This window comes from Magnolia sinica, chromosome 1, assembly GCF_029962835.1.
Source record: "Magnolia sinica isolate HGM2019 chromosome 1, MsV1, whole genome shotgun sequence".
Lineage (NCBI taxonomy): Eukaryota > Viridiplantae > Streptophyta > Magnoliopsida > Magnoliales > Magnoliaceae > Magnolia > Magnolia sinica.
The window spans coordinates 139064824-139136912 of NC_080573.1; the positions used below are offsets into that span (position 1 = coordinate 139064824).

The 72089-nt window shown below is 41.6% G+C and overlaps 3 protein-coding genes across 5 annotated transcripts; 1 reads left to right on the forward strand and 2 right to left on the reverse strand.

The window, feature by feature from the left end:
- Nucleotides 1-3894: 3894 nt before the first annotated feature.
- Nucleotides 3895-28761, forward strand: LOC131220885 (pentatricopeptide repeat-containing protein At5g01110). 3 transcript variants are annotated; one of them, XM_058215779.1, is made up of 3 exons: nucleotides 3895-6258; nucleotides 6777-6854; nucleotides 28536-28666. In XM_058215779.1, the coding sequence occupies exon 1, from the start codon at nucleotides 4017-4019 to the stop codon at nucleotides 6186-6188; it is 2172 nt and encodes a 723-aa protein (XP_058071762.1). In that variant the 5' UTR covers nucleotides 3895-4016; the 3' UTR covers nucleotides 6189-6258; nucleotides 6777-6854; nucleotides 28536-28666. The 3 variants fall into 3 exon arrangements, with proteins under 3 accessions (XP_058071762.1, XP_058071773.1, XP_058071783.1); XM_058215790.1 differs by lacking the exon at nucleotides 6777-6854 and having other exon boundaries at nucleotides 28647-28761; XM_058215800.1 differs by lacking the exon at nucleotides 28536-28666 and having other exon boundaries at nucleotides 6767-6855.
- Nucleotides 28762-37351: 8590 nt separating this feature from the next.
- Nucleotides 37352-38905, reverse strand: LOC131220910 (serine/threonine-protein kinase UCNL-like). Its single transcript, XM_058215847.1, has one exon. The coding sequence runs from the start codon at nucleotides 38796-38798 to the stop codon at nucleotides 37602-37604; it is 1197 nt and encodes a 398-aa protein (XP_058071830.1). The 5' UTR covers nucleotides 38799-38905; the 3' UTR covers nucleotides 37352-37601.
- Nucleotides 38906-65898: 26993 nt separating this feature from the next.
- LOC131220919 (zinc finger A20 and AN1 domain-containing stress-associated protein 5-like) lies at nucleotides 65899-66627 on the reverse strand. The gene has a single exon (XM_058215857.1). It carries the CDS (start codon nucleotides 66532-66534, stop codon nucleotides 66157-66159), a length of 378 nt encoding a protein of 125 aa, XP_058071840.1. The 5' UTR covers nucleotides 66535-66627; the 3' UTR covers nucleotides 65899-66156.
- Between the last annotated feature and the right edge of the window lie 5462 nt (nucleotides 66628-72089).

Sequence of the window (72089 nt, forward strand, 5' to 3'; positions counted from 1 at the left end):
TACCTGCTTACCAACCGCCGTGCGTCACCAGAGTAACAAATTACTCGTCGTACCTGAATCACGATGAATTGATGATGAAAGTGTGGACGATCCCTTGTCATACATATGACATGGATTTTAGTTCCAGACACCTCAACTTCAATTCCCAGGTGCCAACGTGGCAGGCGTGTGGGATATGGTGCAGTTATTAGATGGTATCTTCATTTTTCACTCCTGCCCTAAACATCAATGCAGCCCATTCATTATTTAAGCAGGCCATGCGTGTTGAATGTAGACCATTCATTGCAATTGTTACAGTTATCAATTACTTCACACATGTTGATCCACTTGGATTGGCCAGATCTTTGGGCCATGAAAAATCCACCAGTGGGACTCCACCATGAATGTCTTGGATTTGCCCACAGGCACCACGTTGGTGCATTTGACTTTGCCGCATAAGTTTCTTCATGATGACCCGTGCCGCATTTCTGAAGTTGGTTGGATGATCGGGACCATCCATCTGTGTAGCATCATGATGGGCCAGCTCAATCTCCAAGAATGATTATGGCCGTATATATGTGGAAATGTGTATGAACAAAATTTCTTTTCAACGTTCTTAATTGAATTGGAAATATGGACGGTCAGAACTAACAACGCAACATGGGGAGCGGCGGTGGGTGGGATCCCTGACCGTGGGGCCCACCTTGATGTATTTGCCTTATGTCCACACTGTTCATCTGTTTTGAAACCTCATTTTAGGGCAGGATCCCAAAAATTAAGGAGATCCAAATCTCAGGTGGACCATAATATAGGAAACAGTAGTAACCATTAAAAACTTCTCATGGGCCACAAAAGTTTTGGATTAAGCTGATATTTGTGTGGTCTCTTCATCCAGGTCTTTGTTACCTTATCAAAAGGTTGGATTGCAAATAAACATTCCAGTGGCCGCCTGAAGTTTTCAATAGAATCATCTATTGTTTCCTGTATTAAGGTTCACCTAAGATTTGAATCGCTTTATTTTTGGGATCACGCCCTGAAATGAGCTGTTAAAATGAATGGATGGTGTGGATGTAAGGTGCATATATCATGCCCTAAAATGAGTTGTTAAAATGGATGGATAGTGTTGGGCTGGGCTGTGCTAAATCCTCGACACTCATAGTCCACACACTTTTAGGGCCATTTCTCGAAGAAGTTTTAATTATTGGTCCATTTGAGGTTTTAATACCCATTTACAGGGTATGTAGTATGTACCAAGGAATTGGAAAATCAAACAGACCATTAAGACCTTGTGTTGAAACTCTTATGAGTCTACCACCGAGGCATGAGTAAAGACCTGCAACCTAACCAATTCAACTCAACAGCATCTAATCAGAGATGGGTGGGGGTTGAAGATTTGGTAAGTCAGTTGGGCCGCGGATTCACTCAGTTGAACCGGGTTGGGTTGACTCTCAACAGGACCAAACAAGACACTATTAGACCATACACAATAATCCCAAGAAACCGATCGGTTCCTTTCATTCAACCACTCTGCATGTGGGCGTCATTGGGGAATCCTTTATTGGATGAGCTTGTGCGGCGACATGAGTCTTGTCTTGAAGTTTTGAGTAACAGCCTCAGATTAGGCTTATCAGCCCTTTTAAATAGGCCCATCTGTTGGGCCAGGTCCTATTTTCAGGTCTGATCGATAAATGGGTTGGACCCAGGCTAATGTTTTTATTTAGGCTCATTAGATTCAAGAACAGGCTCATTGATGATTTTGGTGGGTGGTGTTAGGCCTGAAATTGATGACCCACCTTCTAAGAGGGCCAGACCATGCTTCATAGTACTGAATAAAACCAGGCAATGCCTGGCCTTGTCCCTGGTCCTAGTATCAAATAAAAGCAAGGTTTAACGTATTGTCTGAGAACTTGTATGCAACACCCGAATACGTACCTGTATGGTCCATGAATGATATGATTGTATAGACCCCTATTGCCCCATAACAACAGCCCAATACGGGCATGTTATTCAGTGATCCAACGTATTATTCAAGAAGGAACGGTATATTCACACATGCAAAATCGTACATTTATGACCACTCAATGAGTGGCCTTGCTTATTTTTGTACCTGTTAAAAGTATGGCCCACCAATGAAATGGCCCAGATCATGTACAAGTGTCATGTTTTATTGGGCAACCCAAGCTCACCATGACGAGCTGAAGATCGTGTGAGGGAGAGGGACCCAAGCATAAATAATATACTTATTAGTCAAAAAGTAGACAAGATACTTAGTTTCCAATATTATAAGTAATTATCCGCCAATTTATAGATGGGCTAATCCACCAACCTTAATGGGCCTTTTTTGGAACCAAAAAAAAATGTTAGGTCCAGATCCCAAATGTGCCTTGGAGATGGAATCATATATTTGATTGGAACAATGCACCGCTCCTCTCTCTCCACACGTGCCAATTTGATAAGGTTTCAGAGATCTAGGCCCTCCATCAGGTGGGCCTTGGTATGTGCCATGTTAAGTTCCACATGTATGTTAAAACAGAGATTCCTGATCAATTCTCACAAATCCTTTTCCTCCATGCATGTTTAACCGTGCAATCCCACCTGATTACCCGACGGGCTGGCTGGTCGATTCATCACATAAGCAACATGCGTAGAATGAATATGGTGGTCTATGGGTCAGTTGGGAGGTCAGGCTTTTGATCCTGGCGCATCTAGACATGGACTGAAATATTAGACCCTTGGGCTCCACATCAAATGTGGACCATCAATCACGTGGGCCTCACCTCTGATGTGGGCTGTCCATCACATGGAGCCCACCTTAGATATGGGCCACTCATCATTAGGCCGGCCTTTGAAGTGGGGCCCATCATTATTAATTGCCATCATGTAAAGGTCACCTTTGATGTGGACTGTCCATCATGTGTGCCCCACCTTCAATGTGGGTTGTCCATCATACAAGGCTTGTCTTGGATGTGGGCCATTCATCAATAGGGCCGACTTTTGATGTTAAAAATCTATTATATGAGGTCAATTTAATATGGGCCATTCATCATGTGCAGCTCAACTTCAATGTCCACGGCCCATCTTGTGAAGCCCGACCATCCATCATGTAGGTCCCACCTTTGAAGTGGGTTGTCTATCATATTAGCCTGCTTTGCATGTGGGGTATTTATCATTATGGGACGACTATTGATGTCAACAATCGATTACATGGGCCCACATTAATACGGAGTCATCCATCATGTGGGGCCTCATTTGATATGTATAGTGAGAGAGACTCCTTTAATATGAACCATGAAAGAGAAATAAGTAGAAAAGCAACAAGTAAAAAAAATCAAAGACTTATCAAAATAAGTAGTAATTAAGTTGCTTTTGTGATTACAATTACCAAATTAACTTAAGTACAAAAGTAACTTAATAAATTAACATAAGTTAAAATGTAACTTATTTGGTGGTATCCAAACAAGCTTTTGGATTGTAAGTTACTTAAGATACTTATGTCCTAAATAGCTTATCTTAGTTTCTACTTATAAAATAGATAAGTATTTTTGGCAAACAATATACCTATAAGCTTCTACTCTATACTCTTTTAATTTTCTTTGTGACATATAAAAAGTAGAAAAACTAAATTCTTTTAATCATGTGATTAAGCAATTTTAAGTAAAAAAGTTACTTATGTCTAATCATAAACTAAACCTACTGGTGCCGGGCATTTGAAGTAGATGAATATGTTGTTTGCCAAATATACTTATTTGGGTAAAAATTAGTTAAACTACTTGAAGAATAAAAAGCTTATCTTAAGCAATGTAAGATCCAAATGGGGCCTTAATGACAGACCCATAACCCATTGCATCTATGCGTCAGATCCACCTATCAACCTAATACAACTATCAGTTATCTCGAGATGCACTCCCTAGTCCAATCCATCGCGACTGAAAGGAGCCGACCTAGAGTACAGGGGCAATTAAGTAATTCAACTATCAACCAAGAAGCAAGAGGGAGCTTCTTTTGAGGAAACGAAAATCCCCCAACGGCACTTTGAAATGGCAACTCTACGAAGCTTCAGAAAACCATCGCATCCTCTCTCCTCCTCTACCAATTCAAACCCTTACCCTAGAAAAACCCTAACCCTAGGAAAAAACCCCATAACGCCAAAACCTGATATTGCAAAATCTGTATCCGATTCTTTAACTTCAGCGAAAATCATCTCCGCCCTCGAAGGCGGGAATCTCGAATCCCTGCTCAGTTCCACCTCCAATCTCAATCCCCCAATCGTCGTCGACGTCCTATCCAAATGCAGCTCGAATCCAGTGCTATCGCTGAAATTCGTCGATCTCATAAAAGGATCGAATTCCTTCAAACACTCCTCGGATTCTCTAAGCGCGATGATCCACACGCTTGTACGGAGCCGCAGGACCTCAGAAGCGCAGGCGCTGATCCTCCAGATGGTCCGCAGGAGCGGTGCTTCGCGCCCCGAGATAGTCGAGTCTCTCATATCCACGTGTACAGTAAGCAATTCGAATCCTATGGTTTTCGATCTATTGGTTCGAACCTATGTCCAGGCGCGGAAAGTGAGGGAAGCTTCAGAAGCGTTCCGGATTTTGAAAAGCCGGGGTTTTACACCGTCTGTGAATGCGTGCAATAGCCTTTTAGGTGGGCTGGTTAGGGTCGGTTGGGTCGAGATGGCATGGGAGATTTATAGAGACATTTCTGGGAGCGGAATTCAATTGAATGTGTATACATTGAATATCATGATAAATGCATTCTGTAAAGAAAAGAAAATGGAGAAGGCGGAATCATTTTTATCTGAAATGGAGCAGAAGGGCTTTTTTGCCGATAGAGTGACTTACCATACGTTAGTTGATGCATATTGTCGCGATGGACTTTTGGAAAAAGCTTTTGTGTCATTGAATTCGATGCTGGGTAAGGGACTACAGCCTGATGTAGTTGTCTATAATTCGATTATAAATGGATTTTGTAGGATTGGGATGTATGAAAGAGGAGTGGAGATTTTGGGTGAGATGGTCAATATTGGGTTGAGTCCGAATACAGCTACTTATAATATATTGCTTGGCGGGTGTTGTAAAAAGGGCTGTATAGGTGATGCTATGAAGATTTATAAGGAGATGCTGGGTCGGGCTCTTGTTCCTGATATAGTGAGCTTTAGTTTGCTTATTGGCTTGTTTTCAAGGAAAGGCGATCTTGATCGGGCACTATTGTATTTTAGAGATATGAAGGGTGTTGGATTGGTCCCAGATAGTGTGATTTATACTATGTTGATTGGTGGGTTTTGTAGAATTGGTTTGATCTCTGAGGCTCTCAAGATGCGGGATGAAATGGTGGAGACAGGTTGTCTTCCAGATGTAGTTACGTACAATACGATCTTGAATGGAATGTGCAAGGAGAAGAGGTTATTGGATGCATTTGAGCTTTTTAATGAAATGGTGGGGAGGGGGGTAACTCCTGATTATTACACCTTTACTACTCTTATTTACGGTTATTGTAAGGACGGTAGTCTAGAGAAAGCACTGGGTTTGTTCGATATGATGATTGAAAAAAATCTCAAACCAGATATTGTCACGTACAATACTTTGATTGATGGGTTTTGCAAAGAAGGTGATGTGGAGAAGGCTAATGAGCTGTGGGATGACATGACATGCAGAAAAATCTTTCCTAATCAGGTCACATATAGCATTTTAATAGACGAACTCTGTAGTAAAGGGCGTGTTGTTGAGGCATTCAGGTTATGGGATGAAATGGTGGCGAAAAGCATAATGCCCAATGTGGTGACTTACAACTCTGTTGTTAAAGGCTATTGTCGGTCGGGGAATGCAACAAAGGCAAAAGAGTTCTTTAGTAAGATGATGGGGGAAGGTGTTCTTCCAGATAGGATAACATATAACACTCTAATTCATGGTTTTGTGAAAGAAGAGAAGATGGGGGAGGCCTTTGCTTTGGTCGACAAAATGGAAAGCCGAGGGGTCCTACCTGATGCTATTACATACAATGCACTCCTGAATGGGTTTTGTGGACAAGGAAGAATGCAAGAAGCTGATTTCATCTTTAAGAAGATGATTAAGAGCGGTCTTGCACCTGATGGATCTACATATGCATCACTTATAAATGGATATGTTGCCCAGGACAACTTGAAGGAGGCATTTCGACTGCATGATGAAATGCTGCAGAGGGGCTTCATACCTGATGATAAGTTCTGATAACCTTTTCTTTGCCTAAATGTTTCAGCATGACCCGTTCCTTAATCAACACGCCTCAGGCGCCACCAAGGTAAGCTTCTTGCTGTCTTGCAGAAATAATAATTTCACCAAGAGCATATCGATGTTACCTCAATCGAAAGCTCCTAGGATTTCTGTTTCGAATCACTGGATTCAGATTATGGGTCTGTTGTGATACAAATCACTATTTCTACCCACCCAAATTATGGTTCTATACTCTTAGACGAAGTTGCTTTGTAAATTTATATTTTGATACATAGATTTGTACTTTGGTTTATGCAGTAGCATGTATATTATATAATATTTTGCATGTGGTGTGGGGCCTATAATATTCCATCATTTCATATACAACATAAATTTGCATGTAAAATGAAGGTGTAGAAGCATTTCATCTGTCATCAAGGTCTGTAATATGTTACTTCTTGAATTATTTTTCTCTTAATATTCATCTTAGATTCTCTGTAGACATTTCTGTTCGCTGTTTCATTGGTTGATTTATCGCATTGTTTTGTAATCCTTTCTCATTCTTCGAATAAAAGATTTCTGTTTGACATAAAAAGGGATTCTCAGTCGATTTGTGGAAAAGAGTGGAGTCTCATGTGGCTTGAAGGTCTACTTGCAAATATGATTATGGAGGACCAAAAAAAGGTAGTCTTGAAACCTTCCGGAGTATACCAGGATTTACATCCACTGCTTTTCAGCTCAGAATTTCTTTCCTGATCTCTTATTTCCTCTGTTTCTAGTATCTTTTTTTGGTATCTATACTCTTAATGGAAGGCAAACTCTTTTGTTGGGGTAGCTTCCAAGATTTCCATTTCACATGTTATTCCTTCTTTTTGGATCTTTGACGTAGGGGAGGGCGTGAAACAATAAGAGAAAGATCACCTCCTTCCTCAAGTGAGTAAATCCTTGAATTCACAAGGAGAGTTCTTGAGTCCACAAGAAAATAAGAGAGAAAATTCGGATATTTTTATTGAATAACGGGTGTATAATTTATTGATTACACCACTAATAAACAAAACCCAAACCCAAATTCGAAAATGCCCAAAATAGTTAAATTATAACCCTAATTGAAAGTTACCCAAAATAGTAAAACTCTTCTAAAGCCTAATTTGCCAAAAATAGAAAGTTTAGATATACCTTACTGGAGGAGTCCAAGCATTATTACAAAAATTTTCTAAAAAGATGGAAATCCTAAAACTCTAAAAATAAAGAGAGACAACAAAAATCAGAATGATTAAAAATAATAAATTTACCCAAAATTGCAATTTTGAACTGGAAGCGTGCATTTTCCTGTGAAACGAAGGTACATGACTTGCTATGCTGGTCGGTTGACCCCGAAACCATTGTTAGATGAAGATCGATAAGTTGTGCGTTTTGTGACAATGCTTGGATCAAAAGTTACTACTGACTTACGGTCCAAAATTTGAACTACAATTTCTCCCCATTCAGAATGAATTTCTTCGATCCAGACATGCCTAAGGCCTAATTATGTCATTGCCCTACGTAGGACTAGGCCCGAATTAGAGGGATTACTTTTGCTTTTGTTTGGGTTTTGGTATAGTCATGCAAAGAATGCATCTGTAGCACGTCCTACATTAGTCCCCTCCAATTGGAAAGAACTCGGACTTAGCTCATGATACTCATAAAGGTCTGCTACATTAAAAGTCCATGAGATCTTCATACTTTCGGGAAGATCAACAACATAGGCGTTGTCATTGTTTTTATTGAGGATTGGAACTGGGTCTATCTTCTTATTTCTCAACTTGTTATACATCCCAGTCGGAAACCTCTCATTGTGTAGGTGAACTAACACATTATCACCTACTTTAAACACTTTTCTAGCACCAGTGTTTATCAGTATCTTCCTTATTGTAACGCCTCGATTTCTAAAACCCGAGTACGAGACTCGTTTTTAGAAATCCGGGAGTTTATAAATCAGAGAAACAACGGAATATAAACTCAGAGTGCAATAGTCAAAAGAAGCATCTATATTCATGAGAGCTCAATATTTGACCCGCTCAGCTGGGGGTCTTAGTTACAAAGTTCCCAAAAGTTTCCAAAATATCAAACTATTGAAGTTAAAATCTCAAGCTACTGATTAACACCAAAATACGTTGCTGCGTCCTGATGCAGCTCGTCCTCATAATACTCCTCCTCTTGCTCCATGGTGGCATCATCAAGGCTGGCACCGACGCCCTCTACATCCGTCCCTGCATGTTCTGTACGGTTGGATAGTCGATGGATGAGTGGCCAGCTCAGTGTGAATTCCCCTCAAGATCACACATCTTCGCCTTAGCAAACATAGTTAAAAGGAAAAAACAAGCAATAATCCAAAACATACAATATGCAGTTTTATTAGACGGATGCATGAATGCACATCGGCCTGGGGATACACATCCAGCCGGACTTGGGCTCGTCACCCATGCAAATCATCGACCTGGGAAAATCATCCAGTCGGATAGGGGTCGATAGTCGATGGTCTAGGAGCTAGTGAAACGATACCCCAACAACTCTGGGGTACGTGCTACAGCATCCAGAATTAGCCATCCGTCATCGCTAGTATGCTATGAATGCATGATTAGCCAGCCGCTATTAGTCCAATTACAATAAGCCAATTTAAGCAACTCAATGGTCACTATGGGGGGCTCTACACCCAGCGTAGGCCGACAGCTCGAGCATAGTGTTCCATTACCACCATCCCCGGCTCATGAGGTCCTCCACCTTGAGATGTTCTAATAGGATACCTTGATCAAAATGACACCAGTTCAAGGTCCCTATTTCCCACACATTTGTCTAATTACATTCCAAGTGTGGCTTGCATACAATTATGGTATCCTCTATGTGTAGCATAAAAAGGTTATGTACAGAAGCAAATCATGTTAACATGTGACAATATATGACTTCAAATAACGCATGAAAGGAAGCATCATGAATTAATAACTAATGAGGATATATTACCAAGTCATGTGAATAGTGATCAAGGATTAACTAGCATGTGGGCAAGTATCACAATAATGGTGATCTAGTACAACTAGGTTTAGCTAATTTAGAAATGGAAAGCCCAAGGGGAAAGTCATCACCTGTATGGTAGTGTCCACGTACTCGGTCCGAGTCTTCTTGTGGCCCGAGGTCACTCAAGGAATCTCCTAAAATTACAGTTTATATTTGTCAGGTATTTCCACGGCTTGGATTAATAGATATATCACAGTGAAGTCCCATGGGTGGTGCGGGTATGCAACACATCATGAGGCGAGCCCCACCCGTCTAGAGGGCTGGACGGCGTACATACATCAAGGGTAGGGCCCACCACCACATGGTCATTGTAAATAAATATTTACGTCAGGTTGGGATCCACTGCCCAAATGGTACAGATAAAACACTTATACTATGGTGGGGTCTACTGCACAGATGGATAGTTTGGATGAGTCACGTACATCAGGGTGGAGTCCACATGTGTGGCCTACAGAAGTTATAATGACTAGAAAGTAGTTTGGTATTTTGTTCATCCATGACCATCATGGGGGTGCGTCTAACGAACGGTTCAGATGGCATTGACGCCACCCATGTCAGTACATATACTCCACGTTAGCCACCCAGCTAGGGATCGACACCAGGACTTCAAGTGTTGAAACGAGGTATCTCCACTCAGTCTGTCAGTGGAGCAATGGATTTGGGTGTTCAGACCTAGCTCTGGACGTCCACAGATGGACGGTTCGGAGACGTCCATTGACGGACGGCCAGGGATCAATGGTCCTTTGAGGAGTGGATGTGTAGTAAGGTGGGCCATGCTGACCTTGGATGGTCTGGATTCAACATATGTATGAGTTTTCATATACGCGGGTTCATATAGGGCCCACCATATATCATTACATATATTAGTGTTTTATTGTTCTTTTGATGTACTGGAGGGGCATTTCAGCAATAGGTGGGACGGTCTAGATTTTTGGGCAGAGGGATGGCCAGGATTAGAATAAACTCATCAAGGTGAGTTTCACAAATACCGTTCAGGGGAACGGTGCAGACGTAGTTACATGTACGTGTGTCCCATATGGGGCCCACCACATATATACAATACATATGTATATCATATCAACATAGGTTCCACATGGGTGTGGGGCCCACATAATATTTTACTATATATTATATGCAATGGAATGTATATACAATACATATGCATTTTTATATCAACGTGGGTTCCACATGGGTGTGGGGCGCACATATAATATTTTATTATAGATTATATGAAATGGAGAGGGACTCCATATAATCACAACAGGTGGGTCCCACATGGGGCCCACCATTTCATATATAGTATTATATATACGTACTATCTCCTTATTATATTATTAGATGTTATTATTATTATTTTTTTTTATTATTATTTTATTTATTTATTATTTATTATTTTTTTTTAAAAAGCAGGACATCCAGGACCTGGGAAAATGGATGGACGGCCTGGACGAGCTGCCTCATCAAGGTGGGGCCATATACGTGGCCCACCAACTGTGGTACGGTGGGGTCCACCTGCTGACATTGTGTGCGGCCCGCCTGCATTTGTGCAGGGCCTAAAACGAGGGCAACCCATCTGTTTTGGGTGAGGCCCACCTGTATTTGTGCAGGGCCCACCTGCCTTTTGATGAAGCCCACATGCACGCCCACCTTCGTTTGCAATGTGCATGGCCTGTCTAGTTTGGAGGCCGTTTTTGGTCCGACTTCTAGCTCAAACACAGCATCCAATCAGGCAGTCTTTCAACCCCTCTTAGTGCACAACAGGGCACGGTGGCAGCCATCTCTTTCAGCCAAGGGACGGCTTGAACAGAGGCACTTTCTCCCTGGTTCCCAGACTGTTTTCAGTCCATCTGCTGGTGCATGTTGTAACTCAAACAGAGCTCATTTTCAAGACGCTCTCCCCTCCATCTTTTAAACACGTTTTCTCCTGTCTTATAGGCTGGATATGCGGCTGATTACAGGCCGCGTTCTCAGCCGTTTTTCAGCTGAGAAACCCACTGTTTACATGTCTGTTGGGCGTTTGATTCTGTTTCCTGTGTGGCCCACTTCTGGGCCATTTTTCAGTCCGATCTAGAGCTCATGCAGGTCCTATATTTGAGGGTTGCTCCTGGACCGAGTTTCGGCCCTCAGCTGGGGCCATCTTCATGCCGTTGCTTGGCCTCAAACAGGTGTCGCACTTAGGTTGGTTTGGCCTTAAAACAGGGCTTACACGTAGGCCACCTTCAGCCTTCAAACAGAGCCTGTTTTTAGCTCCATGAGGGGCCCTTGTTGATGGGTGTTTTTCAGCCAAAGTGAGGTGTGATGGGGCCTAGTTTCGTTTTTATTTTTAGAGAGAGAGAATGGAAAAGGGGGTCTCACCTTCCACGGTCGGGTCCAACCCGAACTTGGGCTGTCATGCACACAACCCCTCCTCCTTCCTCTCTGTTCTTTCTTTTCTTTCTCTCTGTCACTCAAGCGGTGCTGCTATGGCTCCACATTGACTCGGCTCGATCCAGTTTTCACAGACTGAGTTGGGGCAGTGTGCTCCAAGCTGACCATGAATGCCCTATGTTTTCTTCCTCTCTCAGTTTTCTCTCTTATGTGTGGAGTCCGTGAGAGCTGGCCTCACCTTATATAGGCAGAGAGAGAGAGAGATGAGGCTAACGGTAGGTGTTAATGCGGCCTCGGGAGATAGCGGCTGCGTCGCCGCCATCTAAAGTTTACAAGCCTTAGAAGAATCAGAATCAGTCGAATCCGCTGTGACCCAAATCCCAGTAGTGCGAGAATTCCTTGAGGTATTTCAAGAGATACAAGGATTACCCCCAAGGCGAGCAGTAGATTTTTGCATCGACCTCAAACTAAGAACTGCCCCTATATCATTACCACCGTTCCGAATGCCCCCGTGTGAAATGGAAGAGCTTAGGCAGCAAATAGATGAGTTGCTGACCCAGGGTTTCATTCGCCCCAGCGTCTCTCCTTGGGGAGCACCGGTCCTCTTCGTGAAAAAGAAGGACGGATCGATGCGCCTCTGCATAGATTACCGGCGGTTGAATGAAGTGACGATAAAGAATAGATATCCTCTCTCGCGTATCGACGATTTGTTCGATCAGCTCAAGGGTGCCAGATAGTTCTTGAAGATTGATGTACGATCAGGATATCACCAGCTAAGAATCAGGGATGAGGATATCCCTAAAACCGCATTCAGGACTCGTTATGGGCACTATGTTTCCTAATAATGTCCTTTGGACTTACAAATGCTCCGGCGGTATTCATGGACCTCATGAACCGAGTCTTCATGCCATACCTAGATCGGTTTGTGATTGTGTTCATCGAGGACATCTTGGTTTACTCCAAAAGCTAGGAGGAACACGAGCAACATTTGCGCACGGTTTTGAATACGCTGAAAGAAAATCAATTGTATGCCAAGTTATCAAAATGCGAGTTCTGGGAAAGGAAAGTAAAGTTCCTAGGGCATGTAGTGAAAGAAGAAGGCATCGCGATCGATCCCGCTAAAGTCGAAGCAGTGTCCAAGTGGGACCAGCCCACCACAGTCACCGAAGTTCGAAGCTTTTTAGGCATGGCAGGATACTATAGGTGCTTCATCAAGGAGTTCTCCAGGATCGCGCGACCACTCACCCAACTAACGAAGAAGAACGCTCGATTCACATGGGACGAGAATATGAAGGCAGCCTTCCAAGAGTTCAAAATGAGGCTGACATCTGCACCAGTACTCACCTTCCCATAAAAAGGAGAACAGTTTGTGGTGTATAGCGACGCCTCGAAGATGGGCCTTGGCTGTGTTCTGATGCAGAACGACAAAGTGATTGCTTATGCCTCCCGCCAACTGAAGAAGCATGAAGAGAACTACCCGACTCATGACCTGGAGTTGGCAGCGTTAGTCTTTGCCTTAAAAATATGGAGGCAGTACCTATACGGTGAGGATTTTCAGCTGTTCTGCTATCACAAGAGCCTGAAATACATATTTACACAGAAAGATTTGAATATGCGCCAGCGCCGGTGGATGGAGACACTCAAAGACTTCCACTTTGATATCTCGTATCACCTTGGTAAGGCGAATTCTGTAGCTGATGCGCTGAGTCGGAAGAAGAAACATGAGCTGGTGGCCACTCTAATGATCAAGGAGTGGGAGATGATGGAGTTCGTACAGGATTTCGACATCCAGCTTACCCTCGACGAACCCGATGCGTATGTAGCCCTATTGACTGCAGAGCCGACCCTGGTCCGACATGTGATCTCCGCCCAGGACCAGGATGAATGGCTCGTCAAGATGAAAGAAAGATGCAAGAGCGAAGAGATACCGGGCTGGAGGGTTGGTAGCGATGGCGGCCTTTGGTATTAAGGGCGGGTGTGCGTACCCAACAATGCAGATTTAAGGAAAGGAGTAATGAAAGAAGCACACCACTCCAGAATGACCATACATCCGGGGAGTACAAAGATGTACAACAACATAAAAAGGCAATACTGGTGGAGTAATATGAAAAGGGACATAGCCAGTTTCGTAGCAAGATATATGGTGTGCCAGAAGATAAAAGCCGAGCACCACAAACCCACAGGCCTTCTTCAGCCCCTACCCGTGGCTGAGTAGAAGTGGGACAACATCTCTATGGACTTCATTGTTGGACTTCCCAGGACTCAGAAAAAGCATGATTCGATTTGGGTCATTGTGGATAGGCTGACAAAGTCTGCTCGATTTCTTCCTATTCGGACGACAGATTCGACTGACAATCTGGCAAGACTCTATGTCCGTGAGGTCGTTCGGTTCCTCGGGAGATCATGTCAGATCGCGACTCCCGCTTTACGTCTACCTTTTGGAGAAGGTTGCAGGAGGAACTCGGTACAGAACTCAAGTTCAGCATGACATTTCACCCCCAGACAGATGGACAGACAGAAAGAGTAAATCAGGTACTGGAGGATATGTTAAGAGCTTGTGCCCTTGACTTCAAGGGAAACTGGGACGACCATTTGGCCTTCGCTGAGTTTGCTTACAATAACAATTTCCAATCCAGTATAAGCATGGCACCATACGAAGCTCTATATGGTCACCCCTGTCGAGCCCCGCAGTGTTGGGCTGAAGTAGGAGAGTGAAGTTTGTTAGGACCTGAGCTCGTCTAGATTACCACCCAAGTAATCGATGTCATTCGGAAGCGTTTGTGTACCGCTCAGAGCAGACAGAAAAGTTACGCAGACAATCAATGACGCGATCTGGAGTTTGCGGTAGGCGATCACGTATTTTTAAAGGTCTCTCCTATGAAGGGTCTGATGAGGTTCGGACAAAAAGGGAAGCTTGCACCTTGTTTCATCGGGCCTTTCGAGATCCTAGATCGTGTGGGAGCCGCAGCATATCGCCTTGCGCTACCGACTGCACTGACCAACATCCACAACGTCTTCCACGTATTTATGTTAAAGAAGTACACGCCAGACGAATCACACGTTAGCTGGGAGCAGATTGAACTTACCGACAATGCTTATTATACCGAAGAACCCATCCGCATCTTGGACCACAAGGAGCAGGTCCTTCGAACTAAGACAATACCACTGGTCAAGATTCTTTGGTCACATCATGGAGAAGAAGAGGCGACGTGGGAGTAAGAGGCCGAAGTTAGGGAAAAATATCCCCACCTATTCAGTGACACACTACAGGTAATTTCGAGGACGAAATTTTTTTTTAGGAGGGGTAGGCTGTAACACCCCGTACCTCTGATACTCGAGTGTTACCTTTTAAAACCCACAAATGTTAAAACTCGAGACCCGTCAATCTAATGACTTGACTTGACATGCACAGGGCAGGATTTCCTAAGCAGCATTGAGACAATCCGCCACGACTCTGGAGACTCAGCTTACACTCCACACCAATCAAAGAGGTAAGCATGATCAAATGACTTAAGACCAGATCAATTTTTAAGACAACTGTGTTGGCATTATTTCAAAAACCCAATCCGCGGGAGTCAGAGAGCAACCAATGAAGCATCCCTATGTCTCAAACATGCATTTAACTATTGAAAACAAATATTGAACCCGTTTGACCAACAGATCGCATCATGCGGGCCAGATATGACCCAAAAAGGTATATAATGGCCCACCTGGGCCTCACATGCACCCAAAAACTGGGCCAAGGCCCCTATATAGGGATCTCAAAACAATTGGTCGGAGCAGATCAAACACCGGAGTAGTGATGTGCCCCAAAGCCAGGTGCACGTACACCTCAAACTCTAGTGCACGAGGTGCATTGAACAACTACTTAAGGTCAAACCATGGTTGACCGAACCAAATCACAAAAAAATAATAATAATAATAATTTCCAGAGATGTTCCCGCCAACCCTTGTTTGAAAAAAACGACTTTTGAGCTTCAAGGTGGCCCACCTTGGCCGCTTTCCGGACAATCCAAACCGTCCATTTCACTCACATGGGTCCCCTGATCAAAACCGTATAAGGCTTTTGACCCGCTCATAGGAACAAGTGAGATGAGGATGGACCGTCCATTCCCTCATCATGAGGCTAGGTAGAAGCGTCTGAGGCTTCTTCTTTTTAGGGTAGGGAGGGCGGCGACGTAGCCGCTGTTTCCCGAGGCTGCATTAACACCTACCATCAGCCTCATCTCTCTCTCTGCCTATCTAAGGTGAGGCCAGCTCTCACGGACTCCACACATAAGAGAGAGAAAACTGAGAGAGGAAGAAAACATAGGGCGTTCATGGTGAGCTTGGAGCACACTGCCCCAACTCAGTCTGTGAAAACTGGACCGAGCCGAGTCAGTGTGGAGCTATAGCAGCACCGCTTGAGCGACAGAGAGAGAAAAAGAAAGAACAGAGAGGAAGGAGGGGTTGTGTGCGTGACAGCCCAAGTTCAGGTCGAAACCGACTGTGGAAGGTGAGACATCCTTTTCCATTCTTTTTCTCTCTAAAAATAAAAACAAAACTAGGCCCCATCACACCTCACTTTGGCTGAAAAACACCCATCAACAAGGACCCCTCATGGAGCTAAAAACAGACTTTGTTTGAAGGCTGAAGGTGGCCTACGTGCAGGCCCTGTTTTAAGGCCAAACCAGCCTAAGTGCGGGACTTGTTTGAGGCCAAGCAACGGCATGAAGATGGCCCCAGCTGAGGGTCAAAACTTGGTCCAGGAGCAGCCCTCAAATATAGGACCTGCGTGAGCTCTAGATCGGACTGAAAAATGGCCCAGAAGTGGGCCACACAGGAAACAGAATCAGATGCCCAACAGACGTGTAAATAGTGGGTTTCTCAATTGAAAAACGGCTAAGAACGCGGCCTGTAATCAGCCGCATATCTAGCCTATAAGACAGGAGAAAACGTGTTTAAAAGATGGCAGGGAGAGCGTCTTGAAAATGAGCTCTGTTTGAGCTACAACATGCACCAACAGATAGACTGAAAACAGTCCGGGAACCAGGGAGAAAGTGCCTCTGTTCAAGCCGTCCCTTGGCTGAAAGAGATGGCTGCCACCGTGCCCTGTTGTGCACTAAGAGGGGTTGAAAGATTGCCTGATTAGATGCTGTGTTTGAGCTAGAAGTCGGACTGAAAACAGCCTCCAAACTAGACAGGCCATGCACATTGCAAACGAAGGTGGGTGTGCATGTGGGCTTCACCAAAAGGCAGGTGGGCCCTGCACAAATACAGGTGGGCCTCACCCAAAACAGATGGGCTGCCCTCGTTTTAGGCCCTACACAAATGCAGGCAGGCCGCACACACTGTCAGCAGGTGGACCCCACCGTACCACAGTTGGTGGGCCACGTATATGGCCCCACCTTGATGAGGCAGCTCGTCCAGGCCGTCCATCCATTTTCCCAGGCCCTGGATGTCCTGCTTTTTAAAAAAAATAATAAATAATAAATAAATAATAATAATAATAATAATAATAATAAAATATAATAATAAAAATAACATCTAATAATATAATAAGGAGATAGTACGTATATATAATACTATATATGAAATGGTGGGCCCCACGTGGGACCCACTTGTTGTGATTATATGGAGTCCCTCTCCATTTCATATAATCTGTAATAAAATATTATATGTGGGCCCCACACCCATGTGGAACCCATGTTGATATAAAAATGCATATGTATTGTATATACATTCCATTGCATATAATATATAATAAAATATTATGTGGGCCCCCTACCCATGTGGAACCTATGTTGATATGATATACGTATGTATTGTATATATGTGGTGGGCCCCATATGGGACCCACGTACATGTAGCTACGTCTGCACCGTTCCCCTGAACGGTATTTGTGAAACTCACTTTGATGAGTTTATTCTAATCCTGGCCATCCCTCTGCCCAAAAGTCCAGACCGTCCCACCTATTGCTGAAATGCCCCTCCAGTATATCAAAAGAACAATAAAACACTAATATATGTAATGATATATGGTGGGCCCTACATGAACCCGTGTATATGAAAACCCATACATATGTTGAATCCAGACCATCCAAGGTCAGCATGGCCCACCTTACTACACATCCACTCCTCAAAGGACCATTGATCCCTGGCCGTCCGTCAATGGACGTCTCCAAACCGTCCATCTGTGGACGTTCAGAGCTGGGTCTGAACACCCAGATCCATTGCTCCACTGACAGACTGAGTGGAGATACCTCGTTTCAACACTTGAAGTCCTGGTGTCGATCCCTAGCTGGGTGGCTAACGTGGAGTATATGTACTGACAATGGTGGCATCAATGCCATCTGAACCGTTCGTTAGACGCACCCACATGATGGTCATGGATGACCAAAATACCAAAATACTTTCTGGTCATTATAACTTCTGTAGGCCACACATGTGGACTCCACCCTGATGTACGTGACTCATCCAAACTATCCATCTGTGCAGTAGACCCCACCATAGTATAAGTGTTTTATCTGTACCGTTTGGGCAGTGGATCCCAACCTAACGTAAATATTTATTTACAACGACCATGTGGCGGTGGGCCCTACCCTTGATGTATGTACGCCGTCCAGCCCTCTGGATGGGTGGGGCTCGCCTCATGATGTGTTGCATACCTGCACCACCCATGGGACTTCACTGTGATATATCTGTTAATCCAAGCCGTGGAAATACCTGACAAGTATAAACTGTAATTTTAGGAGATTCCTTGAGTGACCCCAGGCTACAAGAAGACTCGGACCGAGTACGTGGACACTACCATACAGGTGATGACTTTCCCCTTGGGCTTTCCATTTCTAAATTAGCTAAACCTAGTTGTACTAGATCACCATTATTGTGATACTTGCCCACATGCTAGTTAATCCTTGATCACTATTCACATGACTTGGTAATATATCCCCATTAGTTATTAATTCATGATGCTTTCTTTCATGCCTTATTTGAAGTCATATATTGTCACATGTTAACATGATTTGCTTCTATACATAACCTTTTTATGCTGCACATGGAGGATACCATGATTGTATGCAAGCCACACTTAGAATGTAATTAGACAAATGTGTGGGAAATAGGGACCTTGAACTGTTGTCAAGTTGTTGGCCTACGCTGGGTGTAGAGCCCCCCGTAGTGACCATTGAGTTGCTTAAATTGGCTGATTGTAATTGGACTAATAGCGGCTGGCTAATCATGCATTCATAGCATACTGGCGATGACGCATGGCTAATTCTCGATGCTGTAGCATGAATCTCAGAGTTGTTGGGGTATCGTTTCGCTAGCTCCTAGACCATCGACTGTCGACCCCTATCCGATTGGATGATTTTCCCAGGTCGATGATTTGCATGGGTGACGAGCCCAAGTCCGGCTGGATGTGCATCCCTAGGCCGATGTGCATTCATGCATCCATCTAATAAGACTGCATATTGTATGTTTTGGATTATTGCTTGTTTTTCTTTTTAACTATGTTTGCTAAGGCGGAGATGTGTAATCTTGAGGGGAATTCACACTGAGCTGGCCACTCATCCATCGACTATCCAACTGTACAGAACATGCAGGGACGGATGTAGAGGGCGTCGGTGCCAGCCTTGATGATGCCACCATGGAGTAAGAGGAGGAGTATTATGAGGACGAGCCGCATCAGGAAGCAGCAGCGTATTTTGGTGTTAATCAGTAGCTTGAGATTTTAAGTCAATAGTTTGATATTTTGGGAACTTTGTAACTAAGACCCCCAGCTGAGCGGGTCAAATATTGGGCTCTCATGAATATACATGCTTCTTTTGGCTATTGCACTCTGAATTTATATTCCGTTGTTTCTCTAATTTATAAACTTCCGGATTTCTGAAAACGAGTCTCGTACTCGGGTTTTAGAAATCGGGGCATTACACTTATACTTTGCATTGGACTCCAATAACTTCTTTTGGACCTCGACATGCACTTTCACAATCCAGTCCACCATATTTTCTGCCACAACACTCATACCGAGTAACTTGAGTGTATATTTGGAAACATGACAATACACAACTTCGAATGAAAACTTGCTGGTGGAACAATTATGCATGTTGTTGAAGGTAAACTCCGCCTGAGCAAGAGCAATATCCCGCATGGGGGACAACTCGTCGGGCAGTTCATCGGGCATAATCCCCTTGAATTCCTACAACACTTATTTCAACTTCTCTGAAATGTTCGTGGGTTCTACTTCGTTTCCCTTTACAACTAATGCATTGATCTCCTTCGTTCCCTCAAGTTCTTTGATGAAATCCTGTATGGTTACGAGAGACCGTCCCTCCACTTAAAAAATCTTGGGTTGGTTCTCTGTTCTCATAGGAGCGAGGACAATCTTTAATAAAAACAAATATATTATCCCGGCCTCTATGCGTGGCATTAACATCATATTGCCATAGTCGACCAAGTAACATGTGACAAGTTTCCATATTGAGTACGTCAAACATTACTTCATCCTTATAATATTTACCAATGGAGAAAGAAAATATGAGATTGTTCGGTTGCCTTTGTCTCGCTGAGTTCTTAATCCATCCAATCATGTACGGAGAGGGATGCTTTTCTGTCTTTAGTTGCAACCTTTTCCACCATAATCTTTGACACGATATTCTCACTAGTCCCACCATTTATAATCAGATCACAAATCTTTTGGTTCATGGTCCACCTCGTTCGAAAGATGTTATGCCCTTGCGGATCTGTTTCCTTCTTCGGCATGTACAACAACTTCCTCACGATCGAAGTGGTGGCTTGCAATTCACCATTATTGGGTAGTGGCATGTGATTCATCACTAGTGCCACACCACAAACATGATGACCGCGAGATCCATCACCGATCTCATAGTGCTCATCATTACAAACACAGGTTTGTCCTAAGGCTTAAATTAAACAGTCAATCACTGCCTGCAATGCTTGCATGGCTCACAGATTCTCATGCTGGAAAGCTACAAACGCTACCATTGGAATTACTAAAAATAACAAATTTTCCTAAAATCTCAATTTTTAATTGGAAGCATGCATTTCTTGCGAAACGGAGGTTGGTTGACCCCGAAACCATCATTAGATAAAGATCAATAGGTTGTGCTTTTCGTGATGATGCTCGAATCAAAAGTTACAACTCATTAACGGTCCAAACTTTGAATGACAATTTCTCCCTCTTTGGACATGCCTGGGGCCTAGTTACATCATTGCCCCACGTAGGGCTGGGCTTGGATCTGACGGATTACTTTCGCATTTGTTTGGGCTTCTTTTGGTCTAGCTGTGCAGAGACTGCATCTGTGGCACGTCCTACTTCAATCTTGATAATGTGGTTGAATGATATATCCTTTTTATTTTCGCCGGTTTCCCTGATTGGGTAGTCTTGGTCAATTGTTGAATCTGGCGATTTTTACAGCATTGAATGATTTTAGGCTTTATGTTGTTGAATGATTTTAGATGGCTACAACATATGGTTTGCTACAGCTTGGTTCTTCTTCTTCTTCTTCTTAATTTCTAGGAGAGCAAGTGTTGTCAATGTGGCCTATGCCATTGTTGGTGCTAGAGGCCTATTGAGAAAGGAAGGTTGACGACTTGACGCGTAGTGCGCAACCAATTGTAAAACTTGACCTATGCCATTGCTGGTGTTAGAGCCCTATTGAGAAAGGAAGGTTGACTGCTTGATGCTTACTGCACAGCCAATTATAGAACTTTTTGTGAACCTACCATTTAAAAGCCACCTCAAATTTCTGGAATAGAGTCTTATTCTTACTTGGTGGGACTGTTGGCAAGTGTTGTCAATGTGGCCTATGGCATGACTGGTGCTAAAGCTCTATTAAGAAAGGAAGGTTGACTTTGATTGCATGGTCGATTGTAATACTTTTGTAAACCTAACATTTAAAAGCTGCCTTAAATTTTTGGGAGGAAGGCTTAAATGATAGTGATGATGAATGTTTGCATGCTTGACCATGTTATTGCCCCTTTTATATTTTTATACTATGAGTCTTTGTAACATTAGAATGTATATGTGGTGGTTTATCACCTAATTTTTATTTTTGAAAGGCAACACAAAGACTTTCATTGATAAAGGCACCAAGATAGCACCATTGTAACTAAAAAGAAAAACTAATCAAGAGAAAGCAAGGTAACTACCCACTCCTTGACTAGAGAAGAGGCAATACAAATAAGCCCGATCCACCCTAGAGCTCTCATTACAGAAACATCTATTGTTTCTCCCCACAAGATAACCCATAATACAGCCAAAAGGGATGGATGCCAACAGGTTTGCAGCTTCTCTGGAAAGGAAACGCCATGCCATACCAATAGAAAGTCCCCAACATCGAGAGGCATGACCCATGCCATGTTGAAATCTTGGAGGACGGCCAACCACAATGAAGTGGCGAAGACAGTGAATAAGGAGATGATTAACCAATTCAGCCGTAGACTTGCACATGAGGCAAATATTTGGGATGATCATAGCTCTCTTTTGGAGGTTGTCAACGGTTAAAATTTTGTTTCTGCCCGCTAGCCATCCGAAAGCCGCTATCTTCGGTGGGGCACCATAATGCCAAACGTGAGAAGCGAGGGCTTGCTTCCTACCTTCCTCATGGATTAAGGAATAGAAAGAGTGAACCGAGAATTGACTAGATTTGTCAATAACCCAAACTATCCTGTCTCTCTCTTCTATTGATAGGCTGCAGCATTGCAAATGTTGGAGAAGAGAGATCGACACTGTTATCTCATTGTCCCTAAGGTTCCGGCGGAATGGTGGGGTCCACATTGCTTTCCCACCACAAAAATCGTAGTAGCTATCAACGGATACGTTTCGGTCTAGGGCAAGGCGAACCAACCGTGGGTGGGTAACTTTAAGGGGAAGGTCACCACACCTGTCTTTGCCATTCCCACAAGTAAAGGCAACACCATCCTTGAATTGCTTGCACCCTGTAGATTCCTTTCCGAATTGCGGACGCTCTGTACATAGTGGATTCCTTTGTCCACCACCCTCCATTCTGAAATCCATATTTGGTAGCCATCACCTCCCTCCAAAGGGCATACCTTTCCTCACTGAAATGCCACCACCATTTGCCCAAAAGGGCCAAATTCATGTCTTCCAAAAGTCTAATGCTAGCTCCTCCCTCGTCAAAGGGTTTGCAAACCTCACCCCAATCCAGAAGATGGAATCTCTTCTTGTGTCTATGGTGTCTATCCACATAAAGTCACGTCTTAGCACTACCAAACAGGTTAGGACTGATCTTGGGCATTTGAAAAGAGACATGAAGTATAGCGGCATACTAGAAAGAACAACTTTGATGGGAGTGATACGGTCCCGAAGAGACAAAAACCGACCCTTCCATATTGATAGCTTTCTCTTGATTCTTTCCACAACTTCGTCCCATAGATGGGTAGCTGGGCACCCCGAGCAAAGAGGGAGACGTAAATAAGTCGAAGGAATCAAACCTGCCTTGCATACGAAAGATTCCACCAAGTCACTCAACTCATCAGATTCCATATAGATTCCCAGAATTTCACACTTGATCAAATTAACCTTCTGGCCTGAAACCACCTCAAAACATCTGATGATCATGCTCAACTTGTCTTCCTTTCCTTATATTTGATGGGGACATCACGCACACTCGCGCACGCACACCCCCCCCCCCTACGCACGTACGTACGAAGGAGGGCCCCACTGTCGATCTGGCTCGATGACGACGTCTAGAGAGGGCCTCCTAGCTAGAAGCCGAAGTTTTGATTCAAAAGAGTGGGCCCGATAGTCAAGAAAAACTCATCATGGGATCTCATGATTGTGGCCCACTAGTCGGATTAAGTTCATACTTTAGGTTTTGCTTATTTATATTATTTAAAACATCATGAACGTTTTAGATTTCTTTGATTGATTTTTATTTTAGTTTACTTCATCGCCAAGTAATAGGTTGCACACATGGCGGGAGTTTTGAGGTATAGGGTTTTCTTATAAATAGGCACCCCTTGTAGTTCTTTTGATGTAATGAAGATTAATAAAAATTGATGCGTTTTTTGTTCCTTTCCGAGTTATGAAAACCTAATTGGGTGTAAAATTGATGGAGACATTGCGACACTTGCGCACGCACGCCGCCCCCTACGCACATACGTACGAAGGAGGGCCCCACCGTTGATCTGGTTCGATGACGATGTCCAGGGAGGGCCTCCTAGCTAGAAGGAGAAGACGAAGTTTTGATTCAAAAGAGTGGGCCTGATAGTCAAGAAAAGCTCATCATGGGATCTCATGATCTTGGCCCACTAGTCGGATTAAGTTCATACTTTAGGTTTTACTTATTTATATTATTTAGAATATTATGAACGCTTTAAATTTCTTTGATTGGTTTTTATTTTAGTTTACTTCATCCCCAAGTAATAGGTTGCGCACATGACGCGAGTTTTTAGATATAGGGTTTTCTTATAAATAGGCACCCCTTGTAGTTCTTTTGATGCAATGAAGATTAATAAAAATTGATGCGTTTTCCTGCTCTTTTCCGAGTTATGAAAACCTAATTGGGTGCGAAATTGATGGGGACATCACGCACACTCGCTCACACACGCCGCCCTCCTACGCACGTACGTACGAAGGAGGGCCCCACCGTCGATCTGGTTCTATGACGACGTCCAGGGAGGGCCTCCTAGCTAGAAGACGAAGTTTTGATTCAAAAGAGTGGGTTTGATAGTAAAAAAAAGTCTATCATGGGATCTCATGATCGTGGCCCACTAGTCGGATTAAGTTCATACTTTAGGTTTTGCTTATTTATATTATTTAGAACATTATGAACGCTCTAGATTTCTTTGATTGGTTTTTATTTTAGTTTACTTCATTGCCAAGTAATAGGTTGTGCACATGGCTCGAGTTTTGGGGTATAGAGTTTTCTTATAAATAGGTACCCCTTGTAATTCTTTTGATGTAATGAACATTAATAAAAATTGATGCGTTTTCCTGCTCCTTTCCAAGTTATGAAAACCTAATTGGGTGCGAAGCCCTCCCTTCTTCGAAGGGCTAACTACCGTGGTGCGAAGCCACATCTATTCCGATTCGCCTCTACCTTCTTCCATCCATATTTCTCTTCTCCTATAAGCTTTCCTTCTACAATTCCATCAATAGTTGCAACTGTTTTTCTCTCTATAGCAGATTTCCAGAATCTGGCCCTGCAAGAGAGTTGAAACTTCGGCAGAGCACCACGCACAAACCGTGCATCGGATCGAGCTAAGATTTGGGGGTTTTGGAATCCATCCTTGGCCGACCAGGGCCAAGGTGGCCTTTTTCTGAATAGTAGGCCCCACACACGTGCGGCCATGATCGCAAGTACGTGCGTCTGGGCCATTGTTGTTGTCCGCGATCTGGAACTGTCTTCTGGTTCAAGTTTTCTTCTTATTTTACACTCTCATATTAGTTTTTCATAAACTTTAACCCTAAATTGCATTATCCTTAATTTATTTGCCCCTTTTCTCACCCTAGGGTTCCTTGAATTGAAATTAGTGAATCCCTTGGATTAGGGACTGATTGCTGTGCATGTGTGGATGATTACTGCTTATCTTTGAGCATCGTTTGGTTTATAATTTTAACAGATCCAACCCTAACTTGTGTAGGCCTGGACCCGTGCAAATTCCCCTTTACTTGAATGTTTGAGCTTTTGTGCAGGATGTGGAATTAATATGGATTGTTTTGAATTAGTATGATCTAAAGCCTGAGATCTTGCATATCATATTTAATTTTCCATGTGCTGCATCAATATTGCCTCACAAAATAGAAGCGTGTAGTTTGCAAACTAAATATGCAGTATCAGAGGGCTAGAGTTAGCCGCCTTGAAGCCACGAAAGAGACCACCTCGAAACATCTGATGATCATGCTCAGGTTGGCGACCTTTTCTTCTATTACCTCAGAAAACAGAAGCATGTTGTCTGTGAACTGAATGTGTGATATCGGAGGGCTAGAGTTAACTGCCTTGAAACAGTAAAAGAGACCTACCTCTTGGCCTTTGCTGAGCATCCTACTAAAAGCTTCCATTATCAGTAGAAATAGGAAAGGGGAAAGCAGGTCTGATTCCCCTTGAGGTCTTAAAATAGTCTTTAGGGGAGCTGTTAACTAGCACCGAGAAAAGGGCTGATTTGACACATTCCCTTATCCAAGCACACCATTTTGTTCCACACCCAATTCTTTTGAGCATATAGTCGAGAAAATCCCAGTCCACATGATCATAGGCCTTCACTATGTCCAATTTCCAAGCAATCCCCTTGATCCCTTCCTTGTGCTGAGAGTCGATGCACTCATGAGCAATAAGAGCACTATCTAGAATCTCTCTCCCGTCTACAAAAGCACCCTGATTTTCTGAAATTACCTTGCCTATCATGTTTTGGAATCTTGTTGTGAGGACTTTAGCCAAAATTTTATATGGCCCTCCAATTAGACTTACAGGTCTAAGGTCCTCAAGTCTGTCAGCCTTGGGAATTCTAGGAATGATAACAATGAAAGTCGACCCCATTTCTGAACAGAGACGACCCCACTCGAAGAATTCCCGCAAGAAGTTCATAACATCAAGCTTTAGTTGTTCATTCTTGACTCTCTAGTGTCTTTCAATCTCTGATATTTTGCGTTTGCATTCAGTTGTTAAGGAAGGCTTTTTAACTAGATAATCTAACTTGATCTAACTCATGAGGTACAAATTCCGTGTTGACTTGATTAGATGCAACCAACTCTTCGAATCCTCTCCATGATTTAACATTTCATCCTATTCAGAGACCGGGAAAAAAAATCCGCCGTTAAATCTCTCTCTCTCTCTCTCTCTCTCTCTCTCTCTCTCTCTCTTACTTGTTTTATGAAATATTAGGGTGGCCCCTAAATCCTCGTTATCGGACACTAGCTCCATGCACATGGCATGCATGTACAAGATCCAGATTGTTTATCTCTAGGGTCCTACAATGGATGGGTTGTAGCCAAAAGTCACATGCTAGACCAACCTAATTTCCTATCGTGGCCCAAGTGCTTTCCCCAAGCGTAGACTTTGTGGCACTGATTCATAGTCCCATCGCAAACCAGTGAGCCTATCGCTCAAGTGCAAACATTTGTGAACCAAGATCGCTAGGATGCAAGAGAGACGCAAGAGGATGGAAGAATGCTTTGTATTAATCAAGAGCTCCAAAGCTTACTTCTTTGTGAATCGTTAAAAATGAGGACATTTCCTCCTATATAGACCTAAGAACCCTCTAAAATGCTTACATGGACGGCTAGGATGATGCCAAGTGGCGATCATCCAATGTGCCAATAATACTCTATAACCTTTCTAGAATAATTTACACTACTCTCTGTAAAACCCACCAGAGAACTCTAGAGCATTCTAGAGATTGCAGCAAAAATCTACACCACTCTAGTACAACTCTCTGCACACCTTTACCTTACTCTACAATTCGCTCTAGAATTCTCCACAATTCTTTACACTTTATGTATGAATTCGCTAGTGTACAAGATGAGCATAATTTGGCCCCTTGTGAATGATCGGTCCACATTATGCCAGTCAAAAAAAATTTCAGAACTAGCCGGGAAAGGTTATGAAAAAGTTCTACCAATGGCCTACATGTAATAGAAAAAGGTCCTCCAAATGGTGACTTAGACCATCCCAATTGATGTGATTTTGAGGCATGGATTTTTCATGATAGGGTCCAGCAAATGGACGGTTTGGATCTCATACATGCATTAAAATAGAGTGCATGATAACTAAGTTAGACATATGGTTCTAGCATGGGATCCTTTCCCTTTTATAGTGGATCTGTACTCAATGTAACTTGATGATATGCTTCAAAGATATCCTTTAAAAAGAAAAGATGATATGCTTCTAAGAGGCACTGTTGCAGATTTAGTGCAGCACATTTGTTGTGAAACTGGTGCTTGATGTCTGGAAGATTATGAAGTCAACATGAGAGACGTCAATTAAACTTCGGAGTTGGGACCCATTCTACAACTTTTGGTGTCTCTTGATGATAAAGATTTTCTACAGAACAGTTCTTAGTTTGTCCTGCAGTTTTTCTTGGCTTTTTGTGCAACTTCAATCTGGCTTTCTCATCTCCTTAAGTTGCTAATTGTGTCTGTTTCCTCAAAATATCAAGGTTCAAAATGTTGTTTGAGTGTATTGCATCGCTGGATGAACTTCTCACAATACATTCCCAATACGACACTTTCTGATATTGTTGACCTCCTCAATATGATTTCGAACTCCACCAAATTATCTAGGTGTGCTGCAATTCCAGTTGATCACCAGCCTCGAACCCTAGATCCCAGGACTAAGGTTGGAAAGTCCTTACCATCAGGACAAGGAAAGGCTGGTTAAATTATCTAGGTGTGAATATAGGGATGACATGGTCTTTTTTTATACACTACCTCATGTTACATCTGTTTGTATCATTTCATTGGATGAACTTGTCCTGATGCATTCCCGATATGATACAATGCATTCCACTATTTTCTACTTGCCAAATATAAGGAAACTATATTCGGTCTTATTCTACAAAGAGAGTTGCTAATTCCACGCACTTGTATGAGGCAAACCATTTACATGCCACAATATGCACCTAGCTGGCAGGTGCATGCAATATCTGATCTGTCAATCTGGTGGGTCCCACAATGTAAATTCCCTATCCCAAAATTCATGCTGGTCCACTCATTAGGTGGACCAAGTGTTTGAGATGAAGGATGGCTGTTGAAAACTCTGCCAAGTTCCTTTAGACCCTGCATTTGTTAGCCTGATGAGCAGCTTTGGCACATTTTTGGGACACAGTTGGACCCACCTGATGGATGGATAAGCTATTTCTCATGTTTGCCAGGTTGGCATAGTTTGTTGTGGTTATATGGGTTGCCTTGTACACGTGTCTTGTGCTTAAGCAAAGCTCTTCTACAAAATTGAATGGAGAATGGATGACTTGGTTTTCATTGCAGGCTGAATTAATTCAAGCACATCTAAAAGTGTACTTATTTAAGCACTTTCCTATGATGTTAAGGTAATAACATGTGCAAGCCTGCAACTGATGTAATAGATGTGCATTACAGGAACAAAGCATTAAGAGAAAAAAATGGGAACATAAGGAATGTTATAACCATTTTAAGAGTGCCAGAAGCTGGAATTATATGATGGCCATACATTGCAAAGTGGCCTGAAGGGGATACTGTTGTCAATTATTTTGAGGAATATGAAATTGTAGTATTCATGCTTGATTTTGGAAAGCAGTCATTGAGAGCAAAAGTAAGAGGAAAGGAAACTTTGGTTGGAGTTCATTGGGGAATCCAGGTCCTTCCAGTAATGTGGGCATGGTCAGAGATGATCCAGCAATTGTACAAGTTAGTGTTCTAGACCGGTCCAGTGGGTGGATTCAAATGAACCATAAGGGCTCTTCATGCAAGATTGGTCTAGTTGGGGCAGTGCTCCAAGCGGTGCTCGGAAGATAAAACTCTGGTCATTGTTCGTTGGGGAATCCAGGTCTGTTCAGTAATATGGTCATGGTCAGAGATAATCAAGGTGCTCTAAGAGTTATGCTCTCTGGACCAGTTGAGTGGGCAGATTCGAATGAAGCGTCATACACAAGGGGCCTTCACGAAAGACTTCAGGTGTTCAAACTTCAATGCTTCCTCTCTTAGCTGGAACATGGTAGTGGAAGAATATTTGCCAAATGTCATCAACTGGGCTTCTCATGATGGCTCAAACCATGGCGTTTACCGCTTTTTTTTTTTTATTTATGCATCCAGGTGCGTTTGTCTTCAAACATCTTGTTATGGCATGACTCCCTTCCAAAGGAAAGAGCCCTGAGGCCTAATCTTTGTTAGGGATATTTGCTTCCCCTTCTGTGCCATGTCTTTCTTGAATAAAAATATGTTGACCATTTGCAAATTCATTGCAGGTTAGTAGTGGTGTCTGCTGCAGAGTAAGCAATTGCCTCGAATCCATCTCTTCGTGAAGAAGCCATCATTCACGGGTTCCATCTGGACAGGCTTACTTCATCATTCATGATGACCAAAACATAACTCGCACCATTTTGGTGGGGACTGAGAAGCTACCATTTCACCAATTGATCTCACAGATAAAATGGGATGAAGGCATGACGGTGGAATCCAAATGCGGAAACAGGAGCTTTAACTGATGGGTTGGAAAGCCAGCTGTCCGATGGAGGTTGCACTATCCATGGAAACCTCTTTTGACTGTTAGCAGTATGCCAGCAGCGACTTTCATGTCTACATTGTCTTTGATATTGGCATTACTATGTTTATGTTGTTATGTTCAGGAAGAGTTATTGGCTCGAGTGGTGCAGGGCAGGTAAAGAAGAGGCGACAGGAATCATAAGGGTTATTGGCAAATGCACCTGTGGCGGGCACATTTCATTGGCATACAATCCAGTACCAGTAAAAATAGATACAGGATAAGAATCCATAAAGGAGAAAGGGGCCTATGACAGGGAAGTTAGATGCCCGGTCAAATGAATAAGATAGATTCGCTTTTGTTTTGGATTGCAAGGTCTGCAGATGGTATTTGAGATGATTGTGATGCTCGGAAAGATGTTGAAGGTCGTGGTCCCATCAGTGTCTGGAATCTATAGTGGTTGTGAGGAAGGTTTGATGTTGAGGGACCAAGTTTAGGGGTCCTGATGAGTTGAAAGATGCCAGATGGCCAATCTAACAGACAGGGTGTCGAGGCATCATGTGGGATGTTCATTTGGATTTGGGACATTGTCGCTATTTTTAGCGCGACTTGAAGTGGAAATTGAAATTGTTCTTTGTTCCTTTTCTCTCTCTCTTTTTTTTTCTCTGTTTTTTTTTTTTTTTTTTGGGTTAGCATGTTAGTAGACACCCATGTTAGTACACACACTCCATGTTAGCCACCCCCACGGCCCCACTAGGGATCGATACCAAGACCTCACGTGTTGAAACGAGGTATCTCCACTCAGTCTGCCAGTTGAGCTATGGATCTGGGTGTCTTTTGTTCCTTTTCTCTATTGGAAAGGATGGTGTGTATCGCACAAACACGGATGTGGCGTGGCCAGCTTCTCGCGACCGGACACAGTAGCATGCATGTAATACTTTTGGATTGTTCATCAGGTTCGTCCTGCAATGCATGGTCCAAACTGAAAGTCTTGACTGTTCAAAATATCCCAATCCCTCTGAAAGGGGGCATTTTGTCAATTTAATATGGACTTTAGTATAGTGGGGCCCATATGGTGTGTGTATGACATCCATCCCAAATTGTATATATGTTTATTGTAATATTAGTCTCTCTCTCTCTCTCTCTCTCTCTCTCTCTCTCTCTATATATATATATATATATATATATGGGAAATGGTTCTATGCGGTCGAGATCATGGGAACTTTCCATGAGGTCGAGCTGTGTAGGCCCCACCATGTTGTGTGTCGAACATCAACACCGTGCATTTGATGGGTCCCCTTTAAATTATGGGATTTCCCAAAAATCAGTCATATATGGAATTCAGGTGGGCCATACCATCTAAAACCATGTGAAGACATGCCCAAAACATATAAAAGCACCTGGTGGGGCCCACCTGAAATTTGGATGCGTCTGAAACTTGGTCTGACCCCTCATCCAAGTGGGACACACATAATGGATGGGCTGGATTTGTGAACAATGTCTCGGTGGGCCCAAAAAATGATTATGAATGTTTTAATGGAGGGTAACCCCTCTCAACTTTTGTATGTGGTGTGGCCCACAAAAGTCACGGATTGACTTGATTCTTAAGCCCTAGGTCCACTACGGAATGGTGCATCTGACTGATGGGGTAGATGTTCGACATATATCATGGTGGGGCCCACATAGCTCGACCTCATAGGGAGTTCCCAGGAGCTCGACCGTATAGAACCTTTTCATATATATATATATATATATATATATATATATATATATATATGTCTTGTACTTGTATTCAACTTACATAGATTGTTTGGTTCATATTAATGAATTGTCAAGCAAGTTGGTCTTAAAATTGTATCATCGTGTCAGAGCTGTCCATTTAGAATCCAATGTTGTTTAGCTGAACCTGTCCGTCTGATCTTTTGTCCTTATCAAAACTATTTGTCCAATCAGAGCTGCTGCTTCCGACCATCCACGGTACTCAGCAATCCCAGTCCCAGCAGCCTCTACCATTGTCAGTCACCATCACCGTACCAGTCTGGCCACCGCCATTAAAAATCAGGCCCACCATATATCCACAATAATAGATAAACCCTAATCCCACAACTTCCATACTTAGACGTATAATATCACTAACCCATCCAAGATGCACCTCAACATGTTGATTAAACCAACGAAAAAAGGCTGGCCCAATCATCAGGTGGGCCACACCATTACAATGTAGAACACCCAAAAACCTCAAAAATTCATGTGCAGCTAGCCCACCTGATGATTTCATTGGCCTAATTTTTAGTTATTCTGATTACCATGGTGAGCTGTGCCTGTTGGACGTGTTGCATGTCATGCACACACAACATGGTCCCACAATGCCTCACACCACCTTTAGTTCCCCTTTTACGAGTGGTCGATCATATGACTAGGATCATCTGATCATTTTAAAGTCTACATCACACCCAGTTGGTAAGGGCCCAGCTCACACCTGTGCCACATGCATGGTTTTCGGTATGTCGAACACAGTTCATCAGATAGTGGTGGACCCGTTTTCGGGCCTTTGTTTATATTACTTTTATTTGGCGCCTATGTAAAGTAGATAGAGAATGAAAACGGGGACGTGTAACACCAATCTCTGTGGGGCTACCACGATGTTTGTGTTATATCCACTCCGTTCATCCGTTTCATCAGCTCATTTTGGACATAAGCCCAAACACGTGAGAGATACAAAACTCAAGTGGGCCACGCGAGTGAGGATTGGATGCTCACCGTTGAAACCTTAGTGGGTCATACAAGTTTTGGATCATGGTTCTATTTGTGTTTTCGCTTCATCCACGTGGGAATCACCTTATGAACGTGTTGGATGGCATCTAAACATCACGCTGGGGCCCAGGAAGGTTTCAGCAGCAGTGAGTGTTTCTGTCCCCACTGATTCCTGTGGTATGGCCCACTTGAGTTTTAGACCTCCCTCGTGTTTATACTCATGTCATAAAATCAGATGAAGAAACGGATGGACGGAATGGATATAACACAAACATTGTATCGGGCCCCACAGAGCTTTGGGTTACAGGGGAGCCTTGTAACCCCAGATACAGGCAAAGTCGGGTCCTGGAAATCGGGCCCATGTGTCAGGGGAGTAGATGGGAGATGGGCGGCCATCAAAAGGCAGGACTGTCAATCAGAGAATACATTGGTGGAGCCCATACAAAGGGCCAATGTTCTCCCCTATCTTGACTGATCTGAAGGGGTTGTCTGCCTTGAGATGGAGAAATGGGCCCCACAATCCCATCCCAAAGGAAACGCTAGAAACAAAAGACGGGAAATGGGACAGTGAGTCTTTTTGGTTTGTAGTAGTAGATGTGGGGCAGAACGCTCCAATCACGGCCAAATTAAATATAAAAATAAAAATTCTCTGACAATTCCTCGGTCGTTTCAGATTCTCCTCCCTACGTTTACATGCTAAGGAATGCTATTATGCGGGAAGGGAATTGCGTACCTGTGGGACCCACCGTGATTTATGTATTTTATCCGCTCCGTCCATCTATTTTATCAGATAATTTTAGAGGTTAGTCCCAAAAATGAAGCATATCTAAAGTTCAAGTAGACCACACTACAGGAAAGAGTGTGAACTGAATGTTTGCCGTTGATAAATTCTTACGGGCCACAGAAGTTTTCAATCAAGCTGATATTTTTAATATCCCTTCATCTATGTTTGTGTGATCTTATGAACTGGTTGGATGACAAATTAACATCACTGTGGGCCCTAGGAAGGTTACAACGGTAGAATCATTATTCCCACTTTTTCCTGCGGTGTGGTCCACTTGAGCTTTGGATATTCTTTAATTTTTTATAGATCCCTTAAAATAATCTGGAAAAACGGATGGACGGCGTGGATAAACCACCTAGATTAACGGTGGGCTTAGCATGGTTTACTGAGTATGATAAAAGCATACTGAGTTACACACAGGACGCAATCCGATTTTTATTATGCCTTACCCTTATGATACACGTCGCGGACATGTACGGCTATTGGTCAATGGGCCATGTCTCCAGAAAAAAACGTTGACCGGGCTTTGCTGGCCATCTGACCCGTGAGCTGGGACGCGGGTCTCCTGCAAAAAGCCTTTCGCATGTAGGTGGGGTCCACTGTAATGTTTCTGAAAAATCTAATCCGTTCATCCGTTTTGTTAGATCATTTTAAGACGTCATGCAAAAAACGAGCTGGATCCAATCCTAAAGTTGGGGGAAAAGGTTAGGATTTAACGTCCACAGTTAAAATATTCGTGAGGCCACAGAATTTTTGAATCAGGCTAATATTTGTGTTTTCAGTTCATCCCATTAGTAATGACGTTATGAACGGTATGGATGGAATGTAAATATCACTATCGACCTTAGGGAGGCTTCAACGGTAGGAATTTCCCTACCCCCCTTTTCCTTTGGTGCGGCCCACTTGAGTCTTAGATTCTGCTAAATTCTGGTCTAAAATCTTAAAATAATCTCACAAAACGGATGAACGTGGTGGATTTATCAAAAACATCAAAGTAGGCCCCACCTTGGCAGGAAATCCGCGTCGTATGAGCTGCAAATGGAATGGTAATCTCAAACAGATCAACGGTATACATTGAAGCCACAGAACTCACCGTGAGTGGATGGTCAATGTTTTCAATCTTTTTGAGATGTTTCACCTGTAGCCAATCCATGCGGTGGCCCACCATATCTATGGTCCCAATCACCACTATTTTGTCGCCACATGTACCATGAAGAGTATTTTACTCCGAATTGCTTTATAAAACATATCCCGAAAGGAGCGGGCGCGGTGGGGACCACCTTGTTGTATATTACTCGAAACCACGCCGTCCATCCGTTTTGACAGATCATTTCAAGGCATGATCCGAAAAATGAAGCAGATCCAAATGTCACCTGCACCCCACCACAGGAAACAGTAGTGATTAACCATTAAAAATTTCTCGTGGGCCATAAAAGTTTTAGATCAAGCTTATATTTGTGAGATCGCTTCATCCAGTTATTCGTGACCTTATCAACAGGTTGGATGGAAAATAAACATTCCGGTGGCCCCCGAAAAAGTTTTTAATGGTGGGTATTCAATCACTACTGTTTATTATGGTGTGATCCACATAGGTTTTGGATATACTTCATTTTAGAAATTATAACCTAAAAATTTCTTTGAAAAGGGATGGACGGCTCGGATGTAAGGAAAATACAACAAGGCGGGCCACACAGTTAAGGATCCACCGAAACCGCACACCAAAAGAGCATGGTTTTATAGGTAAGAAAGGACGAAGTAAGTAGGGACGATTTAGGAATTCAAGGAAAATGGAATGTAATGGAACGCTTTTCAATTCTCTATCAATTTCTGTTACAGAAGCTAACAATCACATTACAACGCTTATTGCGATATATGTACAGGCATCCAACACCAGCTTTTCCAACTAACAACCTAATAAGATATCTTTATTTGTTTTTTTGTACGTATGATGGGGCCCACCCACGTGCGGTGCGATCCAGGCCATTCAAATAGTTAATAAGCATGAGGTCAATATCTGCATACAAGCATGATGCAGACTGTATGATACATTCCAAAGATCATACGAGCGATGCACACGTGCAATCTTAGTAAGGCATTTTGGATTGAAATGTGGAAATGAGATTAACATGGTGATCCATGAGCCTGGTGAATACACCAACTATCCGGACTGACCAATTGATTGATGGTGATCCATGAGATCTGGACCGAACGATTGATAGGGCACATCTGAGATAGGTCGATCAACTCGATTTTTGGAACATCTCCATGCCGAGATGCATATGATCAATGGTTTGTAGGGTTGATGTTGAGGGTATCATTTACTAAAAATGACCTGATATACAAGCGGTGCATTAAGATGACAGTTTGTAGTTAACGAGAGCATAGGACGAGGATTTGTTACTACCACGGCCTGTCCCAAGCTCTGAACAGTCTCGGCTCTGAGGGGCCCACCTTGATGTATATATGAGTTTGTCCACACCGTCAATTCATTTTTCCATATCATTTTAGGTTATAAGCTCAAAATCGAGGCAAATTAAAAGCTGAAGTGAAAGCAGCCGTGATGATGATGTACATCGTTGAAAGCTTTTTAGGGCCCACCGTTATACTTATTTGCCATCTAAACTATTTATTAGGTCACATAGATCAGCACAAATATCATTTAGTTCCAAAACTTATGCGGCTCTTAATAAGTTTTAAATGGTGGTCATATAATCCACATATAATACCCACTGTGGTCCACTTAAGCCTTGGATATGTCTCATTGTTGGGTTTATATGCTGAAATGATATGAAAAAATGGATGGATGCATGGATAAACTGATACATCTCAGCAGCCCCCACAGGCTGTTTTTTTTTTCATAAACAAGTGGGGGCATCGAAGGTGTAATTAGCATTCTCATTGTCTGTATTTTTACAAATCTGAGGTTATTGATCTACTGGCCCCCACTTGTATGCATCATGTCCCAAAAGTCTAACTGATCGTAAGATCCTAAACTGGGCCCTGTTTTAATTAAAGTGAGTCGTTTCTGAGCGGTCCATCAAGAAAATATTGAGAGGTTATAATTGTCGTATTCAGGTGAGTTTGGAGACATGGTCCATCTAGGGTGGGCCTAAACAGGAACGATATGATCACAGGATTCAGATTGGATAGTGACTTCTCCACCATCCACTACTCAAGTGGATGGCGAAAAAAGTTATGGGTCCCATTATGATGTATCTGTTTTATCCACACGTCATTCCATTCAGCCAGCTGGGGCATATCCAAAGCTCAAATAAACTACACCACATGAAACTGTGGGGATTCAACACCCACCCACCGTTGCATCCAACCTGTTCATAGTGTCAGGTAAACCTGATGACAGGAGAAAAAGAAAAGAAAAAATGCAAATATAAACTTCATCCAAAACTAATGTGGCTCAAGAAGTTTTCGATAGTACTGTTTCTTATAATATTTGAACTTTAAATCTGCTTCATTTTTAGGCTCATGCCCTAAAATGTGCTGGCAAAATAAATACACAGTACAGATGAAACAAATTCATTGTGGTGGGCCCATAGCCTTGCCACCACCGACTGAGTGGGTAGCGGACTCACGCAAGACGGTTCAGCTCTTGCTATGGCGTATTTTAATGTATGTACTCTATATCTACACCGTACATCTATTTTTCGGATCATTTTACAGCATGAGCCAAAAATGAAGCAGATCCAAATCTAAGGTCTACCATGCTACCGGAAAAAGTGGTGATTTAATATTTCATTATAAAAACTTCTTATAGCCGGTATTAATCTTGATGAAAGGATAAAACACATATTACCTTAATCCAAAATTTTAGTTTTTAATAGTTGATTACCATTTTTTCCTATGATATGAGCTGCCTAAGATTTGGAGCTGTTTTATTTTTTGGGCTCACCCCTAAAATGATCTGTCAATGTTGATATAGGATACATACATCTGGATGGGCCCCACGGTAAAGGCCATCACTACCCAATCCGAGTCCTAGATCACAGAACCGTGAGCCGGGCCTACACAAACCGAAAATCGAGAATAACTAATGAAATTTCAAAGAAAAGTAGAAAAAACAAAAAAACAAAACAAAACTCAGCAATTGTTTTATCAGAACAATGTATATCTACATCTCGCTTACGTATATAGCGGGTATAGTCTACGTATCCGCAACAGTGAGTACGGCGCATTCACCTTCCCCAAACAGAAAACTCGCCGTCTCAGATGCGCTGCACGCGCATTACGCACCCCCGCGCAATACAACTTTCCCAAATGTCGTTAATACACTCTTTCTATGTACACAGACGGAGAAGTAACGGAAATTGTTAGACTGGCGTCAGAACTCCGTCCACGAAGAAACGCTTCTCCTCCAATCTGAAGACGGAGAAGATGACATCGACGTTGACGGTGAGTACGGCTTCTGCCGAAGCTTCTGGAAGTGCTCCCTGATGTCCAGTCTGTTTCTCGCCGTTAACGTCGTTAGGTCATCCTCAGGCAAAAACGGCGGCCGTGAGACTTCCGTGAGCAGATCCCACCTCAGGCCGCGGAAGAAGGCGTGCTTTTTGATCTCCGTCGCCCCTCCGTCGAATCCCAGCCGTCGCGTCGGGTCCTTCTCCAGCAGCTGCGAGATCAGGTCCGTAAGCGCCGATCTCTTGCCTACGAACTCCGGCGGCCTCGTCAGCACGTTGTGGAACGTCTCCTTCCGGTCTCTCCCCCGGAACGGCGTCCGTCCGTACGCCATCTCGTATGTCAGCACCCCGAGGGCCCACCAGTCGACGGCGAACTCGTGGCCAGCGCCGAGAACCACCTCCGGCGATACGTACTCCTCCGTCCCGACAAACGAGTTAGAGCGCTCGCCAGAGATGCTCGCCTTCCGGCGGCTCACTGGCGAGACCCTCGCTGACTTGGCCTTCCTCAGGCCCATCCCGACGGAGATAAGGCGCGTCAGATTCCGGCGCTGACTCTTCCCCTCCTCCGCGTCTCCCACGTCAGCAGATAACGATGACGTGGAGGACTCATCGCCCTTCTTCAGGGCGCGGGAGAGGTCGAAGTCGGTGAGCATGACGTGGCCGGACTGCTGAATCAGCACGTTCTCAGGCTTGAGGTCGCGGTATACGATCCCCATACGGTGTAGGTGCTCGAGCGCGCATACGATCTCGGATACGTAGAAGCGTATGGCGGAGGGGGAGAAGATGCTGTCGCTCTGGCGGTAGCGGAGGGCGTTGAGATCCCCGCCGGGGCAGTAGGGGACGGCCCAGCCAAGTAAATCGACGGTCTCGATGGTGCCTAGGAGGGCAGGAAGGAATGGATGCTGATGGCTCAGGCTGGAAATTACGGACACCTCCCAGCGGGCCCGACGCTCGGCTTCGGGTTTGGTTTGGAAGGTGGATTTCTCTACGACCTTGAGCGCGAACGGGCAGCAGCAGCAGCAACGGTCAGGGGGTGATGTACTGTCGGTGACGAGGAAGACAGTGCCCATTGCTCCCCTTCCCAATACCCTGACTGCGGTCAGATTCTCCATGTCCATATCCATTTCTGATCCGTCCCAACCTTGAGCTTTCTGTGAGAGAGAGAGAGAGAGAGAGAGAGAGAGAGAGAGATATGGGATGGAAGGGAAAGGGGGAGGTGGTTTTGAGTTCGTTTGTGGTTTTGGATTCTTTTGGAGGGTATGTTTTTGAGAGTTGCGAACTGTACTCGCGCGAGTAGGATTAGAATATTACTTGTGAGCACAGGAGCCAAGTGGCGAGTTGTGGGCCGTTACTCAGGTGGGTCTCAATGTCTTTGTCCCTGGTTCAAATATCGGGTCGGTAAGCTTGTCACGTGGGCCCTACCTGTTGTTGTATGGAGGATGTGTACCGTTGGGTTGGTTTTTAGCCGTGCACCACTCAACTCATGAGTGGACCGATATCAGTCCATTAAAGATGAAAGGACCAGAATCCTCTACAAAACCTGCCCAACTCTGTAGGATCCACCATGTTTTATGGTAAATTCAGTCCATTCATCAGGTTCTGTACTCAATTACAGGCCTTGGGGTAAAAATCTATACAGATTCACAAGTCATGTGAGCCACACGATGGAAGAAAATTGGGACAGGTGCCAGCTATAGGTTCGTGCGTGGGGTTACCATCGCGTGTATCTTTCACCAAATCTGGTTAATCAAGTGTCACTCATCAGTACAAAAGTAAGTTACAAAAATCGGCATATTCCAAAATTCTGTCGGTCCACATGCCTAAGCCTAGAGGTTGTACGAAAAATAAAAAATAAAAAAATACTTTGTTTTTACTGTTGTGTCCCATGGAATTTTTAACCTGGCTGATGTGCTGTTTGCACCATTCAAGGGATTATTATCTGCTGGAAAGAGTAGATTTACATATACAACACGGTAGCCTCACAGACCTCGACCTGATAAGGACGTGTATTGCATACTCCCCTGTCAGCACCCACGTTGATGTTGGCTGGCTAATCTATGTGGGGCCTACCGTGAAATGGTCCATGCCATCCGTTCATTTTTCTTGAGCACAAAAATTAGCCACTCAAGTGGACCGCTTATTGCCGGTTTTAAAAACCAACATTAAAAACTTCTCAAGGGCCTTGGCTGTTTAGCCCAATCTGATATTTGTGTTTCTCCTCATCTTGGTTTATATAGCTTTATTAACCAGTTCGAATGGCAATTAAATATTGTAGCGGCGTTAGTAAGATTTTAACTATGTTTATCATTATCCCCATACGCTTCCTGTGATGTGGCGCACTTGAGCTTTTAATCTATCCCATTTTTGAACTATGGTTTAAAACGATATAAAAAATAAATGGACGGCATGGAAGAAATTACATATGTGCCACTATGGGTCGGATGTGAGTGGATTGGTTGACATCAGCAAGTTATGTAGGTCTGATCATGAGGTATGTGTTATATCCAAACCGTACGCCCATTTGGCAAGCTTGTCTTAAGGCTTGAGACGAAAAATAAGACAGATCTAACTATTAAGCAGACCACACTTCAAAAAGCAGAAGATTGAACGTCTACCATTGACCCTTTTGGGGGTCACAGAAGTTTTGGATCAATATGAAATTTATTTTCCCTTTTCATTCAGGTCTCTTTGACCTTATGAACAGATTGGATGGAAAATAAAAGTTATGGTGGACCCTAGGAATTGTTTAACAATGAAAATCATTATGTCCGTTGTTATTTGTGGTGTGGTCCAGATGATCTTTGGATATGATTATTTTTTGGATAATGCTCTAAAATGATCTCTGAGAATAGATGAATGGTATAGATATAATAAATACATCACTTTAGGGCCCATGTAACTTTGATCTCCTTTGAACCGTTCGTACAACTCGGAGCTGGAAGAGCGTCAGTACTCGTCTTCGCACGACACGTACATACAGCAGCTATATAGCTGGTGCCTGGTACCCCAGCCAATCCGCTTCCTGCGTGGTGCAGGGATAGTATGCAATCCGCATCTACCTGCTAGGCGCCTGAGATCTCACACCGCAATGCAAGTAGGTTAATCCTACTCGCGAGTGGCATATCAACTGCAGTAGGTTAGAGGAGGGTTGATATATTCTCGAAGTGGGCTTGTGCACGTTCGGGATAGGGAATATTTAGAGAGGGGAATGTAACAAAAAGGAGCGCACGGTTGCACATGCTCTGCCCGTTATATACGGGTGCATCACCGTTCGTGTGAGAGCTGAGCTCAGGCTTGCTGAAATGGTGGAGTCTGGTCTGCTCCTTTCTTTATATATATATATATATATATATATATATATATATATTAGCGGGAAACACTCTGGCGCAAGTGGCTGCTGAGGTAAAACAAAACATGTGTGGCTTTCGTGCTTATTATTGAATGTGTATGCCATCTAATCCATTCAACAGAGATCATTCATCTTGAAAATAAGAGGATAAGGTTTGGATACGGGGTGGTAGGATTTGATTGAACAAGGGATCATTGTCAAAATTAAAGTGCATGCAAGCAATAATAGGTTTTAATTGGATAATAGACCATTGTTAGAAAAATACACGGCACCAATATTAATAGTCAGATACAAAGTCTAATACTCAGGTGAGAAAGTAATTTCCATCAAGCCGTGTCTTTAATAGTAGATTATTGTCCAATCAAATTCCATCACATCAACAAGCTCTGACAATACTCAATCCAAATTTTAAATAAGATACTGATAATGTAAGACAAGCCGTCAAAATGGTAGAAAAGAATGGACAATTACCCTAAAACTTCAATTTTGGTGGTGGGTCATTTGATGGTTAAACAAAGGAGCAATGTACTCTAAGGCATCCCATTTTCATTATGGGTAACCTGTTAGACCGGTGGATCATGGATGCTAAACGTACGCCATGATAGCCCCACCTAGTTGCATTTATAACTTGTTGTAGGTGAGATCTTCCCTTAATATGCATTTAGAGGCCTGCTGGGTGTCAGTTTCCCTGAATAGGACACGCACCTACTGCATGCATTTACAAGAGTCAGATCGTTCACTGTGTGGGGGCCGATTTTCATTGCTCCACATGCAAGAGAACTGATCACAGGCAGGCAGTGTACCACTACTTGCAGCCCGAGCCATTTTACCTGCTTACTTGGCACTTGGGTACGACATCAATGCCAAGAAAATGGTAGGCTCCACCATCACCATTATTTGTGATAAAAACTCAACCTATGCCACTCATCAGGTCGGCCCCAACTTTGAAATCAATGGACAACTGACAGTCTAACTCAACATACAAGTGTGTCCGAGCTATGAAGTGGATCAGCTTGATCTTCGGGAAGAGTAGTTTTCAAGGTGGCAGCCACCGTTTTCATGATACAGATGTAGTGTACCAAACTTTAGTGTCCCTTAGGTGTACCAAACATTTATTATATCATTAGTGATCCAACGGGTGCAAGTACTTTCAGTAGCTGGCGCGGGTATTGGATTAAAATAAAGAAAGAGTGAAATTTGACTTTCTTTAATTACTTAGATATGAATGGATTATATATATATATATATATATATATATAGCAATTTTTATTAATCTGCAAGAACACTTTAATTAATAGGGAAAAGAATCTTAAATCATGGCGAGATTAAGGACGATATGAAAAAAAAGTTTAATTGTCCAAAAGGATTACTGGCCATGATCATGGGGTGGGGCCCACGTTATGATGCATTGCGTAGGTTAGGCAACAATAATGCAATTTTTGATGTGCCCAAAGCGCCAAGTGGCAACAATTTATTGGTGTGGCCCATCTGGCCCGTATACATTTTGGAGAAGCGGGACCATTTTGTGGACCGTGAAACCTGATTGGGTCAGCTAGCACGACCCACTTACAGATGGGTGTGGGTCACACTTAAACGCTGTGACTCGTTGGATTGGGCCACGGATTGCTGTAACCTTGTCACCAGAGTAATTTGTGAGGTCCACTGTGATGTATGTGTTATATCCAAGCCGTTCATCCATTTTGCCGGCTTATTTTAGGGCGCGATTCCAAAAATGAGAAAGATGCTCAAGTGGACCACACCACAGGAAACAGTGGCAGGGATAATGATGCCACCATTGAAACCTTTATGAGGCCTACATGATATTTATTTGCCATCCAACCTGTTCATAAAGTTATATAGACCTGGATGGAAAACACAAATGTCAGCTTGATCCAAAACTTCTGTGGCCCCAGGAAGTTTTCAACGGTAGGCACGTTCATACCCCACTGTTCCCAATGGTGTGGCCCACCTGAGCTTTGGATCTGCCTCATTTTTTTTCACTTATGCCCTAAAATAGCCATCCAAATGGATGGACAGCATGGATAAAACACATATATCATGCAAGCAGCCAAAGGAGAGGTTTTACTTTCAGTTTGTTTTTCTACTTACTACAACTATGCCTTATAAAACGTTACTGGAAGGGTTTTAAAATCTAATTAAAGGGCATTTAGGGAATTTAGTGATCATGATTGAATGCAGGGCGTTTGAGTCTTTATCCGCAAGAGAAACTAGACTCCTGTGATGATTCACCGACATTTTGAAAATGGCATCTGGGGACCTACGAACGGCTATCTACACCACTCAAATTGTAAGTGGCATTGTGGATGGTGGATATGTCTAAAATCCCGACAATCAAGCATATATATATATATATGAGTATCTAATTGATGGATACCAAGTAAACTGTTAAAAAGAAAATTGATGTGTGGTCCAAATTCAAAGGTCATGAAAATCATATAGCATTTTTTCTTGAAATAAGTTGTGCTACATCAAAAGTTAGTTCAGGAATTTCGATGGTTTGGGTTGGCGTAAAAACTATGAGATGCGTACGACCAAAGAATCACCACCAATTTAAAAATGGCGGTGATAGTATAGGATACCTTATCAAATGATTTATTTTTACAAACCCTTCACCTCTCATCTCCCTCACCATTTGTATTCTGTCCAAGTGTATTAGCACGTGCCATCTCCGCTGGACAATAATAATATAAAGCTCTCATCTCTTCACCTCTTAAAATAAGGCGCGCGCCGTAGTAAACAAATCGGCTTAGGTGGGTCCTGGGGTTAATGATTTGTTTTGAGTTGAGCAATAGGTGCAAATTTCCCAGCTATTTAGCAAGTAGGTCGGCTTGAATTATTGCTCATGGAATGTGGGTTGGGCTGGGGTTTGATTTTTAGCTAATTAGGCCCTTTTTCCAATAAGATAATGATAAATTGGATTTGGTAAATCCAGGACAATGAACTTGGTAAATTCATTGATTTATATTGGACTTCAATTCGCCAAATCATGTTTAGACTTAATCTGTTCGCATCAGATGTAGCAATGATGTTATATGATAGCGAAATTTGAATAAAAGTTAATTGTAAGATTTATTATTATTTGAATTTTTCAACTACTTTAATTATCATAATTTGATCAGAATTCAAAAAGTCATAAGTAATCCAAAATACAGAAGTTCAGTTAGCCATTATCATGTGACAAGTGTCATATATTTCATTTGTATGATAAAGTTTTTTTTGTTTTTTTTTTTTTTAAATAATCTTACCAACCTCACAACCAATAATGAATAACAACTACAATGCAGTCATGGCTAATGATAGGTTCAATCAATGCATCATGATATCATAAGGAAGAGATCTGTATAATCCAAATTGTTGAAGAAACTATAAAGTAACATAATAACAATGTTAAGTTAGTCAATATTTATGACACACAACGCTCAAACAAAAATAAAGATAATGATTGTCTACATATGATAACTTATGGAGAACTCTCACTCATATAGTGGATTGAAGACGTACATGCAACCGATGACCAACATATAACAAACAATTGATACACACGACATTGAATGATAAGCCACAACTATTTATAAGCCTAAATAATTAATTTTACATCAATGAATGTGAAGAGTAGTTATCAAGATCCTTTTCTAGTTACTCCCTAAAAATTCTATAAATAGGACAAAGATCGAAACGCTTCGATCACTCACTAACCCTATATAACACAACTTTATAACACTATTATTTATCTTAATTTAGTTCTTAGCTTATCTTAGCCCTTAGTATAGTACGTTCATCTACACTACTACATTGGACCTACTTTACCTTAGGAATAGTGTAATTTAGTCCATTCATGCCGCTATATTGGATCGGCTTTAGCTTAGTTTGTAATGTAATTTCTACCCCCAAGTCGAGGGATTAAGAAAGGCCTTAGCATTATGATATTGTCATTTATGCCATTGTCGTTGTATCATCAAGGATTATTGTTTTAATTTGTAAGTGTCTATCTTTAATTAATATAATTTCTTTATATTTTCATTCTAATCATTGTCATATTATGTTAATTGATCAGCTTCTATTATTATAGTGAAAAAAATAAAAAAAAATCTTTTTAACTAAAATGAAAAAAAATAAAATTATTTGAAGGATGAAGCCCTCTCCTTCACAAATAATCCTTGGTTTATTTGTGAATCATTGAATAAGCAACCAAAGTGCTAAGTTCTTGATATCTTAGTTTATTTCAACACTTGGGGTTAAAGGTAATTGGTTCGGATCAAGTCGTACCAAGATCTGGCACACCCAACATGGCACACATGTATCAATGACTGAATTTCAAGTCGAACGAGTCCCAAAGCCCATGGTTTGAAAATAAAGTTACAAATACATGAATTTGGCATTTATTATATAGTAAACTCCGTCACTTTTGAAAGTCTCTCATTTTATGGAATTAGCTAATCTTTAGTGGTTCCACAGGTTTAGATTTAGTTGTTTGTGACTAGGGATTTTTAAATCCATAGATTTCAGATATTGTTTTTGGTTAGTGGTTTATTGGATTTACGGTGAATTTCTCAAATATACACCCCCACAAATCTAGAAATTTGGGTCAAATTCAATCCCCTCAAAAAACTGAAAAACTCATCTGATGAGCTATGATCCATCCAGATTTGGTCCAACCATTTGAACGGTTTGGATTGGACTACATACACGCCCCCATCTAGAGTAACAGCATCATGCATGATGTCAATGGAATAGATGGGCTGCATTTTCTCCATTTCCTGACCAATTCACAGCTTTCCATGAGGAGGTAGGAAACTACCCACATCTATCAAAGGGAAAGGGAACCTAGAAAAGATTAAAAAAGAAAGGGTAGAATAGCATATTTCTCGGCTCCTTTGGCTTGCACTCGGTTGTTGGGTGTCACCCAAAGCAGACACAAAAAAAGACAAATGAAAAGCTACTATATTAATAGATTTTTGGGTTCTTATCAAAGATGTAATATAAAATATTTGGCTAGATCTAGATGAGCTTTTAGATTGATCAGCAACCATTGAAAGTAGGCCCAACCTTCCCGCTAGTTGCACCGTTCAGCTTTCGGGCCCCATCATGAATGGGTCATACACCAAAAATCCCACCCTTTAGAAGATCTCAGCCATAGTTCATTGGATTTTATAGTCGTCGAATGTGAGCCGTTGGCTAAGATATCCATTTGCAGGCCATCAATCGGATCGACAAGATCAGCTTTCGTCATCGATGGTTACAAAGCAATATATTTCATCCTAAGCTGCTCAACAGCTTATATGTTGATTAAGATTGGCATTAACCGTGTAATTATTCAACTGTTTATTTAAACTGTTGAGGCTGATTTCTATATTACTGACTAGAGGTATGATAAAATGAAACGTTTCCATGTTAAGCTTAATGTACAAATTGACCTGCGGACCTTACTGTGATTTTTATTGATATTCAATCCGTCTATATTGTGTGGCCCCTCTAACTGTCTTTAGGTCCCAAAAATCAGCTCGATCTAAACTCAAATGGGCCACTCCATGTAAAATCATGCCTAGATTCTCTAAAATCACATGTTGTTGTCCACCTGAGTTTTGGAGTGATCTGATTTTTTGTAGTACATTCATCCTGGTTGGATGCATCTTCTTAGTGGATTAGATGGAATATTGAAAAAACACAGTGGGTCCCACATGTAATCTGGAAAGTTTTTAATTGTGAGCGTCATCATTCCATCTTTTTACTTTGGTATGGCCTACATGAGTTTTGAACTGGCATGGTTTTAGGACTCTAAAAAGAAAACTTGGGGGCACACTTGATGGACAGATTGGATTTGTTTAAAACATCACAGTGGGCCCCACACGGTCAATTTTGTACATTGAACATAGCACACAATTGCTTGTATTTTATGTAGCCTTGACTAGGCTAAGAGAGACTATTTTTAATTAGAGATGGGTACGACTCGACTGGATCGACTCATTTAGATCCGACTTGATCCAAACCAAGTGTGTGAGTCGATTTGATTCAAGTTGACTTCGTCTAATCCAAACTCAAACTGATTAGAGTTGAGTCACCCAGCAATTTGACTTGACTTGACCCAAAATCCAACTTAGTATTGACTCGACTTGATTCGAAAACTCAGATGTCAAGTTAATTGTAGCTGATAAAGAGGCTGCAATTCTGACAAGTGAATATAAGTTTTGAGGTGTGACTTTAGCTTGTGGATACTGGCTGCGCACCTGACTCAACTCGTGGCAGTACTTGTGACTAGGTTGGATTTGGTCCAGATTAGCCTAGGCTAAACTTGGACTTCAATTGAGTCAAGTATACTGGACTAGGTACTGAGTTAGGCTAAGTTTAGGTCATGCCTATTTCAAAATCAAAACGAGTTGGACCAGCCCTAATTCGGTCAGACCAGACTTGACTCGATGCTCACCTCTGATATTATAACACGCACTCACATTGCAACGGGTGTTCGAACCCATGACCTCTCGTTGAAACTCTAAATAGTCTACCACTGAGATATAGGGTCGCAGGCCAGGGCACATGAAGTTCGGTCATGTGTGGCCATGGTTAGGTCATCCAAACCTTCCGTTTGTTGGGTCGTCATCATGGATGGATTATGCCCATGAATATCTCAGATTGAGAGATCCCAGCTACCCAATCTCTGACTTTTTTTTGTAATTTGAATGTGGAACGTCGGTCTATTTCTGCTGACGCTTGCATACGAACGCCAATTGAAAGGTTAGAGATATCGTCAAAACAGGAGATTCTTTACGCATGGTCCATCTATGCTCAATGGTCTAGATCGCTAGATGTTTATTCATATGTGTATCCTATGTAGACGTACCTTATATAATCTGGTTATTCTTAAAAAAATAATACACAAGATTTTCCCTAACCTAACCTCAAAAGTAATCATTTTTGCGGGCAATTTGGTCTACCCAACTACCAATACACCCAGTCAGACCTGCTACAGCCATAAATCTAATCAATGTAGAACATTAAAAATAAAAAGATTTAGAAATTAATAAAATCAAAGATTATGATCCTTTGATTAACATTATTCTATATTTATATCCCATCTCCAGCGGTTTCCATGATTTGGATGGTTTAACTTGAGATACGTAAATGTCATGTGTGCTCATGCTAAATCCCATATATTAATGTAAAACAAAGTTGAGGATAATTTCATGGATTACCAAAATCAAAAGAAAGTGGATTAGTTGTTCAATCCAATGGCTATAACATTGCATTTATTTGTTTTTAATAAATTTACTATTTTGATAAAAATAACCAAATTTGAATATAGGACTTATGTAAGTACTAAGGGCAGGCTTTGTAAATAGATTTCATTTAATAATAACAATCTTATCTCTTGTTTATAGAGATTAATTTTTCTCTTTATAAATGTAAGTGCTTTTCTTTACCTATGCACCTATCGCATCATATATATATATAAAATTCATTTACGCTTTTTTAGCCACAATGTCAAGTAACTCTGCTTCAGTTACACGTCAACCTTTAATTATAATGGTAGGAAGTAATGCAATGTGGGCGGGCAAGGATAAGATGATGTGGAGGGCTTTGCAAGGTTCTTATATGTTCACATGTAGGTGCGTGCACGTGAGTTTGGTATGTGTGTGCACGTATGCACGCATGAGTGCTTGAGCGCGCCAGAGAAAGAAACCTCCGCTCGCGTGGATTCTTTGGTATAAAAAGCTTCTTACCTCAAAAAGTTCTTCTTCTCAGCTTTAGGTGGCACGATATCTAGCTAGCTTTTTTCTTTCCCTGGCTTTTTGAAGATAGTTTACTATGTGCGTTTGCTGTAACTCAAGGAAAAATTGTGGCAACTCATCCGCCCTATTTTTACCTTATTTGCCGGCCTATCCTACGCATCCTTATCACCGTTCTTAGAGTTTGGAAACCACATATGATCCTAACCATTCAAGTGACTGCCAGTAATTAAATGGCTGAAGAGATGATAGACACTAGCCCTTATAAGGCAGCCGTGATTGAGTCGTCACGGTTTAATGGGTAGTTGCTAACGCACACCATAATCTATCCTAGCTTTATGGTCTGGACTCGACATGAAGTCCCACCAGCATTTTGGCAATACAAAGTTCGTAGCTTTCAGGAAATGTGGTCTGGTCTGCCATCATTTCGGGGGAGTAAAATTCAAAGAACCACCTTCCCTACGTGCACTCCCTTGAATGCACTCTGTAAGTGCACTCACTTCACAAGTGAGAATATTGACATATGTGTTTACGATCGGATCCGTTCATCAAGTGATCTCCATCGCTTAGATACTATATCTCAAAATCCAGCTTAATTCGATAGTCATATGGCTGACAAATGTACGAAATAATTTAACGGTCAACAAAAACTGACTGATGACCCTAATGCAAATGCATGTGTGTGATAATGATGATCATATCGGCTTGATTTTTGAGGCAAGACATCCACCCAGTGGTGATTGCCCGATGAGCGGCCCAGATATCACAAACATCTGCCTCGTTACACCTCTGAGGCGAGTGCACGTGTCATTTCACAAGAGTTTATATTCCCCTTTCACAATTCAAATATTAAAGTCAGGCGAATGTACTTTTTGAGTTTTTAATTTTTGGCTTGGAGTGAAGTAAATGGAAAGTAAAGCGTACTCGCTCGCGTTAGATGAAAGGGAGACTTCTCGATGCAGGTGCTGACGTAGAATACATATGCATGATCCAGTCCATTGATCAGGTGGGAAGAACTGTGATCATGCATTATACCAAAATTAAGACTGGTCCAATGATCAGAAACGTACACTTTATGAGATAAATGGAAAATTAAAAGAGAGTCAGGGTCAATGTTCCATGGAGATGCGTGGCCTTCGTTGCCAGCGCGCGGGCCTGATTTGTCGCATTGGAAATCCGATAGTTCACCCTATAAGATGAATGGACCGGAACTTGCACACATGCGAATGGTGACACGTGTGCCACTGTACCTGTCGGTCTCACACAATGAGTACTTTTGATGAATTACAGGAATTACCTGATAATGCACTGGACAGCCATGATTCTAATCTCTATCACGCAATTTAAAAGCAGAATGAACCCGAACACGGTATAGCCATCCCTCCCGTTCCGACGTCGGTTCTGTGGACCTCACACCATCGTATATGTGTTTTATTTAAGCAGTTCATCCATTCCTAACTCATTTTAGGAATGAGCCCAAATGATCCAAATCCAAATCTCACGTGGATCACACCACGGAAAATGAGCCCAAATGATCCAAATCCAAATCTCACGTGGATCACACCACGGAAAATAATGGTGATTAGATACCCACCATTAAAACCTTCCTACAATCCACTATGATTTTTATTTACTATCTAACTTGTTAACTATGTCACGTAAGCTTAGATGAAAGCAAAACACAAATGTACGTTCAAAACTTTTGTAACCTCTCAAGACTTTTTGTAATGATAGGCAACCACCTCAAATCTGCATCACTTGTTGAGCTCATGCTGTGAAGTGAGTTTGGAAAATGAATGAATTATATATATATATATATATATATATATATATATATATATATATATATATATATATATATAACACATGCAGTCAAAGAGATTTCACGCTAATAGATACTCAACCCGTGACCTTGTGTTCAAACTTTTCCGGGTCTGTACCTAATATCATGGTGGGACTCAGCGGGACTTTTCCGGTACCAACCAATCGGTATTGGAAGGGTCACTACTGAATCCAAGTCCCACACGGTCGCATGGTTATGTGGTCCACACCAAAGAAACCAATGTCTAAACAGACAATAAATAATTCAGGTGTGGTCCACCTGATGATGAGGGGATGTGGCTAATTTTTACACAAAGTGATTGGCATGGTGGGTCAAGATATTGAAAGGGTTGGATGTTACATGCACATGATCAGTTGAAACTTATTCACTAGGTGGATGGTTACAGATGGTCCAAATAGTTGGACTTAAGACCTTCTCTTTCAAATATAAGCAATCCGTGCCAGGTCCCAATAGATGAATGGACCAGATTTACAAATAAATTTCTCTCTCTCTCTCTCTTTTTTTTTTTTCCTAATGGTAGATTTAGATATAATTAGTACTGTTGCACGGTTCCAAAATGGCTCTATCATATCCGGTCCTTAGTGTTATCTCCTTCGCCTAAAACACCAAGGCTCGTTGGGGTCCACCATCAGGTGATAACGGTTATATTCACCGGACCTACAAAAAAATCATCCCCATAAAAAGCTCATATGGGCCTGTACCAATGGGAAGGATGTAAAATCACCTCTGATGTAAAATCACCTCTGAAACCTCTAAATTCACGTGGCCGTGACCCACCTTAGATTCGGACAATGGCTGATTTTTGTATCTTCCCTTCATCCCCTTGAGCCACGCCTGATGAAAGAATAAAGATACACATAATAACGGCCCCACAAACAAATCTACGTTTACCATCTCATCCAATTGTTACTCTCGATGTGGCCCATCTGAGTCATGGACGTGGATGATTTCTGACCTTAAAAACTAGCATCCCCCGTGCCCACCTGATGGATGGAGTGGATTTCACATACACAACATCAGGTTTCACGCGCTGCAGAGGGTTGCAGGGATGAGAGCGGATTGGCTAGTGACCCTGCCACTAGCCAATGGCTAGTAGTTGATGCTGTGTGGCCCCACTATAATGTATGTGTTTCATTCATGCCGTCCATCTATAGATCATTTTATGGTATGAGCCTAAAAATGAGGTATATCCTGATCTCAAATGGACCACATCAAAGGAAGAGGTATTTATTGAACGTCCACCATTAAAAGCTTCTTAGGGACCATAAAAGTTTTGGATCAAGCTGATCTTTTGTTTTTCCATTAATCTAGGTATTTAAGACCTAATCAACAGATTTGATATCAAATAAACAGTACAGTGGGCCCTAGGAGGATTTTGATGGTGGAAATTCAATTAGCACTGTTTTCCTGCGGCGTGGTTCACCTGAGATTTATATCCCTCTCATTTTTAGGATCAAGCCCTAAAATGATCTATAAAAATGGATGGACCGCATGGATAAAACAAATACACCATAGTGGGGCCCACAGCGCACTGACCACTAGCCACCACTAGCCAAACCGTGTCCTGCAGGGATTCCGAGTTTCCGACCCATCATCTCCCGCCTTTTACAACCACTCACTAGTGTCTTCTCAGGCACCACTTGCAAAAGTCATCTATTTCTCTTCACGTGAATTTCACGTGCTAATTCCATGAGTAAGGAATGACAAAAGGAAGGATGCTTTTGCAATTGAAAATGCCGTTTGGACGAATTATAAGGTATTGATGCAACGGGGACCCGAATGGTCTACTGTTTTATCCAGCGCGTAAAACACCCAAGCTTGTGGGTCCACCATGATGTGTATATAAAATCCACTCCGTCCATCAGGTTCTATCCTTAATTCTAGGATCTTAGGAGAAAAACGGAGAGTTCACAACCTCGATGGGCCACACAGAAGGGAACAATGAAGATGTGATGCCAACCATAGGTTTGTATGTTGGGCCACCATGGTGTGTATCTTCCATCAAACCCGTTAATCAGGTGTAACTCACGAGGATGAAATGAAAAGAGAAAAATAACTCTTATCTAAATGTCAAGTGGACCAGACCGTGTGAACTTGAGGCTTCAGGAGCAATTTTACACCTCCAAAGGATGTGACCTGTCAGAAATGTATCGCACTGATATCTTGTATGTACGGTTCAAATAATAATTCTCACCTGATGCACGGATTGGATTTACATATAAGACATGTTGGGTCAGACCGAGCTTGGGGTGTTTTACGGAGCTGATTAAAAAGGTGTTGTACACTATTCCGGTCCATACTACCCAAATGAATACTTTCCTGTCCCAATCCTTTTTGGGATAGTGGAGCTCATGGTTTCATGATCCAATCCGTTGATATGATTGCTCTTCTGTCATGGAATATTTCCTAGTACTAGCCACCTGATCTAGAGCCATTATTTCAAAATATTTGTTGCGTTTATTTCCAACCGTTCATTCGTTGTCCAGGGAACAAAAGGATCGAACGTTCGAAGCAGAATGATACTTCAGGTATCGCCAAAGCGTTGCTTCTTCCTTCTGATCAACGGTTTAGATCGCACCCTGACATGTACAAATGGCGATTGAGGATACGTTCCCACTCTAAAAAAACGTGTAATTCTTGTTGAATCGAAGCCATTGATTATCTAGTACAGCGGTAGAAATGCATCAATAAATTTTATATTGTTGAATCCAAGATAGTGACTATCTCTGGGACGAAGGTGTCAAGCTTTCGGCCAGTTAAAAGGATCGAATCAATATAATTCTTGGTTTACTGGCCATTGAAATTGGGCCCCAAGATTTGGGCAGTTTAATTTAAGTTACGTACATTACACATGCAATTTATTAATGCCTGCGTATCAACCGTCACACTCACCAGAGTATTAATGTTTTTCACCATTTCATTTTATACTCGAACAGAGTATGATGCTTGCTATAAAGTCACACAGAATGACGGAAACGGACGTGGATTTGCGCATGAAGTTCCTGCGCTGGAATGCTAGGTGGTGCTCATCCTGATGTTTGCAGAAATCCACTCTACCCATTCATTTTTTCGTTGTCATTTTAGGATATAAGATCAAAAACCAAGTGAGTCTTAAATTTTTTTTAAAAAAAAGTGAATCCAAAATTCAAGGTGGCCTCCAAGAGCGAAAATTAGAGAAAGAATTATATGCCGTTGAAACTTTCTTGAGGGCCACCTTTTTGTTTTTATGCCATCCAAATTGTTTATAAGGTCAGCCATGAAGAAATTATGTAAAAACACTAAAAACTTAATATGATACAAAACTTTTGTAGCCATACAAATATTTCAATAGTGGTTACCAAATCTCCACTGTTTTTTTTCTTTTGGGGTACGGCAGCCTTGAGTTTTGGATCAACTTGATTTTCAGCCTCCAAACCAATGATTTGGAAAAATGGGTATGAAGTTAATTTCTCACAAATATCATGATGCACCCACCTAGTATTCCCTAGTGGGAATTTTCCTGCTAACTTCGAAAATGGGGGCAGATCTTTGCCAAAGCCTTCCACAACTCAAGGTTAAGGCCACTGTCATGTTTGTGAGAAATTTATCTTATCCATTTGTATTAACAGCTTATTTTAGGATGCCCAATAAAAACGAATGAGGTGGATTTAAAACTGTTAAACTTCATGAGAGGAAAAGTAGGAATTCAGTAAGTATGGTTGAAACATTGTCTTCACTTCATTCCAACGGTAATAATCATATAAATGATTTGCATAACATATAAACAACAAGGTGGAGCTCAAAAAGATTTCATAGGCAAGTATTCTTTTTCATAATTTTCCCTCTTGTGTGCCCTACATGATTTTTGAATTCACTTCATTTTTTGTCCGTGTTTTTAAATGAGCCCGTAAAACAGATGGACAGGGCTGATTTCTCACGAACCTCATGATCTCCCCATCATCCTTGCCTAGGACCTTCGAAATCTGCAGCCGAAACTGTACACGTGGCAGACGGTTAACTCGAATTAAACTAGGTAAAATTTGAAATGCAATCTCTCCAAGTAACTGTCGCCCGATGGGATAGGCTAAACAGTATAACCACCTCTCACTGGTGGACCCTTGCTCGTGAAATAGGACCATAGGAATTTTTTTTATTTCTAACCGTCCAATAAATATCCACGAGTCAGATAGGTAATCAAATAAGAATAGTTTTTGCTCCTGATACATCAAAAGTGATCCATGATTTAGCCGGATAAATTTGAATTATTTCTACCCCACTTATGCAATTTCTAGGTAGTTTCCGGGGATTTGACTCCTCTGCAACGCATGCCAGAAACAATGCCATTTTCTAAATGAAATCTAATCTGTCCATCAGGTGAAAATATTATATTGACAGTACATAAATAAAATATTCTATTCTGATAAAAATCTCTGATGGGACACACACCAATCGGTACAATGTAAAATTAGTCCTAAAACTTACAAGTTCACTCAGTATGGCCCGTTTGATTTTTTGGTCAGGATGACTTTTGTATCTTTACTTCATCCTGATGAGTTACACCTGATTAACGTGTTTGACGAAGGATTTAAACCATGCGGACCCCACGCAAACCTATGGTCGGCATCCCATCTCCATTGTTTTATGTAGTGTGACCTACATGAGCTATCGATCTGACTTATTTTCTAAGTTTGAAGCAGATTCTGGTCCGTTTCCAAGTGCCTGAGTATCATCAATCATCTTCAGAGTATCAAAGCTTTTGATCTCCATTTTATTACATGATAGGGAACTAAAGTGGGACATGTTGCCATCATCTGCTCCACATAAGAAAAAGGCAATGCAATGCATTCATTTGATTCACTTACAATTATTTATCATTTATTGCTTAATTTCATTACCTCCAGCAGCGCAAGGTTACGCCTGGTGCGCAACACGCACCCCTTGCTTTTTTACGTTACACGTACGAACCTCCAGTAGAAGTGGGGCCCACCACACACACAGTGATCGAGTGCGTATCTATTACAACGCTCGATCTTAATCATTCAATCACATGTATCAAGTTTTGCTTTCTTAGTGAAAATTATAGTGCGCTCAGGGAGTTACACGGTGGAGGCGGTAGTACCGGAATATTCTAGAGCCGCTTCAACTCATGGCCAGCAAGGAAAGGCGATCTGTCAATCAGGACCATTCATTTTGTGGGCTCTGCATTTATATTTCATATTCTAGAAACCGATTTTAAAACAGAATCTTAGCCATTTCTTTTTTTCGCCTCTGCACACTGAATCCGGACATCATCCAACTTATATGTATGATGTACCGCTTGCCCATCTACGTCAGGGTCCACAAGATGGACGGTCCCGGTTAATGCATTCCGATTTCATGTTTGGTATGGAAAGAGGGGCTCCTCTTCCATATTCCGGTTACATTTCTACTGAATCATCCCCGTTGGGCATAGAGGTGGAAATGGGCCTCACCAGGCTAGGCCCTACCCAAACCAGCCCAAAATGATTGGGCCGGACCCCAATCTGGCCCGACCTAAAAATTGAAGAAACTCGTATTTCCAACATCTGTTGATCAAGTGGGCCGCAGATGCATACGAAATGAACACTTAGAAATGAAATCAACGGTTTACATGCAAGATACTTGTTTTGCTAGCATATTTGTAGTATATAACACATGCATGTGAAGCAGGTTGGGCTTGAGCCCAAACCTGGGCCCAAAGATATTGATCCAAACATGCCAGGCCCAAGCCCAGCCCATTGGCCTAGCAAATAGCTTCAAATCCAGGCTGGGCTAACGGGGCGAGGTGGGGTGGGGTCCACTCGCAGTTGAACATGGACCATCCTTTCAATCGGCCATTGCCCAAAAAATCACTTGATCCGACGTTCCAAATTGTCAGATCATTAGCAGAACTGAAGGGAAGTGACCAACACAAGCTCAGGAGGGGAACGCAGGAGCTTAAGCATGTTATCCTTCTGAAAATACACGTGTGGAATCATGAACGCACGTTGGAACATGGATGATGGCTACACGTGAATTATAGAATGCCTGGCCTGAACGGTTTGTAAGATACACGCGGGTTTTGATCCTGACAAGTAGGGTCATGCTTCAGTAATCCAGACCGCTGGTCTGTTGCGGTCCACCTTGGATAGATCATGACCAGAATACACCTCTCTGGGACAATTGTAATCTTTTGATTTGGGGCCTTCAAATGGATGGTTGAGAAGAGAGATACAGCAACGACCCCATGTTCCTCGTTGTTCATGCATGATCGAAAGGGAATGCCTTTATAACAACTCCCGGCACATCGCAATTTGAAAAGTTTAAAATTAGGCGTGTACAACCCTTGTCTATCAATGGGCTCGACAGGCTAATTTGTACAAATCACACCCTTTTTTAGGTGATCCGAACCGTTGCTTTGATTGGTCCAACCTGGGATGTAGATTTTCCCAAAGATCTCCTAGTTTAGATTTTTCTAACACATCAATCAGAGATCTACAACAGACGGTTAAGAAAGAAATGGATTAACGGTCTGAGAAAAACGCCAAAAGGTTGGATGGCCAGTATATCTTCTAATATGGGAGACTTCTGAACGACCCCCTTTTGCTGCGCTACCCATAAGAAACATGGGCCCACTTTTACGGATTTGGGCATTGCGATGCTTTACGTTCTGGTGCATCGCGACTCTACAAATTCCCTGTCAAAAGAAGGTGGTTGTTGCTACTGAAGAGGAGATAGCGCTATGAGTTTGCTACACTGCGAGGAATGACAGTACTGGATATCATCATTTCAATTTTCAACCAAAGAAGTAGTCGGTTTTTGAGAAAAATCAGACCTGATGTCACTTTTTGATCCATGGACCCCACCACTTGGATCTATTAGACTGGCCCGTGGACTGGGCTCGGACCTCACATGGCCTAACCCAACCTGGCAAGGCCTAGTTCAGGTGTACACGTGTTACATCATACATATATAATGATCCAACTACTGCTTAGGCAACACATGCATCTTACACATACACTTATTTTATTTTTTATTTTTTATTTCTTTACACACGATAGCCCACCTAATCAATAGATAGATAAAAAAACATTCACCATGGGAATAGAGATTTGATCAATTTTCTGATGCAACCTACCAAGCCTCAGGCTCAGGCTCCAGCAGGATGTGAAAGGCCCATTTCAGGCAAGCCTTACAATGTTAGGCCGGCCCAGCCCAAACCCAGCCCATTACCTCCTTTTGGTGTGCGATGTAGCAATCTTACCCTAGTCAACCCATTACCTGCATTCTCGGGATTGAAATGTAAGATTTGGCTGAACCATGTTAGGTATAGGTGTAATCATGGGTACTACCGGTAATCGGATCCGTCCTTTGTTGGGTTTGGACACGAATGCCACCAGATCTGAATTCTATTATATTTTAGAGCACAAATGAGAATGATTTTGAATTACATTAGAAACGTACGTTGTAATGGTGTGGTCCACATACGCAGGTTTGGTTTCAAATCACAGAAAGAACGGATAGACTAAAGATAAATCAAATCCAATATTGAAAAGATAAAGATACAGCTAGTTCAGTAATTTATTCTACTACACTCGATGCGTGATGCCTTTAAAAAAAATAATAATAAATAAGATAAATAAATAAATAAAATAAAATCTTATACTTTAGGTAACTCTGCTGCCAACTAGTTTAGAAAATATGTGAAACGGGTTAGTGGCTAAAGGAAAAGTAAATTCTTAAGAGTGAATTCTTTTGGATTTTGTATCCATAATGGAAAAAGGGAACTACTTCAATAGATAAACTTTTTTATATGCTCTAAAAACGCTTGAGTTTTCCTTACTTATCATGTCTAGACTAGAAATGGGAGGAAGGTGAACCAAGAGAGATGTATATCATTGAAACTGAGAATTGTCCATTCGATATTAGCCGAAGCATGGTAAAGTACATTGATTCTATAAACTTTAGGAACAAAATTTCCTTAGGAACAAAATTTCCCTGAACAAAGTACCTATGTTCATCTCCTTCACTGCTGGATAACACATAGAGAAATAAAAGAAAGCTTGCTAAAGATGCAAATTCTCAACCAAATGAAAGAAGTGGGGCCTACCTTAGATGTAGGTCATTCATCATTAAGGCCAAACTTTGATGTGAATTGTCATCATGTGGGGCCCTCCTTGATATATATGTATCATCCATCATGTAGGTTGCACTGTCAATGCTATTTTCTATCATGTGGGTCCACCTTCAATATCCACCACCCATCCTGTGGAGCCACCTCTGATATGGACCGTCCATCGTATGGACCCACCTACGATGTGGACCATCCATCATGCGGAGTCCGCCTTCGATGTGAGGCATTCACAATTAGGGGCCAACCTTTGATATGGATTGTCCGTTATGTTGGGTCCACCTTTATATGGGTCATCCATAGTATGAGGCCACCTTCAATGTCCACTACCTATCATGTAAAGCCCACCTTTAATGTGGACCATCCATCATGTGGGCCCCACCTTGGATGTAGATGTCCATCATGTGTGGTCACATTTGATACGAGCGTTCTATTATGTTTAAGGAGAGAGAGAGACAGAGAGTAGAAAAGTTAAGAGTATAAAAGCAAAATTTTTTAGTTAATGGTTATAGACAACTTTATAACAAACTCTTATAAAGGACTTTTGAAAGCATGCTTACCAAAGTAACTTAAATTTAAAAAATAACTTTTTTATTCTCATGAGTGAAAAAGAGGTTACTTGTGGAGGCGGTATCTAAACAAACTCTTAATGCTTGTTTAGGAGTGTAGATTTAGAACCCCCTAAATTTGAAATTATCCTGTTATATTTGGCATCTTAGATTCAAAATTACTTGTACTCCAAAAGTAGTTGTGCATAGTTTATTTACAAGAGTTTGAATTTAATTACATAATCGACTTTAATATCTCTAATTAGTTTACGTATGTAATGTTTGTCATGATGGTTGTAATAAGCCTATTGAAATATATACTTTGCTCGAAAATGATAAAATTCCAAGTCCAAGATGGGCCACAAGCATAAGATCACATCCGAGTGACTAACCAATGGTTTTTAACCATTGATTTACATCCAACCAAATTGATGATTGGACTAAAAACCACTCTTTGCAATCTTCAACCACTTATCCTATTTAGTTGATCAAATCACACTTAATTAAGCATATTTGATTCCGTAAGTGTACATTTACAAATTCCAATGTTTTGATCGTGATGCACGCTTATTTACATTTGAGATTGAATGATTTTTTATCTTTACATACTTATTCAAAAATTATTTATTTATTTATTTATTTTTAAAGAAGAAGTTAAAAATATTGGCATTAAACAAACATTTTTCAATAGTTTATGATAAAATCCTATCATTCATTTGATTTGACGTTTTAAATACATCTCATGTACATTGTCACCAATGCATGCACAATCTTTCTTTAGCCCATCTTTATGACCCAATTTTGATTTGGCAACTTTCTTGAGAATCCATATGTATAACCTTGAGAATACATACTAAAGCCGCATCACCCTATCATGATTTCGCCACGTAGTGTAAAGTAATAAGGGCACAAGAGTCACTTACAAAACTATTATACTCGCACAACAAATGAATTGAAATTGATACATTACATGCAGGTAATTGATATCACAACATATACGACTCAATTCATACATCATGAATAATCAATCATTTATTGTCTATGAGATCATCATGCAATATCTGCTCAATCAACCAATGAGCTCTCTCAGCTGCAATATATGAACTTACACAATTAGATTAGGTAGAGAGATGATTGTGCCAATCCATGTGAGATCTCATCCTAATCATCAAATAAATCAAGATACAAATACATCTCATATATACATGCACCTCAAAATGCATTACTCCTATTGTGCATACTTGTACACATTGGTATATGTCTTACAAGAAACCAATATCTTTTAATTAATCAATGAATATTAACATCTCATCATGATGGTCAATCTAATACCTATGTACATACATTATCATCACATTACTACATCCATACATAAAAATTCAAACATTAAAAATCTCAATAATCAAATGAATAAATATATGCATGTATTAGTAGCAGTTTAATGATGTACAAAGTCTACTACATGATTGCTCATCTTTAAACTCAAGTACTCTCAAGCATGGCTTTTCTCTTCCGGATCACATGGCAAAAGGTAAGTGCATGATCCTAGCATCTCTATTTATTTTATTTTATTTTTAAAATTACTTAAATATGCGAGTGTGTTTGGGTCTAGACTCATGGTTGATCACAATTCAGGTTTGGGTCCCTGTTAAAAACAGGTCTAACCGCTGTAACTTTTTTTTTTTTGCCTGGGGGGTTTGGTCCAATCTAGTCTAATGTAGGTACACTACCCCCAAACCTCAGACTATACAGTTCTCTACACGTGGGACTAGGTGTGGCCGTGGACCCTGTAGCTGCCCGACCTGGGCTTGGGCCTCACATGCCTGGGCTAATCAATTTTCAGGTTGCGCCTGGGCTCATTCTTTTCAAATCTATATTTCTTCGTGCTTGTGTAGCCCACCAATCAAATGGGTTAAAAACATTTAAGTGAGAAATAGAGATTTTATCAATTTTGCATGCCGGGCTAGGCTTGGGCCGAATCAAATGTTTTTGGCTGGGAATTGGGCCTTCTTTGCTATGCCATTCTGGGCTTGGGTCAAGCTCAGGCCTTGGGTCTTAACTATCATACCATGCAAGGGCCTAGCCTAGCCCAGATAACACCCAGCCCAATGCCATCCTTAAGTGGAACCATGGTTCCAACTATTCAATATTTGCTATCAAATTAGTTTCGATGCCGTGTAAAAATCCATACCGTTCAAAAGGTGGATCCCATCACCAATATCTACTTGGTTAAAGGTCAAGGTGATCCACTCTTCAGGCAGTTTACACTGTGGAAATCAAAGAGTGGTTGATGATCATACATTATATTGGTGTGGCCCTTCTACTGAGTGGAATGGTCCAATTTTTATGGTGGGGCCTTTCTACATGGCTCATATGTTCGACGTCTTTGAAGGGATGTGAACCCTTTTGGTTTACCATTGGTTCCATGTATTAGTGTATGACCACCACTAGCAAATCCCCTCATATAAATGGCTTGAATCGCAATGGATCTTGACTGCCACTTGTACTAGTGATGAGATTGCCACTACCTAATCGTCAATCTTCAAACATGTAACCTTTTTCTCATATAATAACAAGCTTTGACAGTCCATGCCTGGTTGGTAAAGCCCAAAGCTGGGCTGAAAATATCCTGAAACTCAGTCCTATCGATGATTTATGTGGGCCACACTTCATGGTGGACCCCACATACAATTTGAACTACCTTCCTGTCAGGACATCTCATCTTAACTGATTCCCAATGCTGTAGCTTACTTGAGTTTTGAATTAGCCTTATTTTTTATCTTGTGCAAACTGAGGGTGGCCCACATGATGGATCGGTGAATCTCATCAATGGGAACTCTATCTACGTCAGGTCAGCGAATAGACATGCCCTACCCCTACGTATAGTCCATGGTATCACAATAACTAAAAATAAATAAATAAAATAAATAGTAAGAGGCTCAGGTAATTTGTCATATAAAGGCCGTGCGAATTGAACACCTTCCATTGAAATCATAACCGGCTATTAAAGGTTTTAGATCAAGTTGGTATTTGTGTTTTCCCTTTATCCATTTCTGCCGGACCTTATGAACAGGTTAGATGACAAATGAACATCACTGCAGGCCTTAAGAAGGTTTCAATGTTCAACATTATTACCCTGCATTTTCCTATGGTGGGGTCCACTTGAGCGTTGGATATGCTTCGATTTTGAGCTCAAACTCTAAAATTAGCTGAAAAACCTAATGGACGCTGTGGATAAGCCACATACATTCATTCACACTAGGCCAACATAGTTTATGTTAGGTCGGCATTATTATTAGCTGAACAAAACATATGGTAGATCAAATTATAAGGTGGGCCAATCCATAAAACTATCGTATACCATTCAAAATATTCAAATTCAAGTATGGCCCTTTTGATGATATGATTGCCGTGATGTTTCCTTCTTGTTATTACCATGGTTTGGTGCATACTTTTCAGCGGTTGGATGTTAAACATGTTCCACATGGATCCCACAAATCTTTAAGTTTCATTACTTTTTAAAGAATAAAATAAAATTAGGGTTAGCCTCATTAAGCATCTCCATGCAATGGCTAGTCGCGGAGGCATTAAATTTCCTAGATTTATTTATTAATTTAAAATCAATATTTATAAATGTGATACTTTTGACGATATTTTGCCGATAATATGCGGAGAAAAAACTCAGAATTTGAAAATATTACTAGAAATTTTCAGCCGAGAAATTACCGAGAACGAGATTAGTCGCTGTGGTTTCGTTCGTGTATGAGAAATGATCAGGTACACAGAGGCTGAGGTTGTGTAATAAGTTACGCTACAACCATTTTTCAACCTCTAACAAGTTCAGTTACGTGTACATATATCCTATCCGTGCAAAATGTGGACCATACCATTCTTATAACCATATATGAAAAATCAGATCAGTCCACTTATTTGGTGGACCACACGAGTACATTGCGCCACAAAATTCCCTGTCTATTGAATTTGATAGTGTTTCCTAAGTGATCATCACGTTGTTGGCTAACTTTTTAACGGATTGGATGTTCCGGAAATATGATATATTACCCGGAGACAGTGGGCTGTGTTGGATCATTCTCTTTATTATTATTAATTTATTTTTATTTTTATTTATCATTATTGCACTAAATTCAAGAGTCGAAATGAATGCTCTGTGGATTGACGCCTTGGGTGGGCCGCATCATGTAATATTTATATGAAATCTACCCCAATTGCCATTATAACCAGGTGCATCAGGTCTTGTTAGACCCACCTCCGTAAATTGAGTTCCATCACCGATTTAGGTGAACCACATAAATGGAAAAATTGTACAGGAGCATCAGGTCTTGCTAGGCCCACGTCCCAAAATCGAGTCCCATCCCTGATTTAGGTGAACCGTGTAATGGAAAAAAATGTACGGGAAAAAACTCATACCTCATTTAGGTGAATCACACAAATGAAAAAATAAATAAATAAATAAATTGAAAAAACTCATCCCATGCTTGATTTGTGGGCCCTAGGTCTGAATTTTAATGTGTCATCTGGAAGCATATTGTGTATTAACTCATTACACTAAGCATACTCTGGAGCCCACCATGATTTATGTATAATATTTACTCCATCTATCCATTATACTATATAATTTTATTTCTTAGATCCCAAAAATGAATCGCAAGCCACGGATCAAGGCGGTTTTTGTGTTTTCCCTTCATTCATATCTCTGTGATTTTATAAAGAGTTTAGATAACAAATAAACATCATTGTGAGATTTAGAAAGGTTTCAACATAAAAAAATTATTATTCCCTTCATTTCATGTTGTGTGGTCCACTTAGATTTAGATATGCTCCACTTTTAGACTCAACCTTTAAAATGAGGAAAATTCACGTGGTGTAGTCTACTTGGGATTTAGATATACCATACTTTTTGACACAACCCCTAAAATGAGGGGGAAAATAAATGGACAGCGTGGATAAACCACATACATTCACGTTGGGCTCACCCAACAGAGTTTACTTAGTGAAATAAAAGCATACTCAGTAACACAGTATGCAATCCAAATTCCTGATTTCACGTCATCTAATGGTGGGAAACCACATATATTGGTGATCCCGATAGAGATGTAATTCGATTTCGTGTCATCTAATGGTTGATTTGGGTTTCACATCATAATCATGGTGGGTCCTAAAAATATAAACGGTGGACGTCTCTTTCAATTATTTTCTTAGGCATGGCACACATGAATAATAGGTCGGCAAGATATTTTAGCCTTGAACATTAAAGTGGGATTACACATGGATTTCATGTAAGTAAAAACCGCAAGAATAATAGAATAAAATAGAAGAGGGCATTTTTTGAACGGCCCTAAAATGATGCGGAGAAAACTGATTGGCAACATGGATATGCAACACGGAAACGGATTGGCTACTCCCTCCAACACCAGCCAATGGCTGGTGGTCAGTGCCATGTGGGGCGCATGACTTATGTGTTTCACCCATGCTGCCAATCTATTTTTAGATATCACTTTACGAGATAAAAAATGAGTCATATACCAATCTCAGTTGTACCATACTACAGGAAACAGTGTTGAATGAGCCTCAGCCATTAAAAAACATTTTAGGGGCCATAAAAGTATGGGATAAAACTGATTTTTGTTTTTTCCCTTCATCTGAGCCTATATGACCTAATCAACATATTAGATGTCAAATAAAAAATACATCAAATAAACAGTACAGTACGCCTTAAGAGGATTTTAAGGGTGGATATCCAATCACTATTGTTTTCACGTGGCGTGATCCGCCTAAGATTTATATACCTCTCATTTTTAGGATCAAGCCCTAAAATGATCTTTAAAAATGGATGAAACACATACATCATGATGGGGCCACATAGCACCGACCACCCACCACGGGGCTGGTGTCAGGGGAGTAGCCAATCCGTTTCCATGCAACACATACATCAAGGTGGGCGCCCAGGACAGCACCCATCAAAGTATTACCCGGCTAACACGTAATCCGCGCCCACCCAAAAGGTACCGACTGTAAATTTAATAGTTAGTAGGTAGTTTATTGTAAACTTCCCTTAGAAATACTTGTCAATAATAAATACTTCTAAATTATTTTCTTTCCAGCCACATTTTACCGAATATATCCGAGAAATTCCCGAACCGAGAAATTGCAGAGAACGAGATTTTCCACGGTTCTCCACCCCCGATCACTGCATAATAGGTCGAGCAAAACTCTTTGTTGCTCGACCCAATAGACCGTCCGTACGGGCCGGGGGCCGACCTTCGGATAATCCAGACCATCCATCTGGATGGTCCTGAAAATGGACGTTCCACGCCACCAAAACTTCTTCCATCTGATGAAACGAAGAAAGGAAATAATACCGAGTAGATATCGGAAGCATGGCCCCGTACATGATTAGGCCCACCAGATTACCAGTAAGCGGTGGATCGCTGCCGACGTGACATATAAGATCTGATCGGTGAACTACTTTGGACCGTTGATCATTGATCTGGCCAAAGATGATCGGAAGATTGTTTTCAATCATACGGCTAAAAACAGGTAGAGATGGTTTATACATCGAGCTTCGGTGTATAATCTCTTTTAAAAACATAATTTCACTAAAAAAAACCAGTATATGGGTTCACAAATCCTCAAATTCCATTAAAATAAAAATTAGAAAAGAAAGAAAATCGATTATAGAAGAAATCGCAGAAGAGAATTTGCATCGAATATATCTTTCCATAATTCAACAAATCTCTCTCTTGGAATTCTCGTCTTTTCCAGATCTGTCCATGACCAAATCAAAGGTCGCGACATCGAGTCCCCTTGTTTCCGCATCAAAAAACAAGGGAGGCGCCTTCTTTTTTTTTTTTTTCAAGTTTCCTCTTTTGCCCTCAAACCCTAACGATCTTCGCCGCTTTCACCACCGGATTTTCCCGGGCGATCGCCTCCCTTCCTGCAGTCTTGTAATCGTAGCTACACACGTGCCGATCCGAATACCGGTGATCCGAACAGAAGAGATCTCCGCACCGGCAGCGGAACCCGGTCAACCCCACCTTCCTCCGGCAACCCGAGCACCGGTTCACCTGGCGGACTGGAGCCTCCATCTCCACCGGCTCGGACGGCCGGTTCTGTACGGCCGCAGCCGGTTTTCCCCTCTCCAAGGAGCGGATCGAGGCGGTCTTGGGCTTGTCAGGAAATCCGCAGTTGTTGATGCAGAGGGTGAGGGTTTCTGGGACCTTGAATTCAGTCTCTTCCTCTCGTTGTGCCATTCTTTCGTTCGTAAATTTTGGTTTTGAAAGGTGTATTTTCAGCAAAGGTATGAGATGGGAGACGAAAGGGTTTTTGGAGGGTATTTCAAGGAAGAAAAGGGTCGGTACTGGCGATAGGAAATGGGGGAGATGGGCCCCTCTTTTCGACCGCGTTGTGACTATAATTACGTAAATACCCCTATGTTTATGACAAATGTCTTAAGATGCCTCTGTAATTGCTGCGGATGATATGCATAATTACTCAAATACCCCGTTCTGCCTTTCTTTCTTTTTTTCCCTTATGCAATAGCAAAAAGGCAGATCGCCCGCGGGACTCTTAAGTTGTGTGAGTTGCTTGACACGTTGATCACGCAGTCACCATGAACCTACCCGAGAAAAATCCCAACGGTAGGCCCCACTAAATATGGATCATGGATCAAAATGATCGACGGTTCTGATTGTTTGATTGGAGGCCATCCAATGGTCGGTCAAAAGGACACTAATTAATGCAACTGGGATTAGATATGGGCATGACACTGGATAAAAAAAAAAAAGGATGGTTCAAATGATTTTTTATCCGTGGCCCATCTGAGGTGGGCCCAACTCTCTGATCGTTTAGATTTGCAAGCATGAAGCCGGAGGAGATTCTGCTTCACCGTAAACTAGGTAGTCCGGCGGTACACCGATTTTGAAAGGGTGTGGAACGTGGAGCTGTTTTCTTCAGAAGATAGGGGTAATAAGGTAATTGGACGGTTCCAATGGATTGGCCCACCGCTTCGTTGATGGATAACTCCTCCGCATTGCAGCCGCCCAAACTGACCAACCTCAACTTTTCCCATGTGTCGATCTCTTTCACGGCTTACCGTACACGTGGCAGGTAGGTCAGCGCTTACGTGTCGCTGAGCTTGTGCATTCTCGTGCGGGGAATCAGCTGGTCGATGAGGATGGCTAGGTTCGGTGCTCCGTCGTTTCCGTCACTTCGCGGCGGCTAGAGCCAGACAGCTGGCTCCAGTCTGGAAGGCTTTGGAAATTCTACTCGCGAAAGCAGGATTTTGAATCCTACACTTTCATACATCTCACGGTTGATATAACCGTTCATCAGGTGGGCCTCACCGTTCCGTAGACAGAAATCAGTCTGATCCGGTGACAGGTGTCCATCACAGCACATCAAACCAGAGCCATTACTATTTTTTGATAACCACGAGTAAAATGGGTTCGAAACCGTGGCTCAATGGTCGGCAAGATGCGTTTCAACACTGACTTTTCTGGCTCCCGTCCACTTTACATATGAAAAATATGACCACGCATCTTGTAACGTCTGGCCCGCCAAAATGATTATAGTGGTCTTTTGTTTTTGTTTTTTTTTTTCCCGAACCTATATCTTTATCAATAATAGACATGGATGTACAGGAAACTGGACATCCAGGTGGGCTCCACGATTACTTTGGACCTCACCTATGATATCGGCTAATCAGCCAGCGGAAAAGGGATAAATAAAGATTAAAAAAAAATAGAGACAACGTTCCTATACGAGCGAGGGAGCGGAACCGAGCAGTCCAGCTGGAGAGGTAAAAACTACCGTGACATCGAAACAGAAAAAGGCCCGAATAAGGACCGATTCCGTAGAAGCACATTAGATAGCCGCCCGACTCTGCTGCGTAGTTAACAGTGGCGTGCCATTGTGCTGGAGCCTATTAGGGCCTGTTTGGATTCGTGTATAAGCATATATTATATTGTATCCATCTACTATTCATGTATACATTTGATCAATTTCAGAATACATCCAAATCAACATGCTATGAATCAATGTTTGAATATGAGGTATTGTCCGAACAAGTATACAAATACTTACTCAAATCAACATTTGGATACGATGTATTAGGGCTGCGTATTGTATATATGTATAATATTGTGATGGGAACTAAGGTGGGACCCACTGTCATATTTGTGATTAATTCTACTCGTCCGTCCATTTTGTGATTGAATTTTATATATGTTGTCAAAATTGAACAATATCAAAAGCTCAAGTGAGTGTAATCCAGGATAATTAGACGTTCACAGTTGAAATAGGGATGGGGCCATGGAAGTTTTGATTCATGCTAACATGGAATTATTTTCAGTTCATCCCAATAAGAATGATGTTATTAACGGTATGGATGACATCTAAAATGGCAACATGTCCTAAAATGAACTCACAGAGCCGATGGACAAGGAGATCATTCACAAACATGAAAGTGAGCCCCACCTGGATTACCATTGCAGGAACTTCCTGCGAAAGGCGTCCACAGGAAATGCACGCACATGGTAGAGGCGAGTTGATTCGACGTAAGCTGTGTGGGTCCCTCAATGAGGTCCGCGCTCATCCACGCCATCCATCTATTTGAGTTGTCAGAAACAGGTTCAAGTAGGGCCAAACAGCCAATCAATTCCGTCCAATCAAAATTTTGAACTCGACATAGTATCCGATTCGAACCATGCATATACTATTTGTGGGACCCACCATGATATGGGCCAATTTTTTATCCGTACAATATCATGGAAAAAAGGACATAGAATACAAGGGGATAAAACCTTGAAAAAATGTTTTAAAAAGTTCAAAAAAATCCCAACGTCCTAAATTTAAATGTGACTCGAAAACTCCATGATAAGGTATGTTCCAAAAAAAAAAAAAAAACACTGTTCAATCTGATCCATCATATCTACTTTCCAACAGACTTCAACAACTTCAAAAGAAAATGATTCAAATAGGAATCATAATCTCCTGACACTCACATAAACAACGACAAAATAAACTCCCTAACAGCCACATATAATATTAACAGACCAAACAGCAAATCAACAAGCAGACGATCGATGAGTAGTTCGTCTCTAACATCAACAGTTGCCACTCTTTCAGGTCTGCCTATTTTCGAACCCATATTGCCGATTACGGTTCGCTCTGTGGGAGCAGGTACACACGTCCCAGTGTCCATCGTTGTTGGATGATGTGATGCACGAACACTGTCACCGCAAGATGTCTTTCCTGCTGCTCAATCGAAGATGGTGGCCTAAATGATATAGTAAACAATCATAATATCTATTAATCCCAATAGTAGGAAGATGTAATACTCAATGCTATGAGGATGAAATCTAATAACGTACGATAATAATAGTATCAACCAACCTTGTGCTGAATCCATGCATTCATTGCATCTTCGTAACTCCTGAAGGACTTGTGTTTACAGCCACTGAATCGATGAACCTGTGCACTGCAATCCTCCCACGTGTCATATATTCCTGGGTTCCTTCCCACAAACACCAAGTAAAACTTTCAGTTCATTTCCCTGCAATTGGTAAACAACCAAATTATCAGTGAAAAATATCCATGATGTCGAAGCTTATCAGTTAAAAATTGAATGAAAAACAGCAAAATCAATGTGTTCCAGGGATAGATTATCGAGGTCAGAAGTGTGTCAGTAGAAAACTGAATCAAACAGCTCTAATTCCGTGATATCATCTCAATATTACCTATTAAAATATCCAATACAAGACTGTATCAGTAAAACAATGAAACAGAAATAGTATTTCAATATTATCCTGTCAAGATTATGCAAATCAGATGTGTATCAGTAGAAAACTGAATCAAACAGCTCTACTTCAGTGATATCATCCTAATATTACTTATCAAAATATCTAATGTAGGACTATATCAGTAAACACTGAATCAGAAACAGTATTTCAATATTATCTTGTCAAGATTATGCAAGACAAGTATATTAGTACAAAACTGAATCAATTTTAGAAATCTAAGAATCAAACTTTCCTAAAAGCAGAACTGTATCAGTAGAAAACTGAATTGGAAACAGTAAGTCAATGTTATCCATGCTGATTATGCAGGACCAAAGTGTAATAGTACAAAATTAAATCAGAAGCAAAAATTCCATGTTATCTTGTAAAGATTATCTATCAAAAATTCCCAAAAGCAAAACTGTATCATTAAAAAGCTGAATTAGAAACTGTAATTCAATGTCAACCTATCAAGATTATCCAGGACAGGAGTATATTATTAAAAATTTGAATCAGGAAACAATAATTCAATGTTATCCCATCAATATTATCTATCTTATATGCATAATAATCAGATATTGGAATAGTTCAATGGCCACACATCACTGCTATAAATCTATGAGCCCTGAAACATGCACAAAGTGCATGATCAATTTCCCGTGTGAATCAGAATCCGTGAGACACTATCCACTAGTTCAAGTCAAAAGAACCAATTGACCTGCTAGAAACCTGCACCATTCTCATTAATAGCATAATCAATATAAGCAGGTCAAGATTATAAAATTAGAATTGCCGATCCAACAACAATTAAAGCACCCGGAGTATTAAAGTTAAAATCCCCAACCAAGCCAATTCAGGCTCGGGTAAAATAGTTTCCACACCAATCCAATAATAATAAAAAAGGATGTTCTAAAATAAGACTGTCAACATGTATAATAAGTGGCCCACTTTCACTCTGGACCACTGCGATGAAGGATAACTTTCTCTATCCATTCCTTTCTCCTTTCGTATCCCATCTTCATAAAAAAATCTAGCACTGACTAAATTGGATTGCAACACCCAACCCGAATCTGGTCCTCATGGCTAAGACCATCCACGTCCTCAAGAATCCCTAGCAGCCGCTACACATGCATCATACTCTTACCCTGCGTCATAGTAATGGTCAAGGTCTTCATAGCTTTTATCATCTCCCCTGTCACGCCCCAAACTCGAAAATCGGGCTTATAAAATTTTCGATTACCGAATCCGGCACCGACAGCCTCCGTAGTACCCCATTCTCGGCTCACAGCGCCCATACGCCAGATTCCGATCCTGGGATCCTACAAGGAGGATTTTCAGTATAATTTTATTTTTTTTGTAATGTAACATACTCACGAGCATAACCAAGTCACAAAACAACAACACCATATATCCACTATATTAAAAACTTTAAGTACAATGCGTAAGAAAGGAAAATACAATATAATGAAAGTAAAAGAAACGCCAGAAGCTCGGCCGCACGCTCCAAGTTCAACGCTGCTGCAACCTAACACCACCTGCACGCATCTATCGTGCATAAGCTTATAAAAAGCTTAGAGGGTGGTGAAAGTGTGTGTAAGGCGAGTGCCAAGTGTACAATATCAGAGTAATGCGGAAATATGCAGTAAGTCTATGAATGTTATCAACTATACCAAAGCTATGTGATGCAAGGCATGAATGCTATAGGCCATACCAAGGCCATGCGATGCAAGGCCTATGTAGCCAAATGTCATATGCGAGATGCAAAACAAGCGTGCCAGTACTCATTAAGTACACATATCAGTACAGTTCCTCTCTGGATATCACCGAGGTCTAATACACCTTACACTCACTGCCTCCTCCCTAGCTGCACAGTCAAGCAAGTGGAAGAGACTACACTATCCGTCAGTCTGCCAATACCTACCCGGCTCATCGATAGCGGACTCATTTGCGAGCTGGTCAAACTCAGCTTAGCTTATAGCCCCCTCACTCGGGCGGATAAGGCCACACCCCCTTCCAATCGACCACGACAC

What these genes read in the sequence shown, in the direction of transcription:
- LOC131220885 (XM_058215790.1), top strand. Translation starts at nt 4,017, where the DNA reads ATGGCAACTCTACGAAGCTTCAGAAAACCATCGCATCCTCTCTCCTCC.
- LOC131220910 (XM_058215847.1), bottom strand. Translation starts at nt 38,798, where the DNA reads ATGGATATGGACATGGAGAATCTGACCGCAGTCAGGGTATTGGGAAGG.
- LOC131220919 (XM_058215857.1), bottom strand. Translation starts at nt 66,534, where the DNA reads ATGGCACAACGAGAGGAAGAGACTGAATTCAAGGTCCCAGAAACCCTC.